At 46.6% G+C, this 72,089-nt stretch overlaps 1 long non-coding RNA gene across 1 annotated transcript; it reads right to left on the minus strand.

Moving 5' to 3' along the window:
* Positions 1-36,341: 36,341 nt before the first annotated feature.
* Positions 36,342-49,184, minus strand: LOC143437672 (uncharacterized). Its single transcript, XR_013107022.1, has 6 exons — positions 47,892-49,184; positions 47,392-47,454; positions 46,318-46,570; positions 41,642-41,837; positions 41,219-41,295; positions 36,342-37,761 (listed from the first exon to the last, which is right to left on the minus strand). It is a non-coding gene; the product is annotated as an uncharacterized LOC143437672 (long non-coding RNA).
* Between the last annotated feature and the right edge of the window lie 22,905 nt (positions 49,185-72,089).

The following is a 72,089-nucleotide window of genomic DNA, read 5'->3' on the forward strand; positions in this document are numbered from 1 at the left end:
CACGGGGTTCAAACATAGGAGTAGGAGATCAGTATGGCTGTTTTACCCCTGACCCATAGCTGCCCATTGGCCTACCGTTTCAGGATGACTTGTGTCTACCATGAAATATCTCAAGGGGTGAGGTTGTCAAAAGTGAATCTAGCCAGATCTGAGATTATAACATCTGAACTAAGGATCAGGTTCTCATGTTCCCTGGGACTTTGAGATCTTCTTTATTCTTGACCCTCACTTTCCCCATCTCAGCTGATCATCCAAACTGTCACCCACAAGACCAGGCAAGATGCTCTGATCAGTGTGTCAAGATCAGTGTGTCCTAGAGAGCACATGAAAGATTCCAGGGCCAGCAAGATGGCTCTGCCGGTAAAGGTGATTGCCACCTGAAGGACTGAAGACCTGAGTTCGATCCCTAGGAGGAGGGAAAGAACCAACTCCTGCAAGCTGTCCTCTTTCACATGCACACTGATTGTGTGACGCATAGACAGATGGATGGATGGATGAACAGACAGACGGACAGGCAGGTGTAAGAAGATATTTTAAGTGATTTTTTTTTTTAATTCCAAGGAATTGCATGGAAAACTGTTGGATCTTTAGCTGTAGGGACCAGAAGCTGCTACTCAACATCAGTTTCCCCAGGCTACCCTCTAGGCATCTATTCTGTAATAGCACCAATGACAAAGACACTCCACAGCCAACCCACTAAGAAGCTGGGAACTCTTATGATCTCGGTGTCAAGGCATAACAGCTGTTTGCTTGGAAAACAGCCAAATAACAGACTCCATCCAGTGGCTTCCTATTGTCTGGAAACTTTCCGAATAGCATCAACCTATTGAAAGTTTCTTTTTGCACAAAGCTTCCTTTCTTTTTCCAACAGGATGGATCCCTTTTACATTCATCACTTTTCCAGGAAGCCAGATAGAAAGATGTCTTTAGCAAGGATCTCCAAGAGAGGTGACAGAGAACTGTCACTCAGAGGAGACAAGCGAGCATAGAGTCTCCAAACCTACCAGAGCTTGGAATGGTCTTACCCAACTGCCTGAATGGAAAGACATTCCCTATGTGCGTCTGTGCACCTGTGCAGGAGTTTGTGCATCTGTATTCATATGCATGAGCATTCATGGGTGCTTAGGTATGACACAGTATGATTAGCTTTGTCAGCTTGACCCAACCTAGAATCCTGTGAGAAGAGTCTCAGTGAGGGATTGTCTGCATTGGGTTGCCTTGTGTGTGTAAGGAAGATCCTGCCCACTGTGGGCAGCACCATTCCCTAATCAGGAGGCTTAGAACCACCTAAGAGCAGAAAACCCAAACTGAATACAAACAAGCAAGTGAACGAACATGCCTGAGTCTGGTCCTCTCTGCTCTTGACTGTGAATGTATGGTGGGACCAGCTGTTCTAAGTTTCTGCTACCTTGAGTTCCCTGGAATTGCAAGCTAAAATAACAATCTTGCTTCTCTAAGTTGCCTTTTGTCAGGATTTTGTCTAGCACCAGGAATGAAACTAGGTCAGATGTGTAGGTTGTGTGCAACGTACATTTCCTTATTTTTCCCTCATCACATCAACCTCTTTCTAGTGGAAGAAGACACAGGCTGCTGCAACCACCACCCCCCAGATGCATCCACCGCTGTGTGTAGGAAGCTCCTTTCTTATCAGGATGGTCCTTTCAGTCAACTGCTAACATCTCAGAGCCTCAGCCCACCCCAACTCAATCCCCATAAAACTCATCTGTTTCCTGGTGGTGCTGCACAGACAACAGCTCCAAGAGTAAAGAATCTGAACATCACAGCTCAACAGATGGGAGTTCAGATGCTGGCTGACCTCGGATGGCCCTCAGTGAACTTCTTCCTCTTAGCTCTAATTTCTTCAACTGTAAAATAGAAGCAGGGCATCAGAGGAGACAGGCTTATGGTTTAAGCATTTTGTGGTGGAGCTGCGTCATGTGCCACTCCCTCCCGGCCCCTGCCTTAGACAGAACCTCCTGAGGAACCACAAGCACAGGTCTGTTAGAAACCTGTTGCTCTGGCTTAAGGAAAACCAGCAGGTTCTTCCTGATGCTCCGTGGAGCGGAGATACAGACAGAGCACCTTTACTGTGCTTCTTGGTTCTCCTTCACCCAAACAGCAACTCCACACAACACTCCCCCCTTCATTCACACAGAAACACATCCCCATACACACTGTTCTCACCCCTACCTTGGCCCTCATTCACCCACACACACCTACACCATGCCCCCAACGTTCATCCACACAGAAACACACACACATACACACGCACACAAATACACACACAGACACACAGAAACACAGATGCACACATATGCACACATATGCACACATACATACACATGCACACACACACACACATACATACACATGCACACACACACACACATACATACACATGCACACACACACATACACGGAGACACAGAAATACACAAACACACATACACACAAATACACACAGAGACACACACATGCACACACATTTACACATATGTACACACATACACACGGTCCCATATGTGTACACACGTACACACATACAACATGTACACACATACAAACATGTACACACATGCACACACATGCACACACATGCACACACATGCACACACATGCATACACATACACACAGACACACACATATACACATATACAATACATATACACATACACACACATACATACACACACACTGCACACACACACTCACACACTCACTGCACACACACCTTATAATAAGATCATCTTAGAATCAGTGTCTCCTAAATCCAAAGACAAAAGAAGCAGAAGCTTGCTTGTACATGGCCGAATCCATGTGCAGACGGAGGTGGGCATGGAGAGAGGTAGCCAACAGCCAAGGAGCACCTGATCCCATCAGAAACTGGAAGGACAGGAAGGATGCTTTCCTGAGGCCTCCAGAGGATCCGGTGCCGGGGACCCAGAACACTCTGAGCTCCTGCCTGGCCTGTTTCTCCATCACTTCCTGAGAGACCAGCAGAGAAAGAAAGGATGTGTTTCCCCACTTGGGGAACCAAGCTGCAACTTTTGATTGCTATTTGAGGAGGAGGAGGAAGAGGGAGAGGAGGAGGAGGAGGAAAAAGGACAGCCTCATGAATAAACCATAGATTGCAAATTTTTTTAAAGCTATAATTCCAGGGTGAATCAATGGCTGGAACTTCCAGGCTTAATATCTTAATGTGAGCCAGACGCTCCTCTCTCTCTCTCTCTCTCTCTCTCTCTCTCTGCCGTGGACCAAAAGCAGTCTGCTAAACTTCTAGAGCAAGCACCCTGTGCCTTTTTGACCCTTCAACTTGTCTTGAACTCCAGGAAGAAAAAAAAATGGAGAAATGGTACCAAGAGAACTATATATAAGTCCTGGGTGTGTAGGGCCAAGGAGGGGCGGGGCTGTTGGGGGAGAGGGCTTGCCATGAACTTGGGGCCTCAAATATTCACTTGGGAAGGAAACAAGAAAAAAGGGAAAAGAAAAAAAAAAAAACCTTCTTTTAATGGAATTAGTAAATATTTGTTGCTCTGTTCCAGGCCTTGCCCCCAGGGAGATATCTGGAGGAAGGGGGTGGGGGAGGAGGGCAAATAAAAGAAAAGAAAAGCTACTTTTCTGCTCCTTTCCTTTCTGCAGAGACACTAAGCAGACAAATCAGAGGATTAGAATGAGGCCTTGTGTAGCTGCAGAAGCAGGAAGTTGGAGGGGGGTTTTGCGGCCTGGAGGGGGCTGCAGAAGGGAAGCTGATGGGGTGGGCTGCGTGGTGGGAACTTCATGCCTGCTTACAGAAATGATTGCTGGCCTCACTCCTGAGTTGTCGGTCTATGAATTCCCTGGATGGCTTTCTGGAGCTCAGAGACCCTGGGCTGGGGCTGTGCAATTGAGAATTCGGGGAGGGCGGAGGATAAGAAAGTCATAGAGAAGGGGGTTGGATGGAGACAGGAGGCAGAGAGACATAGGGCTGGGGGTGGGGTGAGGACAGCAGTCAGCACAGGGATGAAGAGACAGTGACAGAAAGAGTGGTGGATGAGGGGCTGGAGACAGAAAGAGAACGCTCGGAGACAGACAGGAAGAGGCAAGATAAAGGGGCCCTGTCAAGTTTAAGAAGATAGATAAGAAGCTTAGGTGGAGACAGAGGGGCAGAGCTGGATGGGACTAGGCTGGGCCCCAAGAGATGGTTGAACTAGAAGAGAGAAGGAAGGGTGGGGGTGGGTAGAGAAAAAAGGCAGGGAGAAAGGACAAGCCAGGGGACAGCAGAAGCATGGAGCCACAGAGAGATGGAGAGATGCTAAAATCCCTACTGTGTGGAAAGAGTGACCAGGCAGTTGGGGAGAGAGACCTGAGACAGAGTCAGAGACACCAGCCAAAGGAAATCAAGAATCTGAACAGAGAGAATGGGGCCCAAAGAGCCAGGTGGGACCTCGTTGCACATGTGGAGAATTGTAATGAGTCTTTTCAGACTCCATTAGCCAAACCTGGAGTAAAGTCCCAACAGTTGCTGATTTAGTTATAAACGAAACACCAGCAGTGGGATGTACCTGTCATCCCTGCATTTGAGTGGTCTGGTCGAGGCAGGAAGATCAAGAGTTCAAGGCTAACCTAGACACAAGACAGTAAGCAAGCAAATAAGTAAGACCATAGTCAGTGATAACTAAGTAAAGACAGGCAAGGGGAACGAGAGGTGGGTGCCCTTGCAGGAAGCTGCGTGTCCAGCCTCTTGCTGGCTTGATTGCAAGCCAAAGTTAAGGCTAGCCTGGGCTACAGAGCAAGTTCAAGACTATTCCAGGCAATTTATCAAGGCTCTGTCTCAAAACAAAACAAAAATAATAATAATAAAATAAGAAGCAGGTGGGGGCTGTAGCTCATTGGTAGACTTCATGCTAGCACACAGGAGACCCTGGTTCAATCCCCAGAAAAGGATCTTCCCAAAAGAGGGATGGGTTGAGGTCAAGTGTTCTAAGGAGAGGAAGCTAAATGAGTTATGTGGAGTTTAGAACTCATAGTAACATATTAAGAATTAAATGTCTGTGCTTAGAGCATACGAGAGGCCTCTAGTGTGTAAACAATGAGATGGGAACAGATGGGGAAATGGGGGAAAGATGTTCGCCAAACTGATGGGAAAATAACATCCTGCAAACCGATACTACAGAGGCTGGGAGGAGGAGAGAGGGGCGAGCCGCTATAGGAATAGGGAAACCTGAAAACAAGAGAAGGAATTATGGGTATGGATTCAAAATCACTTGGCCAATTTCCAGGAGAATCAGCTAGTGTCTTGGAAGACAGAGATTAAACTAAATGTATTCTCTCTTGAGACCCAAGAGTTGTTCTAGCTGGTATTTAGTGGTAGGGGTTGAGAAGTTCTGTCCGTACAAACACTGGCACATGGATGTTCATGGAGCTTACTCATGATAGCAAAGGTTCGAAGTAACCATGTCCTGGGACAGGGGAGGTCCTAAGGCCTGACACTATTTCCGAGGCTACGGAGTGCTCAAAAAGGGACCTATCATGACTGCCCTCCAAAACACCCAACAAGCAGCTGAAAGAGTCAGATGCAGATATTTGCACCCAACCAATGTACAGAAGATGCTGACCCTGTGGTTGAATTGGGGAAAAGCCTTAAAAAGCCGAGGAGGAGGGTGACCCTGTGGGAAGAGCAACAGTCTCACTTAACCTGGACTCCCGAGATCTCTCAGACACTGGGCCACCAACCAAACAGCATACACCAGTTGATATGAGGCCCCCAACACATATACAGCAGAGGACTATCAGGTCTGGATTCAGTCAGAGAAGATGCACCTAACCCTCAAGAGACTGGAGGCCCCAGGAAGTTTAGAGGTCTGGTTGGGTGAGGGGTCGAGGGTGGAGATATCCTAGTGGAGACAGGGGGCTGGGGAGGAGGTATGGGATGTGGAACAGAGGGTGGATGGGGGGGGGGGTTGGAATAAAACCTGGAGTGTAATAAATAAATAAGAAAGAAGAAAACATGTTTCCCCATGGGTGACGACATACATTAACTGGGGTATGTCCAGGACATGGAATATTATTCTTCCCCAAACAATCAAACAAAAACAAACTAGCCCACAATGAAAACAGTGGGTAAAAAACATTAAGTGCAAGCTAGGCACTGAAAGAGATCAACCTGAAAGACAGCACATTGCAAAACTAACAGTAGAACATACTGGAAAGGGCAAGATTATGGAAAGATCAGTGTTCACTTGAAGCTAGAAGAAAAAAGAAGGGATGAGGAGACCTCTGATGATGCCAGTGAAAATATTGGGCACCGCTGTTTGGTGTGTGTGCCTGCGCGTGTCCTTATGCACAGATCACAAAGTGATCCTTCAGTGCAGCTGCGGATTTGGGGAGTTAATATGCTGTGTCCGAGTGACGTTACCACTTGCAGCAAAGGCGTCACTCTGCGGGAGCTGTGGACAGTCCCACACTGAGCATGCTGGGAGACACTGAGCATGCTGGGAGACACTGAGCATGCTGGGAGAGAAAGTGGTTGGGAAATCTCTGTTCGCCCCTCCCCCATGAGATTTCTCTGGGAACTGGAAAAAAAGTCTCTAAAAATACGTCTTCAAAAATTAAACAGAAGGAGCACTGAGCAGATCCCTGGTGGCAGCTCTGCCCCCAATCTCACAGAACCCAGAGGAAGCGGGCCTCCCAGAGCTCTAACCCTGGCAGTGTCTTAGGTAAGGAGACAGCAACACCCACCACAAACAGGGAGTAACTGGGACCCACTAGGACCCAGGAAGTCACTCCTGGCCTGGAGCACTGGTTCCTTTCTTTCTGCACCTGAGCACTGAGCAGATCTTGGGCCCTAGCTCTAACCCCAGTAGTAACACCCACCCCACACAGTTCTGATACAACCAAGATAATAGAAAAGACAGGCTCCAGTCAGAGACAGGGCAGGTAGCACTAAGGAGATCCAGATGGTGAAAGGCAAGCACAAGAACATAAGCATCAGCAAACCAGGGTACTTGGCATCATTAGAACCTAGTTCTCCCACACAAGAAAGTCCTGAATTCCCCATATCACTAGGAAAGCAAGATTCAGATGTAAAATCACTTCTAATGATGATGATAGAGGACTTTAAGAAGGACATAAATAACACTCTCAGAGAATTTGAGGAAAACACAGGTAAACAGGTAGAAGACCTTAAAGAGGAAACACAAAAAAAATCCCTTAAAGAATTACAAGAGAAGACAACCAAACAGGTAAAGGAATTGAACAAAACCATCCAGGACATAAAAATGGAAGTTGAAACAATAAAGAAATCACAAAGGGAGACTACCCTAGAGATAGAAAACCTAGGAAAGAAATCAGGAGTCATAGACACAACCATCACCAACAGAATACAAGAGCTAGAAGAGAGAATCTCAGGTGCAGAAGATACCATAGAAAATATTGACCCAACTGTCAAAGAAAATGCAAAAAGTTCTTAACACAAAACATCCAGGAAATCCAGGACACAATGAGAAGACCAAACCTAAGGATAATAGGTATAGATGAGAGTAAAGATTCCCAACTTAAAGGGCCAATAGATATCTTCCCTAATCTAAAGAACGAAATGCCCATAAACATACAAGAAGCCTATAGAACGCCAAATAGACTAGACCAGAAAAAAATACCTCCCATCACATAATAATCAAAACACAAAGTGCACAAAACAAAGACAGAATATTAAATGCAGGAGGGGAAAAAGGCCAAGTAACATATAAAGGCAGATCTATCAGAATTACACCAGACTTCTCACCAGATACTATAAAAGCTAGAAGATGCTGGACAGATGTCATACAGACCCTAAGAGAACACAAATGCCAGCCCAGGCTACTATACCCAGCAAAACTCTCAATTACCATAGATGGAGAAACCAAGATACTCCACAACAAAACCAAATTTATACAATATCTTTCCACAAACCCAGCACTACAAAAGATAATAGAGGGAAAGCTCCAATACAAGGAGGGAAATTATACCCCAGAAAGAGCAAGAAAGTAATACTCTTCCAATAAATTCAAAAGAAGATAATCACACAAAGATAATTTCACCTCTAATAACAAAAATAACAGGAAGCAACAATCACTGTTCCTTAATATCTCTTAACATCAATGGACTCAATTCCTCAATTAAAAGACATAGGCTAACAGACTGGATACATAAACAGGACTCAGCATTTTGCCACATACAGGAAATCCACCTCAGTGACAAAGACAGACTATACCTTAGAGTAAAAGGCTGGAAAACAATTCTTCAAGCAAATGGTCCTAAGAAACAAGCTGGAGTAGCCATTCTAAAATCTCCAGCCCGAGAACACAAAGGGAGGGACTCATGGCTCCACCTGTATAGGTAGTCGAGGGTGGCCTTTCCAGGCATCAGTAGAGGTGGACAGCCTTGGTGCCTGAAAGTTTGGATTCCCTAGTATTGGGGAATTTCGAGAGCAGGGAGGATGGTGGGAGCACACCCTCATAGAAACTCTGAGAATTATATGGATTAGACATGACAGGGACAGGCCGCCAGAAGACTAGCTAGATTCTAGAATTCAAACACAAAATTATCTTGATACTAAAATTTGTTTTGAGAATTGTATATTGAAGAATACACAGCCTTGGTGTATCTACTCATCAAGCAAGCTGAGCAGACCTGCTCGAACTTCTGATGTCCTGGACTTCCAGCTGGATGCAGTGAAGACACAGTGTCAGAGGCTTATCAATTTACTCTTCCCCCCCCCCCGCCCCTCTTCTAATATCTCAACACTCATAATCAGCTTGAAGAAGTTAATGAAAAGTCGGTGCACCTATTCCCTGGGCTTGGGGACTGAGGTGGTTAATATTGGGCTGTCTTTCTAGGGAAAAGTAGTGGTTTTGTTGGAACAGGGAGGATTAGCTAGGATTTATTGCATAGCTATAACCTATTAGTAAAAATATGTATAATTGTTATTAAGATGAAGTTATAATTTCTTAAATGGCACAAAATTTACTTTGATTTCAAATTTAAGGTTTTCATTGGTACAAGCTTCTTATTGATATAAAAGTGAGATTAATGTTGCTACTCTCATAAGGATTGTGCCTATATAACACATTTAGGAATACAAGGCTTAGACCCAGTTCTTCAACTTTTCTAACTGATTTGAGATGGTTAGCCTGTGAGTTAAGGGCCTATAGCAAATTCATGGCTCTGAATTTATTGTTAAGGTGTTTTCTATATTTTATTTAGAAATAGCTGAGAGGAGTTAACAGACTCCAGATTGCCTTACATGGATAGTTGGTTTTCAAAACGTCAGAAATGTCAGAAGTCCACAGAATTGACGTTACAAACATTTCTGTAGTAATGTTCATTTTGATTAGAGACCTGTCTGCTCCTGACAGCTTTCTATCTTGGATTCTAAGAAGAAATTGGGCATCTTTGGAGTTACTCCTGTTGTGGTGAGACAGCCACTAGGCAAGAATTGCCTCTTTTCATCTACAGACAAATTACTGTCTAGAAAAGGACACACTTGCGGAATAGTCGACTGATTATATCTGCCAAGACAGAGTAATCAGCCCTTAATAATTTTGCATCACTAGATCTGTAGGATGATCCTGGGACAGAAGGCTGAAGATGAGGTGCTCCAACGTTTAGTAGTATAGGGACTGTCCAGGTGTTCAGAGGTCTCTATAAATTGGCTAAGTTTTTGAAGCTATGCTTTATGCTTCCCATAATTTCAGTTAACTCAGTCACTCTGGATTTCTGACGGGGTTGAAGATTTAGAGTCTCATAGTCAATCCCGGCAATTTACTTTGAGAGAAAAGATTTGAGAGGATGGTTTTCAGCTGACATTCATTCTAAAGCCAAGAAAAAAGCCAGGTTCAGAACTAAGTTTTTCGTTAGGAGAGATGACAGAGGTTCTGCTTAGTCAACAAAATGATGGACTGGGTATTAGTACCTTATACACAAATTGGTATAGTTATGCTCTAATTGTATTTTGATAGAAAAGTTTTATTTTAACAGGAAGGGTGATATGCAGGAGGAGCTAGGGTGGGAAGAGTAAGGGGAAGAAGAGGAGGAGTAAGGAGAAGAGGCAGAGAAGGAGAGGAGGAGTTAGATAAGAGAGAGAGAGAGAGAGAGAGAGAGAGAGGAACATGGAGGAAGATGTTCGAGTATCTCTGTCAAAGATAGTTGATGTATCTAGGTTGGGTATTGGGTTACACTTCTGATTGTATGGGCATCTTGTTATTGAGGATTACCAAACTTATAAAGCCTTTGACTAACATTTAAAAATATATATAAAAGCAAAAAGGAGGAGGGGGGATGGGATAGGGGTTTTGTAGGGAGGGGAAATGGGGAAAGGGGATGGCATCTGAAATGTAAATAAAATATCCAATAAAAAATAAATTTAAAAAATTACACAGAAATCTGATCCAGAAGATAGACACAAATCCAGACAAATCTGCAGGCACGTTTTCCAGAACGAGGGTAAAACATCCAGTTCAAAGATGGGAGACCTTGGCCATGGATTCTTCTCATTATAAATAAATAATTAAATAAATATAAATAAATAAATAAATAAATAGACTGGACGCAGAGGCAGGAGAATGACTGCCAGTTTGAAGCTACCTTGGTTTACAGAGCAAGTTTCAAGGGAACCAGAGCTACATAGCAAGCAAGACCTTGTCTGCAAAGGAGCAACAGGGAGGGGACGATGACTCAGTTGGCAAAGTGCTGGCTGCACATTGTGACAACCTGAGTGCAGTCCTCTATAATACACATTTTAAAGAGAAAAAGAAACCAAAACCAGACAAACAACAAAAACAGCAGGCAAGGGGGAACATGGGAAGCCTGAGACAGAGGATTCCCTGGTTCTCTAGGCTTGTTTTCCAGCCAGCCTACCTACTTTAGCAAGCTCCAGGTTCAATGGGAGATTCTGACGAGAGAGAGAGACAGAGAGAGAGAGAGAGAGAGAGAGAGAGAGAGAGAGAGAGAGAGAGAAAGAGAGAGAGAGAGAGAGAGAGAGAGACAGAGAGAGACAGAGAGAGACAGAGAGAGACAGAGAGAGACAGAGAGAGACAGAGAGAGACAGAGAGAGAGACAACAAAAAAAAACTCCAAAAATGAAGATGGACGGTAATTGAGAAATACATACATACGTAATACTTATACACATACACACCACACACACACACACACACACACACACACACATACACACACACACACACGTACATCAAACAACAAAAATCTAACATGTGATTTTGTGATTATTCTGGATATAAAATTAACACTCAAGACAAATATTAAAGATTTTTTTGGCTGGCATGGCGTCGCACACCTTTAATTTCAGCACTCAGGAGGCAGAAGTGGGAGGATCTCTGTGAGTTTGGGGCTAGCCTGGTCTACAGAGTGAGTTCCAGGATAAACAGAACTATGTAGACAGACTCAGTGTCAAAACAAAACAACCTCCCCCCCCCCCAATTTTAAAAATATATTCTAAACAAACTCTAATCAAAAAGAAGCTGTTTGGGGGCCATGTAGGACAAACTAGAGCCTGTGGTCACCCAGATCACCCTGATCCCACAGGTGGGCTTTAACTCCCTGTGGATCTGTGGTCATCGGGCAGACCCTCAAGGTTGTTACAGAGCAGGACGTGGACTCAAACACCTCACCCAGTGTATCACTCACTCTCACCTACTGTCCTTTGGGCCCCATTGCTATGGCTTGTATCTTGAATGTCCTCCAAAGTAGCCATGTGTTAAAGGCTGGGTCCTCAGGTGACACTGCAGAATGGTGAGGGACGTGTGTTAAAAGCTGAGGCCTTTAGATCACTGGGGCTGGGTCCTCACAGGAAACAGCAGGACCTAGCCCTCCTCCTCCTTCCTGCTTGTGATTTCCACCATGAGCTTGGCAGGTTCACCTGCCACTGGCTCCTCACCAGGGGACCCTCACTGACTGGAACCCCAACTTGGGCTGTCCTCCATGGCTACCCTTCTCTACCCCCAATCTCTTGCTTCACTGTGCTGTGGAATCCCTCCTCTTACTCAGCTCCCACTCCACCCACCAACTTGGGGGCTTTACTTAAGGACACAAAACCTAAACTGTCACCCTGGCTAAAGAGTGGCTGCTGGCCAGGTCAGTGGCACTCAAGCCTGAAATCTACCCCCCTGCCTCAGTCTTGGGCTCTCCTTCAAAATGGAAAGACCTAACTCTACCAAAGTAGTTCCCAACCCAAGCAGCACCAGACAGGCGTTTAAAAAAATGCATAGGTATTTATTTTTAGGGGCATTAAAAAACGAAAAGAATAAACCTACAACAAGCACTTTAAATTCTCAGGAAGATGAGAGAGATGGCACAGGACTTAAGTGGGCTTGTTGCTCTTCCAGAGGACTGGAGTTCAGCCACATCAGGCAGCTCACAGCTGCTTGGAACGAAAGACCTAAAGATATGGCATCCTCCTCATGCTTCGACAGGCACTGAACACAGCACACACATGCATGTATGCACACACTAACACATACACAGACATATGTACATGCACACACAAGCACACACACATGCACATACATGGATATACACACAAACATGCACACATACACGCATATGAGTACATACATGCACATTCACATCCACACACACATGCACCATCATATGTACACACACGCACACACATGCACATACATGGATATACACACATGTACATTTACACACATACACACACATGCACACACATGTACATACATGGGTATACACACACAAACATGAACACACATGGGTATACACACACAAACATGAACACACATACACATGAGTACACACATGCACATGAGTTCACACATGCACACACTTGAACGCACACACACATGCACATACACATGTGCACGTACCCACACATGTACACACACATATACACACTATGCACACATTCATACACACATGTGAATATACACACACAAACATGCACATGCACACACACAGGAAAAAGTAGATTTTAAAATCAGGTTATCAGTGTTTATAGCTGAACATGAAGCTTGCTTAAGCTACAATGTGTGCTGTTTGCAGAGCAGGATTCTAGCAGAGTGAGGACTTGGATGAAATGACACACGGGAGTGCCAGGAACTCTGCTCTTATTTAATAGATGGGGAAATTGGAGTCTAAGGGAAGGGGTCATGACCCAAGGTCATCGGGCCAGTCTGAGACATGGCTGAGACCAGCAGCCGGGGCTTGGACAATCTGTCTGTCTGAGCCCTGACTTCCATGTGACAAGTAGAGCCAACTGTGAGACCAGGTGTCTGGGGACATTGAGTAGCCGTGGATGGGCCTGGGATATAGGAGCCTCTGTCTGGTACACTGGCCCTTAGATCAGTGTCATCTGCCATCCATTGACTACTCTTCTCAGAGAAGTGTCATGTTAACCTCACGTCTTCTGGGCTCTCTAATCTATGCCAGAAAAGTCAAAACAGAAAAGAGCTGGATCCTGGGGAGATGGATCAAGCAGGCCAGCAGGGTTCTGCCGGAGATGGACCAGTCAATAAAGTGCTTGCTTTACAAGCGCGAGAGCATGAATTTAACCTTCTCATTTAAAAGGGACAATCTGGGTGTGGTGGCACAGGCTTTTAATCCCAGCACTGGGGATGTGGGAACAGATAGATCCCTGGGACGTTAGAGTCATATAGTCACAGTCCTGGGGTCACCACCATGTCCCACCACTTCATCAGCTGTATAATGCGAACAAATCACCACGCTCACTGTGAGCCTCCATGGTGTTCATCTGTGAAATGGACACGAATGCCTACTTGACTGACATTTCAGTGGGATAAGATAGTTTAAAAGCCTTAACAGATGGCTCACCACAGTTCTGATGTTCAATGGATGTAGGCTGTTGTGGACAGATAGACGTCTGGGGTTTTTGCCTCTCCTGGAGAATAATTTCTCAGCTAACATTTGCTGTGTAACAAATCAACCTGAAATTTCAAAGCCTGAAACGAGGCAGGGCATGGCTGGATGTTTCTGCTCTGCGTCACTGGAATCCACTGTTCAGTGTGTGTTCAGGGCAGGTTGGGAGGCTGGGGCCTCACCTTCACATCCCTGCCCCCTTGTCTCTTTCCCACGTGGATCCTCCTTCTGCAAAGACACTTGCTGTTCATTCAGTAGGGACGCACAGCCTAACCATGGCTTCTAGAGCAAAGATGGAAGAGCAAGCTAAGGATTAAGACGAGGAGAAGCTTCATCGCTGGCTAGAGTCCTTCCTTCATCCACAGTAGGATCCCGAGTGGCCCTGGTTATCCCACCTGTCTAAGCTACCCTGCTCACCCACTCTGTCCTCAAGCTCTGTGAATAAGCTGTTCTCTCCCTCTTCCTGCCCCCATCATCTTGGCCTGATTAATTTGTCCTCATCAGCTTAGGTCCCAATTCAGCCATCCCTGCCTGCAGGAAGCCTTCCACCATCTCCTACAAGGTGAGTCTAATGGGTGTGGCTCACAAGCTGCTGCCTCTGCTAGCCACGGATGCAGCTGCACACCAAAGAGTAAACTTACTTAAAATTTGAGAGATTTCTGTGCAACTGTGTGTGTGGTTTGTGTGTTCTGTGGCAGAGAGGTGTACTTTTGCACCTCTGTATAAAGACAAGAGGTGGTTGATGTTTGGTGTTTGTCTCTCTCTGTAGCTGTCTGTGTCTGTGTATCTCTGTCTCTCTGTCTGTCTGTCTCTCTCCTCTGTGTGTGTTTTTCTGTGTCTCTGTCTGTCTGTCTCTGTCTCTGTTTCCCTCTCTCTCTCTGTCTCTTTTTCTGTCTTTCTGTGTCTCTGTCTCTCTGTCTCTCTCTGTATCTCTGTCTATCTCTCTTTTTCTCTTTATGTTTTTCTGTCTCTTTCTTTCTGTTTTCTGTCTTTGTCTCTCTATTTTTCTGTCTCTGTCTTTCTTCTCTCTGTCTCTGTCTATTTCTCTGTCACCCCCTATTTTTGTCTCTTTATCTCTTTCTCTGTCTCTCTGTGTCTCTTTGTCTCTGTTTCTATCTCTGTTTTTCTATCTCTGTTTTTCTGTCTCTGTCTCTCCTCTCTGTCTCTGTCTCTGTTTCTATCTCTGTTTTTTGGCTCTGTCTCTCTGTCTCTCCTCTCTGTCTCTGTCTCTCTGTCTTTATGTCTCTGTCTGTCTTTGTGTCTCCCCCAAACCCCCGGAATGAACTCATCCTCACTCTCTCCCTAGAGCTACGATTACAGATGCCACACCTGGCTTTTTGGTGGGTGTTAGGGATCAAACTCAGGGTGTCTTGCTTGCACAGTCAGCTCTTGACTCACCGAGCCAGTGTGTTTGTTTTCCTAGCTGTTCTCAAACAGGAATTTTGCAGATGATGACATCAGGCCATGATGTCAGCAGGTTGCTCCCCCACCGTGACAATGCTGGGAAGGCATTGAGTGGCTTTTCCAGTATCCTGTCTTTTCTTCTTGAACCCCATCACCCTTGCATACAGTCCTGCATTCAGCTTCTGTTCTTTTCCACTCAGTGACAGGCTCCCACTTCCCCCGCAGGCTCCTGGTTTGAAAAGGGAATAGGTACCTCATCACTACTCAGAATTTCAGGACTCTCTTTGGTTCCTGTATTTAATTACTGTTCTGTTGCTGTGATAAAAACACCATGAGCAACTAAGGGGAGAACGACGTTCTTTTGCCTTATGGTTCCAGAGAGACGAGTTTATCAAGGAGGCAAGGCACGGTGGCAGGAGCAGGGACCGAGACGTCACATCTTCCACCACAGACATGAAGGAGAAAGAGCAAGCAGGAAGTGAGATGAAGCTGTAAACAACCAAAGCCCACCTTTAGTGACATACTTCCTCCAGCAAGGCCACATGAAGTTCCATGAGCACCCCCAACAGCACCAGCAACTAGGGATCGAGTGCTTGGGTCTTTGAGCCTGTGGGGGACAATCTCATTTGAACCATCACAATTGCTCTCCTCGACTATTGCCAGGACACAGCACGGGCACGTTCCCTGGGAAGCAGATGCTGTGATGACATCACTGGACAGAGCTGGGGCAGATAGGAAGGAAGAGAATGAGGGTCAGGCAGAAGGAAAAACTGAGAGAATCTTCATAAAGGGCTCAGCCATTCCAGTGGGTCTCTGAATATGGGACAGTGTTTGTTTCCGCTCTGCCTGGGAGTTGTCTCTTTTATTTCTCTGTCTCATTGATCCCTGTATGCAGGCTGATGTCTCAGCTGAAGTCAGTACCAGGAGCAGGCTGGGAACTGATACCATTTGGCTCCCGAGGGGAAGTCCATCTTGACTGGGACCCTGTAGGGTATCTTGCAATCATACTGCTGGCCTTACCCTCCCTCTGCCTCCTTTTGTAGGTGCTGGGGATGTAGTTTGGGTGGCAGAGTGTTTGTGTGGCATGCACATGCACAGAGCTCTGGGTTCCATCTTCGGCACTGCAGAAGCTGGTCATGGGGGTGCACACCTGTCACCCCAACACCTGAGAGGTGGACACTAAAAGATCAGAATTTCAAGTCCATCCTTGATTATATGCCACATTTGAAGTCAACCTAGGCTACATGTGACCTTGGCTCAAAATGTGGGGTCCAACCAGGAACTTATCTAAAAGGGTTAAAAGATGAAAGGGGCAAATGGAAGGGCCATGCATTCTGTAAATGTTGTGAGTTAGAAAGATCGAAACCTGCTTTGAAGTCTGTCTATCATGAAAGAAACTGTGCTCAAACACACTCATGGGCCAGTGTAGAAAAGTCTTGTTCTCTTGTCCTCAGGCAACATCCCCAGATGCCAGCTCCAATACACACCTTTAGAAGATTTCTGCACGTCTTTGGCCAATCCTGACCTCCAGAGGCCTCAGAGGCAGTGTCCTGACTTCCAGGGATTTCCTAAGAAGAAATTCTAACACATCAATATTTACACAGACAGGTGCTGTCTGGGCTGGAAGCAGGAGCTATTGCCTGGTGTAGAAACAGCAGAGGTTGGTAATGGGGGGAGGTGGTCAGGTTATAAAAAGGCTGATGTTAGTGGGAAGGGCTCAGTGTGGTCTCAGAACTTACACACACACACACACACACACACACAGACACATGAAAAAAACACACTGGAAGAGTCAGAGCTGGCTTTACACCAGCAAGCTCTCCTGAATACTTCTGTATACAAGAGGGTGGTGTAATGTGCGTGCACTGCTGGGCATGTGTACAGCAGTGACATTGGTCCCCAGCATAAGCAAGGTGCAAGTGGCTGTGGGCTCCATGCAAGAGCCATCTCGTGGCTTTTATACCCTGGTAGCAGAGAGGATGAATGGTTTAGACGACAGGAGGAAGCCTGGGATAGTGGTAGGAGGAGCAGTGGAGGAAGAGCCATAGATGATTTAGAAAGAAACCCTCATCCAAGATCCAGACTCACACTGGTTCACTTGTCTCTGTCACTGACTATACTCTACGCAGTGGATAAAGCACTTCAAATATCTCACTTCATTGGACCAAGAGGACCTTGTTACCAGTGTGTGAGCATGAGTATGTCTCTGTCTCCCTGGTGCTGGGATGACAGGTGTATGTGCCGCCACATCTGGCTTTTTACAATGGGTGTTGGGGCTCCAACTCAGATCCTCAGGTTCTTGCTGCCAGTACGTCACAGAACGAGCCACCTCTCCCCAGCTTCTTGCTCCTATTTTGAGGATGAGAGAGACCTAAGGTTCAGTGACTTCCCCAGTAACAGAACAGGACGACTTGTCTTAAAGGTGCAGGCTCTTATTCGATAGATAGAGCAAGTAGTCGGCCCACCAGGACAAATGGACTGAGAAATAATGGGAACTTAGCCTGCTCTCAGGCTTCACTGAAGAGGTGACTAAGATACCCATGAGGGCTCTAGCAAGTAAGGGCTCCTTGACTTTGGATCTGAATCGGGTCCGTGGAAACACCTCTGACCAAAGAGGAGCTCAAAAATAGGCATCGCCCACATAAAGCCATGAGGAAGGGAAGGGCTTGCAAGCTGGGTTTTTGTGTGATGGAGATGTTGCGGTTCTAGAATGTCAGGGCTGCAGAGGAATCCTTCCGGCCTTGGGTGTTCTGTTTATATGGCCAGATTTAACCACAAATCATGGTGGGTATTTAAGAAGGGATGGTATGTCCGTGTCTATGCCCTTGGAGGTTCAAGGCAGATCTGTTCGAGCCGGATAGAGGGGGTCACGGAAAGTGAGGCTGACTCAAGCCAGTGGTTGCCCAGGTTGTCCCGGCTGAGTTAGGAAGGGTATTCTAGTCCTCTACCTCACCCCCTGGGATTTCTGATGCCTCTGACAAGCTTGAAGGGGGGGTTGCTTCACCCCCATGTTAACACCTGCCTCTATGACATAAAGAGGTCACAGCTGAGAACGGTCACAGAACAGCTTTACAGGTGACTTGGACATCAGACGGCTACTTCAAAGGTCCTTTCGTCATCCCTGGGTTGACTTCTTCACATCTTATCTCTTTATCTGTTCTTCCTATGTGTTCAGCAGGCTTAGTGTCGACAGGGGGATCTGTCCCTTCATCCCTCTCCCTGGATAATCCCAAGGCTGCTCTGTCTCCAAGGTCCTGGAAAGGAGAGCGAGGAGGGTCTGGCAAAGATGTTTTTTTTCTCTCCCTGACTGAAATAAAAGACAATCTGCCCAATGCTTTCCGCTCTGTGCACGCCAGCCACCCTCTGCAGCTAAGTCCCGGTTTCCATTAATACTATTACTAGGGATGACATTTCCTCTGACTGTCGTCTCTTGTTTTTCCTCCTCCTTAATTCCCTAATTTGTCCTAATATGCCCATTCCCTGTGCATCAATTCATCCGTGAAGCCGTCCCATTTCCAGGTCCCTCTGTCCTCATCAACCAAGTCTCCGTCTCCCACAGAAATTACTGGGAGGTGGCTGCTAGCCCGCAGGGGAGGAAATAGAATTAGGGGTCGTATTAATTGGGACATCAAGTCGGATTTTGTTCCAGGCACTTCCTTCCGCTAACCACTTTGAAGCTTCCCCTCCGTGGCTCTGTTTCTCATTAGACGGAACTCTTAATGGTGAGTGGTGTTTACACACGGTGCAAATATGTCATGCCCCGGCTGTTGGCCAGGCAGGACGGCTGATGGGTGAGGCCAAGAAGGGGAGTGGTGCCGAGGTACAAGAGGGTTTAGGGTGGCAGAGCTTGGAGATGGCAACCAAGGAAGGGCACGGGGAGGCATAAGCTAAATGTGTCACGGGTTGTGGTAGGACCCCACCCATGTACGTTGCTTGAAAGCTCCCCCTCTTACAGAGTTACAGTTGCCATAATCTGCAACTGTCTTCACAATCTGCACAGACAAAACTTACTTTCTTGGCTTTTTCAAACCTCTGTGTGGCATGCATGTACACACTTTTCCAAAACAGCCATGGACTTGGTGGCCAGAAACAGATATCCCAGTCAGTAGCTTGCTAACTAGTTGAAGCCAGTGTCCCACCTGACACAGAAGGAAAGAATAAGCCCCATCCCCTACCTGTCTCCATTTAGGGCCTCCCACTGCCACTATAGCATGTAACTGACTCGGCCGATCCATCCACCCCCACTTCTCCAAGGACCTCTCTCTCCAAAAGCCCCACCAGCTTGTGCCTCTGTGGAATACCCACTCAAGGGTGACTTTGCCAGCTCCAAGTCAAGGCAAAGAGAACTGGTTTGTGGAAGGCAATTTGTCCAGAGAAGCTGCCAAAACCACCAGCCACCCTTGCTACAGAGAAGAAAGAGGGAGAAGGAACCATCTAATGGTCTCTTGGGACTCTGGGGAGCCTGTCCGCAGAACAAACCCCAGAGATTCTAATCCGGACTTCTGAGGTTCACAGTGGGTGGGCTACTTTCTAACCCACTGGACAGGGAACTCCCAGGAAGGAAGCTCTTGGGTCTTAGCAGGAGGAGGTCAGGTCCTGAGACTGCCCAGCCAACGCAAATACCACAGCCAGCCCTGGGTAAGCCTTGAGTCTCCAGAAGCAACCAGAGCTCAGACAGCCAAGCCAAGAAACCCATCTGAGAGAACTGAATGGCTACTAAACCTCAGAGATGCTTCCTATACAGTAGAGAGGAGCCTGGGAGTGTTTTCCTTTTATCTCCACCTTTCCTCAATCATCATCATCATCATCATCATCATCATCATCATCATCATCCCTAGAGATAAAGGAAAAGGACGTGGAGGCGTGAACAGAATGCTGAGAGTCTCGGTTTGTCTCATTTGGGCTGAGGCAGGGGACTTGAAGTTCTACTGCGGGCCCATGTGTTAGGATGGTGTCTTAATTTTATTTTTGTGGCTGTGATTAAAATCGACAAACAAGAGCAGCTTAAGGGGGGGAAAGGGTTTATTTGCTCTTAGTTTCAAGCCAAGGCGGCGGAGTCTGCAGTAGGTGGTCACACCGCACCTACAGTCAGGAGCTCATTCAGAGCTAGGGAGAGCGTTCGTTGAAGCACGCACGCACGCATGCGCTCATGCGTGTACGCATGCACTGAGGTGCGCATGCACGGCAATACTCGGCTCTCTCTTTCATTCAATCTCTTGTCTTTTTCTCCCCCTTAACTCCTTAATTTGCCCATTCCCTGGGCTTCAGCTCTACCCTGAAGCTGCCCATGTCCATCACCCATCTGAATCCCAAGTCTCCCACAGAAATTAGTAGGAGGCAGCTGCTAATCCATGCTTAGGCTGACTCTTCCCACCTCAATTAACAAAAGTAAGCTAAACCCTCCAGATGTCCTACAGACCAATCCTGGTCTAGTCATTCTCGCCTTGGTACTCTTCCCAAGTGATTCTAGATCGCCTTGAGTCGACTGTTAAAATCAATTATTACAAATGTTTTGGAAAGTAACAGTATAAACCAATCCATCCCTCCTCTTCCCCTTCCTCCTCCTCTTCTTCCCCCTTCTCCACTTTCCCCCTCCTCCTCATCTTCCCCCTCCTCCTCCTCCTTCACCTTCTCTTCCACTTTTTCCTCCTCTTCTTCCCTCTCCTCCTCTTCCTCCTCCTCCTCGTCTCCCTTCTCCTCCCCCTCCTCCTTCTGTCACCCTCCCATCTCCCTCCTTTTCATCCTCTTTCCTCCTCTGCCTCTTCTCTTCTCCCCCCCGACCCCCCCACACACACCAGAACATCTTTTTCTTCTTCCTTTCTCATCTCCTTGCCGAGGGGAAGACGTATCTATAGTAACAACAGGAGATATTGCCATCCACACACCGCGGAATCTGCCTCACCTTCTATGCCTCCATCAAGAACCTAGGTTTGATTTGACTGAGGATGGTCTGGGGGCCATTCCTGGTCAGACAGCTAAGTGTAGTGCATTCTGTCAGACAAGGTAGGTGCAGAGAGACCACTTCTGTGGATTATACGGAGACAATGAGAAGTAACTGGGACACACCTGCAGATCCCAACGACTTTCTGGTCTGTTACTCCATCATGAAAAATCCATTCATTCATTCATCCATCCATCCATCCATCCATTCATGTTATTCATGTCACTGTGGAGTGTTTTTCATTATTTTCTCTTTCACTTATTTTTTCCATTTATTTAATTATTTATTCAACAAATAGAATGATGTCGCATGCAGAAATACAAGACAAGCTACAAAGTGGTCGTTTATACATTCCTTCTAGAAAAGCATAAAAAGAAAATGGGAGAGCTGGAAAGACAGCCCCATGGTGAAGGCTGCTATTGTAGAGGACCTGGGGTCAGTTCCCAGAACCCACATCAGATGGCTTATGGCTGCTTATAACTCCAGCCCAGGGGAGCTGGCGCCCTCTTCTGGTCTCTGTGGGCACTGCACTCATGTGTGCATGCAGCCACACACAGACACACAGAGACACACAATTTCCCCTACACCTTGGGATCTATCCCCAAACTATTAAAGCAAACTTTCCTATCCTCAATCTCAAATGACTTGGTCAAAACAAGAGCAAGTGTCACAGCTGTTGACTGAGTCTCCTCAGAAAAGTCAATGGAGAGGATTCTGGGCTGTCAAATAACAGAGTTCACTGGCAGCTGGAAGAGTCTCTTCTTTCTCTGCAGGTGGGTTGGGTCAGCCATGTCTATCAGAGAAACAACATGACCCTTAGCCAGGGAAAAGAGAAGCATTCATGACTGGCTCACATGTGTGCAACCACTCTGCACATGACCCCAATGGAAATGTGTTAGGGGTCAAATCAGAATTGCTTCAGTGGCCTCTTCTGGGCTTAACCTCCCTGTGTCTTAAATGCCCCAAGGATCCATATTAGAAGAAGACAAGAATGATATGTTCCCTTCAGTGGCTGTTCCTCAGAGACAAATCATAGACGAATCCTGATATTCTATGCCAACAGATCCAATGCCATGGAAAAGCAGGCAGATGCATTCTTCCAGAAGCAGGTGATGGAATACGTCTTCCAGAACATCTGATCAGTCCACTGCCTCCAGGCAGTCCACAAGTCTGGCCAAGGGTCTCCATATAAATCCCATGATTGCCACAGCACATGTCACCGGAGGGACAACAGAAACAGGACTCCACCACTTGGTTTTTGGGTCTATAAACACGCTTTCTGTGAGCAGAGGGCAGTTTCAGAGGATGATGTGTCCAGAAACTGCATATTAACAGGGGAAAGTTCCAGGGGATGATGGAGTTGCCAGCTGTGCTGCTGGAGAGAAATAGGAGGGGGGAAAGGTGGAGGGCAGGGAGGGGGAGGGGGAGGGGGAGGGGGAGGGGGAGGGGGAGGGGAAGGAGGAGGTGGATGGGGAGGGGGATGGTGGGGGAGGAAGAGGGAGAGGGGGAGGGAGATGGTAGGGAGAGGGAGAGGGGGAGGGGAATGATAGGGGAGGGGGAAGGGGATGGTAGGGGAGGGGGATGGTGGGGGAGAGGGAGGGGGAGGGGGATAATAGGGGAGGGGAAGGAAGATGGTAGGGGAGGGAGAGGGAGAGGGGAGGGGGATGGTAGGGGAGGGGGAGGAGGATGATGGGGAGGGGGAGGGGCATGGTAGGGGAGGCAGAGGAAGAGGAGAAGGGGAGGGAGAGGGAGAGGGAGAGGAAGGAGGGAGAGGGAGAGGGAGAGGGAGAGGGAGAGGGAGAGGGAGAGGGAGAGGGAGAGGGAGAGGGAGAGGGAGAGGGAGAGGGAGAGGGAGAGGGAGGGAGAGATCCTCTCCACTCCTCCACAGGTCAGACTTCCCCCTCATAAACCTAAAGTCATGGCAAACATACAGAAAAGGTCAGTCAACAGAGAGGAAGGCTTGTGTAGCTACTGTGTTGGTCTCTCTCTCTCTCTCTCTCTCTCTCTCATTTGTATGTGTATATGCATGCATGTTCATGTGTGGATATGTACATATGGAAGCCATCTGTCACATTCATCCACAGGTACCACCCACCTTAATTTTGTTCACTTGTTTGAGACCATCCCCTGAGGCTGGGCTGGAACTTATAAACTGAGCTAGACTGGCCAGCCAGAGAGCCTCAGAGATCCATCTGCCTCTACCTCCTTGGCACTAAGAGTACAAGCAAGAGCGGCCACTCTCTGCTTTCTACTGGGTGCTGGGTTCAGACTCTGGTCCTCATCCCTGCAAGGCCATCTCCTAGCCCCTCCATTGACATTTCTATCCCTTTGGCAAATGTCACCAAATGTCACTCTCCTCTTCAAGGATGCCTATACGCAAAGGAAAATCTCTCAGACTCCGAACTCTAGAGACCCCAATAGAGGCGACCCTCTTCCCACCGGCAGTACGGAGACAGGGGAAGTACAGGGTCAGTAGCCACAGTTGAGTGTGTTTATTGGAAACCCTAGCTGCGGTTGCAATTTCTTGCTTAAAAATCCAACCTCACTCAGCATGAGGGCCAAGTGGGCAGGCAAACATTTGCCTCATTCACTGAAGCACTTCCAGAACTCTCCGCTCCCTCCGTGGCTGGCACGTGTGGATGTTCTGTAATTATTTGTTGAACGGATGGGCCTGCATTCGTTTGCTGTACTGAATCCTCCCAGTGAGATCTAGTGTTATCGACCCCGTTTTCCTAGTTACAGAGCCACTCAGCCTCTCTCATCTGGTAGTCATTAGTAGTTTCGTTTATAGGTCAGGAGAGTGAGACTCTGGAGCAAAACGCGCTGTTGAGGAGACAGATAGCCAAGAAGTGAAGCATCATCATTTGTAACAAGCACACTTCATGCGCAGTCCCTAGGACTGTGCCTGCCTCGGAGGAGGGACTCGCCAAATAATCTTGAGTAAACATAAGGACAGAGCTGGCAAGCTTCATGGCGTATTCTGCTACACCACCCTGGTGCTCCCCAAGAGCCTTTCTTCTGGCAGTGCCCCATCGTATTGGATCACTAGAGAGAGTTGCTTGAACATCGGGGTCTCTGTGTCTACCATACGTAGGTGAAGCAGCCAAGAGCTCATCTTTGGGATTGGATAGATATAGATTCAGGGCCAAGTTCTACCGTCAGCTGACCTCCATCCCTCTGACTTAATGCTGGAACTTCAGTCTGTGATACTTCCACAACGGGTCTCACTGGGAAGTGAAGTTGCTTTTGGGCTCTCTCTGGGGACTTACCATGTCTGGAAGAGAGAGGAAGTTGTTGCATTAGACTGACAGCTCCCATGTTCAGTTCCCCAGACCAGTGCCTCCTCTCTGTACCATAACGCTCCAAATTCAGTTTCTTTTTTTTTTTTTTTTAAATAAGTATTTAGTTTAGTTATGTGTATATGTGTGTTGCGTGTTCGGGGGTGGGGGATATATACGCATGACTTATGGTACCTGTGGTTGCCTGAAGAAGGTTCCAGATCTTCTGGAGCTGGGGTGACAAGAGGCTGTTGTGAGCCACTGGATAGGGGTACTGGGAACTGAACTCAGGTCCTTTGGAAGAACAGCAAGCTCTCTTAACCACTGATCCATCACTCCAGCCCCTCTCCCCAACTCACCTCTTGAAGCATTAATAAATGTGTTTTTTCTTTTTTTTTTTTTCTTTTCTTTGTTTTTTTGTCCTGATGTTTTAGAGGGTCAGGAATTTGTGAGCAGCTCAGATGGCTTATTCTGATTTAGACTTTCACGAAATGGATTTTGATGCAGGCAAGAGCTGAGGGATAAGAAAGACCACAGCTTGCCTTGAGACTGGAGGTGTGCACCCTCATACTGGCTGTTGGTGAGAGAGGCTTCAGATTCTCCCTTTGGGGCCCTTTCACATACTGTTTGGGTGTCTTTGTGACATGCATGACCTTTCTCATCCCAAGTAAGTCAAGGCATCCAAGAATTGGCATGGAGGCTTTTGGGATCTAACTCTGAAGCCATGGCTGCTTCCTCTGTGCCATGCAATGGTCACACAGACCAGCTCTGGGCTGATGTGGGAGGGACTTACATAGGAGAGTGAACATGGGGAGGTGGAAACTATGAACTCTTGAACATCCTGGAGAAGTATGCATGTCACCACCTTAACATGCATCTTAACAGCTAACTGTAGTGGGTTGCCCTGATGCTACTATGGATTATAACTCTAACTCCTAGCTCCCAAGATCTGTTTGCCTCTGATGAGCAGATCCTCACATACATCAGGTGATACTATGTAAACCTGCTAAATTGTTCTCCAATTTACCTGGTCAATAAAAGGCTAGAGCATCTGATTGGGCAGTGGAGGGAGAAAGGTGGGACTTGATGATTGAGTGACGGGGTTGTGGGTGGGGGGAGGAGAGAGAGAAGGAGGAGGAGGAAGGAGGAGGAGAGGAGAGGAAGAGGAGGGAAGAGGAGAAAGGAAGGAAGGAAGGAAGGAGGGAGGGAGGGAGGGAGGGAGGGAGGGAGGGAAGGAAGGAAGGGAAGAAGGAAGGAAAGAAGGAAGGAAAGGAGGAGACAGAGATGGAAGAGGTCACTATGAGAGGAGATGGACCATGAACAGATAGCCAGGAGAAACAGCAAGTAACAAGGAACTTTCTAACTGGGAAATGAGTTAGAACAGCTCCAAACCTGCCCGATCTAGGCTTACAGCTTGTAAATAAAACACTTGGATTGTGTGTCTCTTATACAGGCTAGCAAGAATTTAGAATTCCCGTTACAGCTAACCTCCCAGTCGGTGCACATGCACCCATGCACGAGGAAATTCTGAGTATCCATCCTTTGAGCTAAAAGTCAGAATCCACATCATGAGATCTCAGTCCAGCCAAATGGACACATTCTCTCAAGGTTGTTTGTCCTTCCCTCTCAAACTTGCAAATGGTGTTGGTAAATGTCACAGCTGGACATACCAGTGCACACTTTCATCCCAGTGGTCAGGAGGAAAAGAATCAGTGGTTGTAAGTTCAAGGCCAGCCTGAATTCCATAGCTTCCCATAGCAGAGCAGCCCTAGTCTGAAATTGCCCTCTTGCTCTCCCACATCCTAGAGAGCATCCATGATTCACTTCCTCCTTCTACACCTGGTTTGCAAACCTTCCTGACAATTTGGGGCTATCCAGGCAATGCATTGAATAAATTAAATTTTGCCTAAGCCAATCAGAATTGGCTTGTGTTTCTTTACAGACACATTCCCTGGCAGAGACTCTGGCCGTTTCCCACATTTTCTGAAATAAATGTATGTTTCTCTTAGGCTTGGGCGGGAGGATAGGGTAGAGAGAAAAGCTCTTTTGAAAACACTCCAGGGCTCCGGCCAAACTAAAGCTCTTCTTGAGGGCCGCCTTTCTTCTTGCTGGAATGACAGAGTTCTCACCTCATTCGGGTGCAGACATACACAAATCCAGCAAGTTAAAAGGGAGAGGAAGACGTGAGACCTGTGGGGATTTGGCTGTGAATCAAGTCACCAGTTCAGTCTATTGACACATGATACTATGCTTTTAACACTGGCAAAACCCCTGCTCTCACCAATGGGTATAGATAGAATGCAAGATGCTAAGATCTGAAGACCATCTCTCCCCAGCGTCTCCCTCATCCTTACACCCCACAATGCTTTGGGGACCAAAGCCAGAAGGTCCACTAACAGAAGATTAAAAAGACCACTGCTTGCAGACAAAGAGTTATACAGGGCAGCCTCATCCACAGTTATTATAAGAAAATCTAATTATATGCTCTAGAATGAAGAGGTGGCAGATAGAAAGATCTGGAACAAGGCTGGGGGGGGGGGGACTGGCTGGGTGGGTGAGTGCTCGTTGTGCAAATATGGGGCCTTAATTTGAATTCCCGACTCCAGTGGAAAAAACCAAGTGTCCTAGTGCATGAACACACACACACACACACACACACACACACACACACACACACACGCACACAAACTCATTGCCTTCCATCACATGCATGTTCAACACAGCTAGCCACTTTGTATCCTCTCTCAAACACAGAAAGGGTTCTTCCAGGGTGGAAAGGACAGCATCCTGTGGGCTTGCAGAGAGATGACATATGGGACTTTAGTAAATAGCCACCCTTACGGAGACTCCGTGTGCTCTGCCTCTCCACAGGCTCTGGTCACCCCTGCTCTCCCTGTGGGGACTCCTAGTCAGGAGAAGTCTCTCTGCATGGACTTCTTTTTCTGGATCATTGGAGCCAGAATGATCAGTGAGGACTACCCACTGCCGGTTAATTCAGTTTGAACTTTCTTTCGTGTGTGTGTGTGTGTGTGTGTGTGTGTGTGTGTGTGTTCATGTATGTGCTGGTTCGCACATGGGGACAGCCTTGGCTATGGTCCTTCAGGTACTGTCCATCTTGTTTATATGAGACAGGGTCTCTGGATGACCTGGAACTTACTGGCCTAGCTAACTGGCAAGTCCCAGGGATCCTTCAGTCTCTGCATTCCAATATGGGGGTTGTAAGCACACACTCCCATGCCTTAGTCATCGTGCATGGGTTCTGGAGATCAAATTCAGGTCCTTGTGCATACGGACAAAGCAAACATTATATTGATGAGCTCTCATCTCCTCAACCCCACTCCCTTTCATGTCTTTGGTGAGCTTACAAGAGCCAAAAGCAGCAGTTGATTTTGAACTTGACAAAGACAGACATTTCTGCTGGCAGGGCTGACAGGCTGCAAAATTTTAGCTTGGATTGAAGTTTATAAAAAAAAAAAAAAAAAAAAGATAAAGTCAGGGAGGGGGGGCACAAAAATAACCCAGAGCCACCAAAGCCCATCAGAATGTTCCAGATAATTTCATGATAAGCTGGAAATTGCTGAAAACACCAGCAGTCAGGAAGACGCAAGCTCCAGCTGGAAGGTAAGACTGAAGTGAGCTAAGAGTCTGTGTCACAAAGTTTATTATTTTATTAGTTTTAATCGCTGGGCAGATAAGCTAATAGCAATAGGATTTACTTTAAAGATCAACACCGTCGGCTCTGCTGTTTATTATTGGACAGTCATGTGTCTCCTGCAAAGGGAATATTAAATCTCACGGAATGCTATGCCCACAAGCCGAGCAGGCCCTTTCTGTCTCACACAGTGGATTTTCCGTGTTGGTTCACATCTCTGGTGTGTGTTTTGTCTGGAGCCAGAGGGATCTTGTGAGTCTTCAAGATGCCTCAGTCCCAGTTTGGGTTCTATGGACAGAGGATAGCGCTGGGGGGGTTACTTTTCTCAGAATCCCATTAACCAGAAGCAGGGAACTCATCCTCAGAGAGCCGGCTATATCGGCGTAATATGGACAGAGGCTGGATAGGAAAAATGAGACAGTCGAGCCTTGGGAGATTAGTAAAAGTAAAAGAGCAAACGCACGAAGGTTCTCAGCACAAGGTCTGACAAGTCCTGAATGAATGCCAGGGATCCACAGAAACCCTCCGGAGCAGCAGATGGCTATAGACCCTGTAGTCACAATGTCTGGGTCAAAAGTCTTATTCTGAAGTTCTCATAGTTTCAAATGTCTCCGGGACAAGATACTTAATTACACGGTTTGTGGGCGGGAGAGGCTTCACTTGCAACAATGTAACAGGCAGACACCACCTGATCGGGGCCGTCTCACTCCTCTCAGGTCACAGTGCCGGCCAGTGCCTCCTGATACCACAGGCCAGGGCCTCACCTGTGCAGCTCCCATCACCATGACATGTGTCCTACATGACAAATCTAACTTGATGAACATCCTACAAAGCAACTGGCCCAAACACTTCCCGGTAGTCATTATTGCAACAAATAAGCATCCAGGACCCTCCCGGAAGGACAGAGGTCTCAGAGGGTGACCAGTGACACCAACTGCACCATTTTATTTTGTTCTTCAAAAAAAAATTGTGGCTTTACTTCATATGCATGTGTGCACATGGATGTTGAGTCATGGCCTGAGTTTGATCCCAGGGAACTGTATAGTGGAAGAGAGCTAGTTATCACAATTTGTCCACTGAACTTCACATCCATGCTGTGATGAAAGCATACATGCATGCATGCTGCATGTGTCCACAGACACACAGAGTTAATTTTTTAAAGAAAAAAAATTTAAAATAATTCCGTGCTCGGTCGCTCCAGAATTCTGAATGACTTGTGCCATCTCAGAATCTCATCTGGCACAGCCCCAGCTGGGGGTCTTCTGTGACAGTGTACAGGACATTTTCTTGCAAAGGACAGATTGTCAGAAAGGTACATTGGTAAGTATTGGGCCCTCTCTCGTGTGAGGTAAAGGGATGCAGAATCCATAGCTACGGCCACCATGGTTCCAAGTCATAAAATCACCATTTTGCATTTGGCCCTGGACATTCCTTCCAACAAGCTGTGTCAAATTGGAGAGATCAGACGTGAGAATCCTTTTAGACATGATTTTCCCTTTCGAGGCTGTTGTGGGAATTGAGTGAGATCATCTCTCTTAGTGCTGGCCTGGCACACAGTAGGGGCTTAAGTCACAGTGGTCTGCTGTGACACTTATCAGTTGCTCACAAGCATCATGCCTGCTCTTCACCTCTGCTTTCTACAAGGCAAGTGATATTGGATTTTTTTTTTTTTTTTTTTTTTTTGCCAGTTGGTAAAGTCCAGTTCTTTCTACAAGGCCAGGTTGGCTCAGGGAGTGATGCTCTAACTAAACTTCCGGTAGCCCCCACTAGCTGCATCAGTTGCCTGGGTGGCTGCTACATTCAGAGCCTTAGCTCAAAGCGGGGGTTCTTAGATTCCTGCACCTGGCAGATGGCCCGTGGTGGTGAACAGGAGTGAGCCCTTGTCATTGGGGAAGGGAAATTGGTGTGAAATTAACAAGGTCATGATTCAGCTCTTTGGAACCTGGGCTCCCAATTTTCTGCCTTAATGAGAATTCCCTGGGGATTTTTTTTCCCCCATCCTTTCCCTGTCCCACATCCTGTCTTTCAAAAACTGAAAAAACAAGCACTTGTCCACATCATCCAACCACTGATTTCCTTAGTCCCTGTTTCAAAAAGAAAAAAGAAAAGAAACAGATTGAAAGAAAGAAAAAGGATTGCTAAATTTCCCTCCTGCTGTCCCACAGGTGGCAGCCACTCCTAGGCCACCCAGAGAGAAGCATCCCAAGGTCTTAAGGAATTGGTCTTGGGCCATTAGGGGTTACCATCCAAGGGGGCAAGGCTGAAGCTGGGCCCCCTTCTTGGGAGCTGAGGCTTCTGTAAGAGCTAAGAGGCTGTATCAGAAGGCATCAGAGAAAAAGCACCAAAGTAGGAACACCAAGGGCCTCACAGTCCCACCTAGGGCCCCCACAAGTGTCCACTCAAATGCACTGCAATTGTGCACACCCCACCGGTATGTTGTGTTCCTTCCTCACCTGACTGACTGCCCTCCCTCAGACTCTCTGACTTCACAGAGAACTTCTCTCATACAGCCCTGTATCGATCTTCTCCTCATTCTAGATACCCATTGCCCTTTGTGGCAAAACCCGGAGCTTTGCTGGATGTGTGCTGTGGGCCACATTTTTTCTCTAATAGGAACAGAACAGACATCATCACAGAGACAACCATCGAGGACCAAGGGCCAAGGACAGAGGCAGGCTTCCACATGAGGTGTCACCTTGCCGTTGTGTGTGGACATTGCTTCACTCTCCAGACACATTCCTAGGGATGGTGTCTACCTTCAGAAGCTGGGAAGAGACCGTGAAGGAGGTCCCTTGCTAGACAACACAAGGGGGACCACTGCATCCCATCCTCCCAGTCAAGTGAGAGGCACCTCCTTCCTGGGCCCTTATGATTGAGTGGGGTCATGTGACTAGTCTTGCCCAATAGGCTGCAAGCTGAAGTTCCATGGTCATGGCCAACCCAGATTACCAATGAATGTGAAATCTCTTGGGATTCTTTTAGTTCTGTTGTGAATACGGACAACGTATGAGGTGTCAGCCTATTCTAGCCCAAGTCTCCAAGAAACAGAAACCCCCCAAGACTGTGGTAAGGCAGCATTTACACTAATTGATTGACACCACAGGGACATATTTTTAGACTAACATACGTTAGCACATGTCCTATCTGGTATATAATGAAGGCCGAACAACAATTAACTAGTAACAAGATGTTTTCAATTACATTAAGGTTATCTTGAGTATACCAATATTAATCACAAGCCCTTACTCCCGAAGTCAGCTATGGCATTGTCAAAAGGACAAGAGGAGTTATCGAGAGGAGTTAGGAGCTAGCACCGAATCCCTTCTCCCTGTTGCAGTGACTGAGAGATGAAAGATTGTCTTTCTGCCTTTATTTGATGGCAGTATAGTCTAAGTTAGTGGTTCTCAACCTTCCAACACTGCAACCCTTTAATACAGTTCCTCACGTTATAATGAGCCCCAACCATAAAGTTATTTGTATTGCTACTTCATAACTGTAATCTTGCTACTGTCATGAATCCTAGTGCAAATATCTGTGTTTTCTGATGGTCAATCTTGACAGTCAATTTAATTGGCTTGATAGACACCTAAGAGAGCAGCAAGGTATGCCTCTGGGGGGGTCCGTGATGGGTTTCCAAGGAGAATTAACTAATGAAAGGAGAACGGGGTAGAAAAGACAATTTGACTAAAATGTGTGGCATCACAGTGCTGTAAGCAGGATGGAGGAGAGAGCCCTGGCTTTCATGATGGGCACTACTCTCTGTTCTGCATTTCCCTCCTGCCCAAGATGGAGCAAAACCCCTGAAATCATGCCCCAACTCTACAATTCTTCTTCATAGATTGCTAGCTTTTTTTTTTTTTTTTAACTTCCTGGCCAAGTCCAGAAACCTGGCACCATTCCAGATCCTGACCCGGAAGGAGAGGAAGATACATCTCAGAACTAGTTCTAGGACCCAGCTCTGCCACCCAGTCACCATGAGGTACCCAGTGAGACCCAGGTCCCTCTGTCACACCTTCTAAGAAGAGAGAATGGAATCCCCATGCCTTGTCTCTATTCTAAGGGATCTTAAATGGGAGATGTAACAAAGTATCCTGGACCACCCACTGTGGCCATCTAAATGAGAGGGAGCAGAAAGCGCCCAGACTTTTTTGTATTCATTGGTCATTTTTCCAAAGGTAAATTGCTTGTGGAGTGCAAGGTTTTGGGTTTCTTTTGACACATCCAAATATCTGTCGACACCAGTCCCACATTTACACGTGGTGACAACTGGTAGGGGTTAGCTACAGCTCTCTCTAATTGCTCTGGTTCCCCTAAACGCCATAAGTCCCCATGGCCCCACACTGAGACGGAGTGTGAGCTGCCTTTTATCATCGTGCACAACACTCTCAGCCACCTTACACATTCAGAGGGACTGGATGGACTTGGGCATTACTACCCTGAGGTAGGAAAGCCTTCAAAGGCTTTAGGGGTCCCACTTCTCGGGGGCCCTTTAAAGAAAACACCTTTATATCCCATCTTCATCGAGAACCTAGGAACAAAAGCCCTTCAAAAACCACCCAGGATACCCAACTTATGCCCAGTGTCCAAAGTGCTTCCTGGGGTCTGGCTCTCCCTTGATTGAATCTCTGGATTCCTTCCTCCTGCTTGGATTTCTGTGTTCCAGCTCATGGGTGGTCAGCTCATCTGACTTCGTGAGGTGGGACTTGCCAGTATCACCACCTCCTTTGGGTCGGTTCAGGGATTTAGATTTACATCTGAGTCCTCAAGTTATTTGCTACCAGGGAGTCGGGACTTCGCATAAGCTTTACCCTATCCAATGCAAGTGCCTCCACCTCTCAAACAAGACTCTGTCTTAAAATATTGACCAAATACCCAGTGCCTTATGAAGGGGCAGGGAAAGCTGTCTGATTTATGTGTGTCTCAGAACATGACTAGGGAGGGCGTGGGGATGTGGTGTTATATGGAGGGGGTGAAGAAGGAAAGAAAGGATGAGAGAGAAAAGGAAAGAAACAAACAAAGAAGGAAGGATGGGAAGGGAGGCAGGATGAAAGAGAGGGATGGGAAACAAAGAAAGGGGAGGGGGAAGAAAAGGAAGAAGGGAGGAGGGAGGGAGGGTGAAGGGAAGGAGGGTTTAACGCCACACAGTTTTTCTTATCATCTATGTGGCTTGGGGTAATCTCCCCAGGATCCCATTTGTCTTCCCAGAAAAGCAGAATAGTTACAGCAGCAGCTGCTAGTGATGAGAACACAGACCAGCCAACAGAAGAAACTCCGAGCAGCTCCTGGCAGGTCCGGTGATATCAAGGATCAATACATATGAAGCCTCCACAAACAACAAATTGTGAGAAATAGCCCATGATCTACAAATGACTGAGTGGAGCCCAGAGGGATGAGGAAGGGAAGGACAGCCAGCTCTGCTTCCAGTGACAGCTGCAGACACGCCACAGCAAGCCAGGATCCGTGATGAATGTTCTCTCTGCATCTCTACAATGATCCTCTGAAACTCACATTCCAAGGCCATTTCCTTTGGTTGACAACTGACAGCAGACACTGTGAGGTTTGTCTGAGTTTCTTCTGTCAGTAAATAGAAGAGCTGGCTTCAAATCTAGGCCTGGCTGGGGCTTGGTCCTATGCTGCTCAGGAAACTGTGGCATAGATATTTTGTTGTCTGTAAGAGAGGCTCTGCATTGCTCTAAGAATCCCCCTGGTTCTTAGGAAGGCACATAGAGACTGATAGCAGAGAGTCTGCTACCCAGACTCCTTTGCAGCTAGAGTGTCACACGACAGCAATCTGACCAATGGTTATAACCCATCCATGAAAGACTCAAACTGCCTTCTCTTCATCATCCATCTAGAATACAGGAGAAGTTATACGTCCTGTTAGATTATATGGATAAAAGAATGTGGTAGAATGTTCTAGAACAGTCTGAGAGAAACAAGAAAAAAGAAGTGTGTGCCCTATAGTATTTGTCTGGGGGGGGGGTGAAAACTGCCCATGTGCTACAAAAATAAATGTCTATTTTAGTTATGCTTAATAAAACAAAGTGGATTTGGTGTTGTGATTATACACACACACACACACACACACACACACACACACGTCACCTCCCTTTAGGTAGGCTGTAGCTTAGTAGAATGAAGGCTTTAAATATATTTGGAGCAAGAAAGCTGTGAACTTGAGAAGTTCAACCATTTAGCTGATTGGGTTGGCAAGAGACACAAAGTTACACTGTGAGGGTAAGTTTGTTCAAGGTATAAAAACCTGTGGGAAGCTCTGCAGGGCTTGTGTAACGCTCAGGGAACAACTATAGACAGATGAGAGATTCCCTGATCCATCAGCCAAAGACAGCCTGTCCCATGCGTTTGCCATTCCATCTCTGCTCTCATCCATTTCTCTCATTAAAGTATCGTTAATAAAACACTTCACCTAGCAAGCACCAATTTTTCATGCCCTGTTTTAGGACTAGTGAAATGGAGAGAGATTTAACTAACTGTAGGTCCCAGACTTAGGAGCAAAGCCAGAAATCCTGTTTCTATTTGTTGTTGGTCTGTTTGTTTTCTGTTATGTTTTCCAATCATAGATCCATGTCTCCATATAGAAACACAGCCAGAAAAAGTCCCACTGCCCCCAGCTCACTCTCAGGAAAGACGTGACTAGCCCAGCCTGACTGTTCTCGGATCTCCCCCTCAAATCTGCAATTTATCCCCGGCTCCTGGCCCCTAACTTCATCCAGAAAGTCAGCATCTTTCTCACCTTTGAGATCACTGGGTGTGCTCAGAACGGCCCATATTCTCTCGCACATTTTTAAGCCAAGAAAACCAAGTCCAAATTCCTTATCTTCCTGGTCTCCAGGCTTTAGTGGACTGAGCCCAGCTTCCTGGGCTGCTTCCCAACTTCTGCTCATTTACTTCTCAAACCTGACCCTCTCCCTCAAAGCTCAAGCCCGGGGTGCCTCACTGGAGATGAGCCTGGCATGGAGTTCAAGCACACATGCTCTTCCCAATCCTTAGTCCCAGGATGGATCCCACCTTGGCATCCCACAGGAAGCCTGAGCTCCCAACAAGGGCATCACAACTCTCTCCCCCACCCCCAGCTGCTCATCTCACATCCTGGCCAGTTCCCAGCCTATAATTCTTTCCAAACTCGCCTGTATAAAATAATCATGTACATGAAGTAAAACAGGGGTCTCATATACACACTTAATAACTCTTGCGTACTGTACAAGAGGGAATTCCACTTTATGACCCCCAGAGCGTTCAAATGGTTCTCATTTAGCTCTCTGCATTCCTGGTGCGAGATCTGAAGCGTCTCTCTTTTGGCTCCAGCCTGTTGCTGCCTTTTGAAACTGCTGTTGTCTCCAGACTTCTAGTAACCATTCATCTCTACCTCTGCTTCTAATTGGGGGATCTGAGTATCGCTGCTGTGCCCTAAAGCTAAATATCAGAGATTTGGTCCAAATTCCATATTTCAGGCACGGAGTACATTGTACTATGTAATCCTCCTCTTTGGGCAATGGGAGCAAACAGAATGAGATGTATCAGCCAATCCTTCCAGACACAAGTTCAGCCATGGGGTGAGAAGGCTCCTGCCTGGCATAACATCATTTCCTCTGTGTAATGTTGTCTGAATCTTTGGCCCTCTATGGCTCACTTTTCAAAAAAAAAGTGGGGGGAGGGCTTCTGTAGGGTACGGATGGCACCCCACTGCACCCTCAGCTAGGGTAATACTTATCTTCTAAATATTAGAATTCAGAGAGCATAGTAGATGTCAAATCAACTTTCACTGCCTGAATATAGTTACACGTAATCAATATGGAAAGAATGTTGCTATAGTTTGGTTACAGCTCAGTTGTGTCTCTCAGAGGTATGGATGTTGCAAGCTTGGTCCTCGGTGTTAAGAGGTAGTGTGAAATTTAAGAAGCCAGGCAAGTGGAAGGTCATTATATGGAGGGGATGTTCTTAGAAGAGATCAGTGTAGTTCCTGTGGGAGAGCCATCTTGCTGCAGCTTTCTCTTTCACTGTGTGTCCCTCCTGTACACATCACAGTCATGATGAAACACCTCCAAGGAATCCCTCACTAGACCAACACAACTTCCTGCTTCTGAGAAAGTGCATTAAACAAACCTCTCTTCTTTATAAAGTACCCTGCCTAGGGTGTTTTGTAACAGTAACAGAAAACTGTCTGATACAAACAACATCAAGAATGTTAAAGGCTACCTTTATTTTATAAAACACACAGTAACGGCGCTAATGCTGTTCAAAAAGAACAACAAGAAGAGCTGATGAGATCAACAGTGTATTAATTTAGACCTTCAGCAAACACTCATAACGGCTAACTGTCACCAAACACGGTGGTACTTGGTGATGAGAAGATAGACGAGCCTGGTGCAGCTTTCTGCTAACATCCTGCTTCATTTCACTTTCTGTCTTCCCACACTCTTCAGTGGCACTGGCTTCATGTTCTTGGAACACTGGTTTTTGTCCATGCCTCAACGCAACTACTTCCCACTCCCTTGAATTTCCTCTGGAACTCAGCTCAATAGGCTTCTGCTAGTAGACGTCTCTCTTCACCATTGTCCCCCTTAGAAATAACTGTCAACTTGGCACAGTCTAGGATGTAGGAGAGGAGAGCCTCAAGTGAGGAACTGCCTAGATCTAGTCGGTCTGTGGCAAGTCTCATGATTGTTACTGAGTAAAATTCAGCCCACAGTGGGAGGCGCCATTCCCCAGGCAGGTGGCCCTGGGCTGTTTAAGAAAGCTGGCTGAGCATGAGTCTGAAGGAGCCATGATCCAGCATCTTCCATGGCTCCTCCTGCACTTATTGGCTGTGAGTGAGTTCCCCATGTGGAGATGATGCTGAGTGGAATAGTGGGCAGGCCTGCCTTCTAGATCATTCAGTGATGAACCGCAACTTGCAAGTGTAAGCCAAATAGCTTCCCTCACCTGACACCATTGCCAAGATGTTTTTATCATAGCCATCAAAAGGAAACTAGGAATGACCTTACCTCTACCTCCATCTTCCTATCACGGCATTTCCACAGTATGTGTCCCTGTCTGATGTCATGCATGGTATAAGACCATTCACTAGTGCATGAACAGTGTTCCCCACTGCGGCAAGAGACCTTGTGCATCATACTTATTTGCTACCTTGAAGATCTAGAATGATCATGGCAGAAGATCTGGAAACCTTCTGAACAGTTGTGTGCATAGGTTTCCTGGGGAATTGTGAACAAGTCTGTTCATCCAAGATGTGATCCCAATGACTGATCAAAGTAATGATTCCACCTAGGTCTTGATTAGTAAGTCTGTCGGTTTACCGGGATGACTTACAGGAATATGTATGGAGGATTACTTAGAAGAACATGGGTCACCCAAAGGCAGCTGTGTTGCTGAAAAGCCCACTTCCGCATGGGTGACCATCCTGAGTGCCAGATCCCTGAATCTTCCTACACAACTTGTAGGCAGCTCCCTGGAAAAGCCTCTTTTTTCCCCAGCAAGTTCTTGTTTATCTTGTAACTTTCAGGAATTTGTTGGGCCTTGTGTGTTTCCTTTATGTCCCCAGTTTCAGGAGCCTCTGCCTTTCTCCAGGAGGGACTGTCTGAATTCTGTTCAAACAGCTGCAGGGCAAATAGAGACAAAGGAATGGCTCCCAGAGCAAATGAGATTAAGAGTCACATTTCCCCCCATGAAATGCATATGGCTAAATCTTTGATCGAGCTTTCAATTCTATCAACACCTCTGGATTAAACCTACTCCGAGTGTCTCTCAAACACACTGCAAACACATCCTCCGACATTCAGAGAAAGCATAGTATATAAAACGGGGGCTCTGGAGGCAAGAGTGCTGCTGCTGAGGTAGGGCTGTAATGCTGTAACCCTCTCTACTCCCCCTCCCCAGCCCCAATTCTGCCTCATTTTTGCTGCCCCTAGCATATCTCTCTCTCTCTCTCTCTCTCTCTCTCTCTCTCTCTCTCTCTCTCTCTCTCTCTCCCCCCCCCCCCCCCCCGAGCACATTTGGATGTTTTGGCTTGAGAGGCAGATGCTTTTAGTCCTGACAGATACATATAAAAGCCTGGTGAAAGGAGAACTTCGGGGTAAGCGTCTGATTAAAATGACGTATTTATGCTTCAGCTTAAGAAAAGTAGGTTTAAGACCTTTAACGCTGTGTGTGGGTGCTCTAGGTTAGCATACAGTACTGCAGATCCCTAGGGTTACTCCATGGAGAGAAGGATAGGCATAGTTCCTGCCCTCAAGTATTCTATCCAATAGGGATAAAGACAGAAATGGGACTCTGTCCTCATATGTGAGCAGATATGCACTGGAATGTCCCCCAAGGTAATGAGTGTGTCAGAAGTCTAGCATTCTGAAAAGAAGGATTTGGACAACTCCAATGGTTGGGAAATTTGAAGGGTCTCTGAAGAGTGCCTGTGTCTTGGGTTGCCCTGTATGTTTGGGTCATCCTTGATAGAGCATGGGGTCATATCCAGCAAGAGCCCTCAGCATCTGACTGGGCAGCTCCAGCAGAGGCTAATAATGCATGTTTGCATCCGTGTGTGGCTTTGTTACTGTCATAGGATAAGGAACCCATCAGAGTGGAAATGCCATCAAAAATACCAAACAGAAAAGCGCGATCAATGAGGAGGTCTTTTCTTGCCTTGCCCTTCCTGGGGACAAAATTAGCTGTCCCTTCCTGTTTGTTTTGAGAATATAAATATCTACACCATTTACCATTTTGACTATCGCTCCTGACAGCCATTCAGCATTTCCTGATCTACGCTGGGCACTTTGCAAAGTATTTACCATGTATCAGTGCATCTTTCTTCCCACCACTGTTGGACTGTGGGGACCCTGTCCCCACTGAAATGTCAGAGCATGGAGACTCAGAAAGCTGAAGACCTTGCCCAAGGCGCTGCGATCAGTAATTGGTATATGAGGATTTGAACACACGATTCTCATTGTTCCCGGGTCTGCAGTGTCACCTCCACACGTCCCTGTCCATAGAGTAAGGGTCTGCCACCCCAGCTCTTGAGTGACATCCCTGAATGTCGTGATCCTGACAAGATGTATGGTACCTATGAACGCTCACCCAAACCTGTGACGGCTCATGGGTTAAGCTCTCAGAGGCTGTGTTCAAAGGAAAGAGACTTGAATAGGGCAACACTAGACCTAGCCTCTATATCTGTCTCCCACAATCCAAAGCTCAGGAACCTCACAGAAGAGGGAGTGGAAGGAAAGAGAGAATCAGCATAGGAGGAGATCTGTGAAATGCTGGCTTTCAGAGATGGCACAGCTGTTTCAGGCATCAGCTGGCAACAGCTGGGGTCACCTGCACAAGGTCAAGCCACTCAAAATTCCAGCATGGATTGAGAAGAGTTCCCTGAGACACCACAGCTATTGGCAGTTATGAATGCTGACAGAATGAGGGTCACTCTCTTCAAGGAATACTGGTATGTTACTCATGGCCCAGAAGGCGGCCACATGCCCATGTACATATGGGTATCACTAACTGGACTCTGAGTTATTAAGAATAGTAAAAAAAAAAGATGACATGAAGCTGAAAGATGGAGGTGGAGGCAATGGGGGGATTTGGAGGTAAGGAATCATGGGCAGATGTGATCAATATATATTATATAAATGTATAAAACTTTCAAACATTAAAAACATTATTTAAAAGGAAAAGACCCTGAACCTTTATCTAGGATATGTATTGAACCTACCAGGTGGCTTTGATAGAACACCTTTTTCTCCTCACTGGATCTTGGCTATTCCCTCCATAAAATGGGACACTAGAGGAGACAGCTTAAAGCAATCGCTCCTCTGAGTCCAGTGATTGATGTGGAAACTGATACTTTATGTCTCAAAAAAGAAACCAAAACAAAACAAAACAAATAAAACACAGCAGTGTTCCCAAGGGGATAGAGGACAGGACAGGCATGGAGACTCCAATTTAAGTTGTTAGCACTATAGAAGTTGATCAGGAGGGTCAGGAGATCAAGGCCAGCCTGAGCAATAACAGTTAGCTTCTGTAGCCAGTTTGGCACATCTGGGGAGAGGGAACCTCTATTGAGGAGTTGCCTCCATCAGATTGGCCTGTGGGCCAGTCTGTGGGGCATTTTCTTGATTAGAAAAATAGGTGTGAGAGGTCTCTACTCATTGTGGGTGGTGCCATCCCTGGGCTGGCGGTCCTGGGTGTTATAAAGGAGGCTGGGCAAGCCATGGAAAGAAAGCCAGTGAGTTGTGCTCCTCCATAGCCTCTGCTGTAGTTTCTTCCTCCGGGTTCTTTCCTTAGGTTCCTATCTTGACTTCCCAGAGTGATGGACTACAATGTGTAAACTGACATCAACCCTCACCCATCCCCCATCCCTTAATTTCTTTTGGCCAGGGCTTTATCTCGGCCACAGAAAACAAACTAGAATACTGGTTATGTGATAGTTTGAGACCAGCAGCCTGGATTGCATAGTGAGACCCTGGCTGAAGGAGGAGGAGGAAGAAGAGGAGGAGGAGGAAGAGGAGGAGATAGAAGAAAAGGAGGAATGGGTGTGGGATGGGGGAACATGGAAAAGCAAAGGATGGATGAAGGCAGAAGAAGAGGAAGAGGAAAAGAGGAAGAAAGGAGTGGAGTCTGGGGACAGGGGGGAGGAAAAAGATAAAGCAGGGGTTGTATTTATGTGTTCCCGCTGTCCTGGGGACTTACACAGATACACAGTTGTGTTCAGTTAGAACCTACAGAATGGCCCAGTGGATACTAAGTAACAACCCTTGAAGCTGTTCTGAGAAGGAGCCATGACACCCTTACTGACCCAGAAGAGGCAGGAGACACTTGCTTGTGTGAGAAGATGGATGCACCAAGGAGCTCCCAGTTAGCATTTTAGCAAATGCTAAAACAAACAAACTAGAAGGCCAGACACAGGACAAATGGGCACTGCTGTTGGGAGTCCTTCCTGTGTATCTCACCACCCGACCATGAGGAAGGGAGGGGTGCTTGTCACGTTCCAGAGCCAACTCTCTCTTTGCCTGCAGAAAATAGACATCAGAAGCACTCAGATCCAGCTCTCAAGTCTTGCCAGAGACTCACCTGCTAAACGCAAAGAAAGAAGATGTTCAGGGAGCCAAGAGGCAGGATGTTCTGATAGCCGCTCATGGGAAAGACACCTGCAAGAATGCCCCTCGGTAAAATGATTTGTTTAGTTAGAAAAAAATTATCACATTTTCTTTGCCGCCGACCCACTAGGATTCTGGAGTTTGGAGAGCTGATTGGATGTCAAGTGTCTTGTGAGCTCTGTGAGTCCGAGTTCATGCATTAGCCTTTTTGGCTCTAAAGTCTTTAACACTGATGGTTAAAAAAATACACAGGAGATGTATGCCTGTACAACTTTTTCTCCCAGTCAACCCAGTCTCCCACTGGCTTCTTACCCCAGGACCATGAACACGATTTTGTAAGATTCCCCCCAGCAAGAAGCTAGAGGACCCCCTTTCCCACAGATGTTGTGAAATTCACCTGAAGGCTTGTTGACTGTATATGTCCTGGCACACTTTGAGCAAAGCCTCCCAGGGCCATCTCTCCACAGGACAACTGACAGCTCCAGTCATCTCCCAGGTCCGGCCCTGTAACATCTGATTCATTCAGATGCCATCAGCTCAAGATTTTTTCTTCTTCTTCTTTTTATAATTCAGACAGTCTGGATGGATGTTTCCTGACCCACGAGAGAGAGAGAGAGAGAGAGAGAGAGAGAGAGAGAGAGAGAGAGAGAGAGAGAGAGAGAGTGAGTTTCCTACAAAAAAAGAGTGTTTCTGACAAAGATAATGCAAAGCAGACGTCTGGGGCTGAGGACAAATTGTCTTCAAGCTCCTCACTGACAGTCAATGGAGGGTTAATTGCGAATTATTTTTGTCAGGTAATTGAAGGGAACCCCAGTAATTCATCCTACCTTGGAGATCAAATATGGGGCAAATAATTTTACATATATATATATATATATATATATATATATATATGCTTTCAATTCATCCAGGCATGGGCTCAAATTCCAGCTATGCAACTCTGGAGTTTAGGTTACCACATAGAGGCTACTTCACGTCTCTGAAACCTAAATCTGACATATGGAAAAGTTTGCAGGGCTGACAAAGCCCTGGAACTCATACAGGTAAAAGGATAGTTTACAAGCCCAAGCTGGGAAGGATGTTTCAATCCACAAGATGTTAACACTTACAGCATGAAAAAGACAGGGCATGGGGGGGGGGGGATGCATGCTTGAATAGATTTTGGATAAATGAAGCTAGATGAAATTAAGCGTGTTTGCTCACACTTTTTATTTTTAAATTTTCAGACATACGTGGAGCCTTTAATCAGAGGCTTCATGTTGTGGATCTCCACCAATCGGGCGTGTTATACAGTTGCCCCATGCTTCCGTGATCAGCAATTTACCAACTTGGCCATCTCCCAGCTCTGAAGGAGTGAGTGTCTTAATGCATTAGAAAGAAACCATTCCCCCAAAGAAAGCAACTTCTAGCAATTTCTCAGAAGACCTTACATTAGGCCCTGTCCATTTCCAAAAGTTCAAGGAGTAGACTGCAGAGAGAAATATGATAGACCCAGAGAGGAAGAACTATCAAGACTAGACGTTAGAACCCCCTGTGTGGTGAGGAAGTCAAGAGTGGAGGACGCCCCTCACCTACCAAGCACTGAGATTATATGGTCTTTAAGAACCACAGTTGTCAGCTGGGTGGTGGTGGCGCACGCCTTTAATCCCAGCACTTGGGAGGCAGAGGCAGGCAGCTTTCTGAGTTCAAGGCCAGCTTGGTCTACAGAGTGAGTGCCTGGATAGCCAGGGCTACACAGAGAAACCCTGTCTCGAAAAACAGAAAACAAAAAACAGAAAACAAACAAACAAAAAAAAAACCAAAAAACAAAAAAACAAAAAAAAACCCAAAAATCAAAACATCTGCAGTTGTCCCTAATGACAAGCCTTATTGTCAAAGCCTAAAGACAGAGAAGCAATTGAGGAATGCCTGACTCTGGGGTTTGTCTTGGGGCTTCCTTGCTTGGGTCCCTTAGGAAGGGACCTGTGACAACAAAGAGAACACCACAGTCGCATAACTGGATCACCACAGTCGCATAACTGGATTTTCAAAACCTTACCTGGCAGAAAAGGGAGGACAGCAAAAGGTAAGATCAGACCATAAGAATAATTCATGAAAGACCGGGGTGGCTTTAGGTGGGTGTGTTTGTGTGTGTGTGTGTGTGTGTGTGTGTGTGTGTGTGTGTATCTATGTGTCTCTGTGTATGTCTGTGTGTATGTCTGTATGTGTCTGTGTCTGTGTGTATATATGTGTGTCTGTGTATCTGTGCCCTTTTCTACAATACTTTTCTGTTTATTCTTGAGGAAATGACTTGTTTCCGAGGCTCTGTTTCCTCCTATTTAAAATGAGAATATTAATTTAAAGAATGGATAGGTTGGTTGGTCAGTTGGTTGGTTTGTTCATTTTGTTTTGTTTTATTATTTGATTTTTTTGAGAATCTCGATATGTAACCCGGGTTGGTTGTACATTTGAAGTCCTTTCGCTTTGACCTCCTCAGTGCTTGGATTACAGGTATGCACTACCACACCTGGGCAAAGAATTATTTTGAGGACCACGAAATAATAAAAACAATGTTCACCATGCTTCCCAGTGCAGAGTCAGGCTCAATAACATTCACTATTGCCTGTTTGTGGGTCCCATACGATGTAAGAACTGGATCATGGTAGGACTTCAGAATGCTAGATGCCCTCCCCAATATTTCTCCCTAGAGTCTCAACTCAAAAGTTAGTAATGTCTTCCAGGCTAAAAACCTAGCTCCTTCGGTCTTGTCAGAGCTAAGAGAAAGCTAAAAGTGAATGGTGGTTTACTGGGTGGAAGGGCTTGACATGCAAACCTGAGCACCCGAGTCCAGTGCAACCACATAAAAACCGGACATGACTCAGCAGCAGAGACAACCAACATGACCCAGTGTCAACAAGGCAGAAGGCAGGAACTCACCCTCAAAAGTTGTCCTTCCGATCTCCAAGTGTGCACTGTAGCACGTGCACGGTGTGTGACTGAGCTCACATACACACACAAATCAAATACATTAACAAATGTTTTAAAAAGACTGCACTTCCATTAATAAAATTTCTGTGGAAAGCTTGAATGCTCTTCTTAGGTATTTCCTTGGAAAGATGGGATCTCCCATTCTAATCTTCTATTTTCTGCTTCTGCAAATCTCAGATTCTGTCAAGACCATACAGCAGGGAGCTGGGAAGGGCCTCAGTGCCTCACCAGTGGGTGAAAGGCTCCATGTGAAAGTGGTGGGCAGTTGAAATGAAATTTTCTGGTTTCTTTGGAGACTCAATTGAGTCATGTGATGTTTTTCTGGAGAGTGTCTTATGAGAGGATGTTTTTGCGGAAGCAGACATGTGGGAGGATATTTTGCTGAAAACAGACAAGTGGTGTTTTTCTGGAAGCAGCCTGGAAAAAGAGCATGTGATGTTTTGCTAGAGCGGAGGCTTAAGAGAACACGTGGTGTTTGAAAGGGGTATAAATATAGCCCAAGGGCCAGCCAACAGAGCTGTATGGTATTGGTTTGCCTTGCCATTCTTTGCTGGTCATCGTTTGTCATGACTTCATAGATCATAGACAGAAATGCACCAAAGAACTACTGGTAATGTTCCGGCAGCTTTATGCTGCTTCTGCAGACTCAAACCACTTGACAGAGTCTCTCAGTTTCTTCTGGATCTGTAAGCAGCTGACCTGACAGACCTGACGGCTGGGAGGCACCGCAGGTCTGTCAGCTTGAAAAGCGGTGGCACCGCCACCACTTCAAAGCAGCTGCCCGTTTTTTCTCACAGCGCTGCTGCCGACTTAAAGCGGCTGCCCGTTTCTGCTCTCGGCGCCACGGACTAAAAGTGGCTGCGGCTGCCAGCCGAGAGAAGCAGCACCCCAGCCTCAAAAGCGGCTGACAGGCTGACATTCGCCCGTCAGCCGCTGAGGCAACGATCCAAGATGGCGGCTACTCAAGGCTTTCAGGTAGAACTATCAGTGCACTGCGCATGTGCAGTGCACTTAGGAATTTGACTCCAGCCCCTCCCAAACGGGGCATGCAAATGAGGTACAACTAGGGTACCACGAACCTGGCCAATCACCCCTCCCGGGTGGGGTATGCTAATGAGTATGCTAATGAGTCATTGCAAATTGACCAATCGGACACCTCCATGTGCTTTGCCACACCCAGGGCTGGGGGTATATAAGCAGCCCGTTCTGGGCATTCGAGGCAGTCTCTCCCAGAAAGCTAAAAGAGCGTTTCCAATAAAGGTTGTTGAGAAGGATCCGGTTTGTCGCGTCTTCCTTGCTGGACAAGCGGGGCGCAACATGGATCAAACTGCCCTTGCTGGTTCATGGATGGTGCTTGCTAGTGGATGGAGCTACCTCTGCTGAGTCGTGGGAACTGAACTGCTGATATCCTGACAATGCAGATCGGATTTACCCCAAAGAACTATTTCTAAACAGGTCCACATCCTCTTTTGCCCTGTTAACCTTTCCTTTCCACTAAGACTGGTGGGTGGTGGGCTAAAATGAAAGTTAAAGCATTTAAATAAACTTATTAAAGTAGTTTTTTAAAAATATAAGCCGGGTTAGGGATTTAGCTCAGTGGTAGAGTGCTTGACTAGCAAGCACAAGGCCCTGGGTTCAGTCCTCAGCTCTGGAAAAAAATATATAGAAGCCTACAGTAGGTTGCCACCTGTCACTTCTGTGATAGTCACATCATTTGCACAGTTCAGAGCAGAGAGACATGAATGCTTACACACTCACTTGCTTCCATTTTCTTATGCTCAGCAGTTCAGGACCTCATGCCTAGGGAATGGTGCCACCCACAGTGGGCTGGCCTCTCCCATATCAGTTAATTAAATCATGACAACTCCCTCAAAGATAGTCAGTAGACAACTGAGATTGTATTCCCAGGTGATTTTGAAATGTGTCAAGTTTCCAGTTCAAGCTGAACATCCCCGACTTCCAGTCCTCTCTACATGTACAGAGCAAAGTCACCATGCCTATGTCTTGAATCTAGCTTATGGTGGAATTTGGTTTGATATAATACTTTAGGTGGCCTGGAGGAACAATGATGTGGTTTGTGATTAAATGCAGCAAAGGCCTTCTCACCTGGGTGGGTGCTTGCTCCATGCTTGCCGACCTCAGCCATCTCTGTGACGTCAAGGGGACGGTGGTGGTCTGCTGACCAGTTGACACGGACTGCTCTCCATGTGGTGTGGGTTTGGTTGCGCTCTGCCCTGCCTGCGGCTGCTGCTGTTTATTGTGGTCCCCCTGCTGATTGTCAACCGACCTTAGACATTCAAGAATGTGGCCATGTCGCTTGGATCTGCTGTGGCCTCTTATAAACTGCTGTTTGTTGTGGCTGAAACACAGAATGGTTCATTTTTTTTTTCCATCCTGTGTTTTTCGGAGCAGCTGTTTGATGTCTGCAGGAGTGTGTTTCCTGGTGTGTGTGGAAACCATCATGGAAGAGTACGTCATTAAATGACTCCTCGCTGACTTCCTGAGACACTGGGCTCAGGCTTTGGACAACCCTGTTTGAAACTCTCTACCATAGCCACGTACATCAGGCCAATTAAATTAGAACTATTTAATCACAAGAAGGCCTAATTTTTTTTAGCCCTCCACTTGGCTGTATTATTCTTTATAAAACCAAGTGGGCAGTGTTCCAAAATCTTACACCAAGTCTCATTAATAGCATGTTGCAGAAGCTGAAGGTTTTCTGTGTATAAGAGTTTGTGGTTTTGTTTGTTTGTTTGTGCTTTGGTTCTTTTGTTGTTATTGTTTGTTTGTTTGTTTGTTTTTAAATCCATGAACTGAGAATTGGCTTCCTTAGGATGGGAATGGAGCTCACTGGTAGAGGAATTCACTAGCAGGTGTGAGACCCTGGGTTCTGGGCATAGGTCCTCAGACAAGCAAGCAAACAGACACCACTGGACTTGGAGTGTAGCTCAGTGGTTAGAGTGCTTGCCCTTAATGCACAAAGCCCTGGATTCCATCCTCACCACTGCATAGACCAGGTGTGTTAGTGAATGTCTGAAATAGTCTAGTGCTCCAAGAGGTGTAGATGTAAGAATCAGAAGTTCAAGGTCATCCTCAGATATAGGCTGAGTTTAAAGCCATTGTGGTCCATGTCAGGAAAGAAAAACCCATAGAAAACCCAAAGCCAATCAAAAAACCCACCAAGAATCAGATCCATTCACCAGGGACGGCTTACTGGTGAGATGAAGTAGGTCCCCCAAGCACCTGTGATCAACCGGACAAAGGAAGCAAAGGTGATTGACGTACAAACATGAAGGCATTGATATCCGGGGACCATAGTTACAGCGACGATTTCCTAGTAACCCTGGCAACCACTTAGCCCGGAGAACGGAGATCCCACTGTGAGCATCCCATGTTGATGCTTTAGGATCTGCAACTGATGGATGGCGTTTCACAGAAGAAGGGTCAGAGAAAGTAATTAATCAAAAGGCTGACCAGATGGTTTAGCAGGTAAAAGTAACTGTCACCAAAGCTAAGGACCTGGAACACACCGTGCAGAGACTTGATTCCTGTAGGCGGTCTTCTGACCTCTACATATACTTGAGGACACACGAGTACATGCACACATAACATGTGCACTAATAATAGTGAACAATTGTGCGATAGTAAAGTGACTGTTCAGGGACAGGAAGCTGCCCTACCGTCAGCTCTATTCGGACTTGGCACATGACGTGGAGATTATTGCAATGCAACCACAGCCTGAGTAGAATACTCCATCCACAGAAAGGCCAATGATGAGGACTCTGTAGGCGGGCATTCTGTGTTGTTTTGCAAAGACTTAAAGAAAACACGTCCTTGAACTAGGCTTTTTCATCCTTAAACAGAGCGGTGATTTCAACCCTGTTTTGTGGAGAGCGACAAGGTGGTGAACAAGAAGAATTCAGAGGCAGAGATAGAACCGTAAGTCCCACATGAGACTGAAATCGTGGGTTATTCCCACCCACCCCCCATGTGATTCAGTGCCTTCGATGTACATCTGGCTTGAATTCATTTTCAAAATGGCACCCAGGGTTGCTCAAGTCAGCACTTCCCATGTCAGGCCTCCGTGAATGAAGCTGGTGGTCCACGGTTATCTGCAATTAATCCTGTTAATCACGTATACCTTTCAAATTAAAACCTGCTGCTGCCAAGCGCTGGGAGCAGCGATGCCCCACCCACAGGCGCATGCGTGTTGACAGTCCCGAGAGAGTCTCCAAGCCAACGCTGTGGCAGGAGCTGCGCTTCTGGACGAGAATGATAGGGCAGATCCATCCAGAGTCTTCAGCAACATGGCTGCCTTCCAAGTCCTAGGAAATCCTGGCAAAGAGTTGTTATCTGTTTGGGTTCTGATGCTTCTTGCAAGTGCAGGACATCTGTGAAGCCTTTTTTGATTATGAATGCAGAGCCTCTTCAGTCTACGTGTGTGTGTGTGTGTGTGTGTGTGTGTGTGTGTGTGCTGTTGCATTCAGCAAAATCACCACAGTGCAAAGGTCTTCTGGGAGGACATGAAGGCCCAGGGCAGGAACGGAAATGAGGATAGAAGAGGAGGAGAGGGGAGCACGGAGGAGAAGAAGAGCAGGAAAGGGGAGGAAGAGAAGAAAGGTCGAAGAGAAAGAGGAAGGGAGAAGAGAAAGGAGGAGAAAAGGGAGGACGGAGGAGGGAGAAGGAAGGAGGGAATGAGCAAAGGGGAAGAGAGGAGGAAGAGGGAAGGGAGGAGGGAAGACGGAATGGGCGGAGGGAAGGAGAGGATGGAGGAGGAAAGGGGAGAAGAAAGAGGAGGGAGGAGGTGAGGGGAAGAGGGTTAGAGAGGAGAAAGGAGGGAGGAGGGAACGGGAGAGGGAGAAGACAGGGAAGGCAAGGAGGACCACATTCCACGGTGCTAGTGCAGAAGCGGGGTACAACGGAACAGTCTAGAGTCTAGATCCAGCTGTTTAACAGAAGTCAGGATGTGGAAAACTTACCCTCACACCTGTCCACTCCAGCAGTCCTCCCAATAGCCAGAGCAACATGGAAGCAATCTGCATTTACATTGACAGGTGAATAGATAAAGAGCATCTGGAATATATATATATATATATATATATATATATATATATATATATATATATATATATGTGTGTGTGTGTGTGTGTGTGTGTGTGTGTATACACATATATATATGTATGTATATAAATATTTATATATGTATATATATATATATATATATATATATATATATATATGGAAATAATGCTTAGCCGTGTGTAGATCTTCCACCTAGACAACATGGTCAGACTTGAAAGATGTGATGTTAAGTGTAAAAAGGAGAAATCTAAACTCATCAGAAAGCACAAGGTAGAGACAGTGCAGAGGGGAGACAGCAGGAGGGTGTCATGGGATGGGAAGTGTCTGTTACACAAGGTCTACAGCACAGTGCCACACCTCTGGCCGGCAACAGTATTCCATACTTAAATTTTGATAGAAATAAGCACTGTATTAAACACTCCTTATTTTTGTATATGTGTATACAGACAGGCACATGGGTACGGGCACTCATAGAAGCCAGAAGATGTTGGATCCCTTAAAGCTGGAGCTATGGGTGACTGTGAGCCACCCACAGGATACCAGGAGCTTAGCATGCATTATCTGGAGAGCCTCATGCACTCCTAACCTCTGAGCCATCTCTTTAGCCTCTCTGTGAAGTATTCTTTACACTGAAGTGATTGAATAAAGCAAAGAGGTAAAGTAACTGTTAGATGTAGCAGGTGATTGTCAGTGGACACTCTTGCAGATGCATGAACTTTAGGCATTAACTACATGCACACATGAGAGAGAGAGAGAGAGAGGCTCCTTCCCCTCTCTCAGAGGGGAAGGGATAAAAGGTAGGTGAGCAGAGAGCAGCAATTAGAAAAGTCAGGCGTTAACAATGAAACCATTGATGACCAAGGTCCCGGCATCCACAGAGGGAGAGACTTGATGGAACGTGATAGGTGTGAGAAAAAGGCATTGGGCCTTCCATTCTTCCCACAGCCACTGGACCATCAGGATGTGACATGGGAATGTCAGCTCCCAGCAGGCCAGCAGGTCAGGACCAAAAATACCTGTGGGTCAGAGGAACAGGGAAAACCTTCTGTAGCAGAGGTTGTGACACAGAGAGCTACAAAGTGCAGGGTCAGACTCCTTAATCCAGATTCCTAAAAGAACTTTTAACTGTCAGGCATGGAGAGGCAGTATGGTGTATTGAATCAATGTAATGACAGAATCCCCGGAGGAGGAGCCAAGCGGGAGCCTGGCAGCTACCCCTGAGGAACGCAGAACACATTTGACACAACTCCAGTAAGAATAAAATGGAGAGAAGTTGTAAAGTGTATGAGGGACCAAACACCGCTATGCATAAACGTTAGGCCGTGGGGAGGTGCTTAGTCTAACTCCCGAGTATCTGGAAACTTCCATTTGCTGGGATTTCACCCTCCTATCTCTTTCAGAAAGAAGGAATGGGTGTGAAAAATAAACATGTAAATACAAGAAGTTCAGGTGAAAGGATAACTGTGACACATCGTCAACTTCATCTCCAGGCCTGAAGGGCATAGCTTGCTGACCTTGACCAACTGGACCTGACCTCTGTAAACCTTCCTTCCTTCCATAGAGCAGAAGAATTACCAAGCCCTGTCCAAATTCCTAACCTGCAACCTCATGGCTTAGCATAAAATAGTTTGTGAAGTCATAAAATTGTAGACAGTTTTGAATACAGTAATAGATAAGTGAAATAAAAAAAAAAAGTTGGTATCTCTCCTCCCACCCCTTCGGCTTCCCAAAATAAAGGGAAGAGAACAAGGACATAACTCTCAGTCCATTCTGTGTACCTTTATGACGGCTGCATGACAGAAATCATGGCTTTGTAACCAGCAATGACACAGAGAGGTTGTGCAGAAGTTTGGAGATGAGAGCTCAGGAATGAAGTCCTGAGAAGGGCGAGGCTTGCAGGAAGGCGGGGATTACAGACAGTGGGCTTGCAGGAGGGCTGGGCTTTATGGGATGGGGCTTGCAGGGCGTGGCTTGAAGGAGGGCGGGGCTTGCAGAACAAGGCAATGTGGAGCTCCCTGCAGCACCATTCCTGGACCCTATTCACAGTCTAGTCTGTGCTCATGGTGCCCCAGAGGCAGGCATCGTTGGCAGCATTAAAGAAAGAACAAGACTGCGAAGATGTCTCCATCACTATAATGCTTGCCACATAATCATGACGACCTGGGTTCATTCCCCATTACTCATATAAAAAGCTGAGAGTGCTACTACAGGCCTGAAATCCCAGCTCTGGGGAGGCAGAGACAGGAGGATCTCTGGAGCTCACTGGCCAGCCATCCTAGTTTACTTAGAGAAGCCCAGGTCCCAGAGAAACCCTGTCTGAAAACAACACAAAACAAAAATAGAAACAGAAAGAAACAACAACCAGCAAACCAACAAAGCCAACATCAGGAGCTGACATCCATATCTATAGATATGATACATATATACATATATATGTGTGTATATATATATAGTGGATACATATATACATATATATGTATATATATACACACACATATATATATTTGTACACACACATATATATATATATATGTGTGTAGATATATATACATATATATTTATATATGTATATATGTATATTTATATGTATATATATATATATATATAGAGAGAGAGAGAGAGAGAGGGAGGGAGGGGGGGTGAGTTTGCGTATTGCCGTAGCCAACGTTCTGTTGCTATGAGAAGCACCATGAAGAAAGGTTTCATTATATCTTACAGGTTACAGTTCGTGATCAGGGTTAACCAAGGCAGAAAGTTCGGGGCAGGAGCTGATGCAGAGGTCATGGAGGGTGCTGCTTACTGGCTTGCTCCTCATGGCTTGCTCAGCCCGATTTCTTATAGAACCCGGGACCACCAGCCCAGGGATGGTGACACCCATATAAGTCACTAAATGAGAAACTGCACCACAAGCCAGTCTAATGGAGGCAGTTTCTCAAGTGAGGTTCCCTCCTCCGAGGTGACTCCAGTTTGTGTCAAATTGACATAAGCCAACCAGTGCAAACAGGAAACGCCCCAACAGGCACATGAGTTAGAACCTCCAGTCCACGGCGGGAGATGTTGTCTGAGGAACTTTTAGGCGGTGGGGTCTAGCTGGAGGGGGTAGGTTGTTAGAAGTGTGCCTTTGAGTGGTAGGACCTCACTTCCTGCCTGAGCTCAGCTTCCTGACCCATGCAGGGTTGTATTCAGTCTCCTCATGATCCTTCCATCATGGCTTCTCCACCATGATGAACAGGCTCCTGTACACTGAGGGCTGGAATAAGCCCCTCCCCCTCCTCAAGTCATTTATTCCATCACATCGATGAAAGAATGTAACATACATAAGGTGTGACGGGAATTCCTGACCTTTCTGTCTCCCAGATTCTCCAACAAAAAAGCCTGGCCCCAAAAAGCTGCCCTGAGAGGCTGGACAGGAGAGAGTCAAAGAGCTGAAAATGAGTTTGGGATGACAACGCTTCCCACCAACCCATCACACAGATGGGCAAACTGAGACCCTAGGTGATAAAAGGTGGCAGTCCTCGACGGCCCAGAGAGCAAGAGTCCTGCTCATTGGGCAGCCTCACTTTTCCATCTTTGCACTCCACTGAGCTGCTAAGCACGTGCAGTACGCCTTGTGGGGAACGGTCTATAGAAGCCAAGAAGCCTGAGATTCCACACGGTTCCCACGGCTCCATAAATCTCCGTGCCATGTTAAATGGCGGGGAAGAAGCAGAATCACCAAAGTCCTCGTGAAATCGGGCCTTTCTGGGTCTGGCAGAATTGCCCTCAGTCTGTCACCATGATTCCATGTTATGGCTGGGTCTCGTCTAAACAATCCGTTTCTATACTTATGTAGATTTAAAAAAAAAAAAAAATCCCACTGCTAATGTGCTCGGATCCCTTTAGTGCTGCGAGCAGCTGCCAGGTGGGACACCACAGACCGGACGTGTGAGATGGCTGGGCCAGCCCCAGCGTCAGCCATTCCGAGTTCTGTTTATTTTGTCTGGTGACACTTCTTAGGCGAGGGGAGTTAAAGGCTGCAGCCTGCACCTGCTAGATGTCTCTCTAGACAATGCACGGCCCATCCCGTTTTACAGAAAAAAAGCTGCTTTGTAATCTGGGCTTGGCCATCCCAGCTGGTTGACTAGCAAACCACTCTGAGCAAATGACCATGTCCATGTGCCCGAGTAAAATGGGATCAGCTCTGAGACCAAGGTCTGACTGTGCAGACTAGGCTGGGCTTGAACCTTCTGTCCTCCTGCCTCAGCTTCCTGAGTGCTGAGGTGACCAGTGTGTACCACAGTGCCTGGTGACAGTGGTAACCTGGAATGAGGAGGCTGAAAAAAAAATATTCTATGCTAAGCAGTATGTGCTACCAGCTTGGAAGTGGGAGAGCCCTTTCATTGACTTTCTTTCTGGGCTCAAAGACCTGAGGTCTGGAAATTCCCCCCCCCTCCCCAGCACAAACTTTACAGTTAAGAGAAAAACTTAAGAGCTGAAAATAAGTCTGGGAATCTGCCACTTCAGCCAACCCATTGCATGGATGGGAAAACTGAGCCCCCGGAGGCTGCTCTGCTCAGGGTCATAAACGGCCAAGGCTCTCTGCTTCCCTTTCGGATGTTCACTGTGTTCCGTGTAAAGCCAGGGAAGCTAGGAGAAATTATGAGGAAACCGGGCATAAAAGAAGGTGCAGAAAACAAAGACCCCAGCAAGGGGAGTGAGTCTTCCAACAGAGAATAGAGGACCTAAATATCTGTCCCTGAATCACTCAGAGAGTGCCAAGGTGGGAAGGGACCCTGGGCTGACCTAGTTTCGAGGCTCTCAAGGCTGGCTTTGCATACAGGCTTCTGAGGAGGCCACACATGTAGCAAGGTCCTGGGTTCAACCCCCAGGAATGTTAAGAGATGACAGGTCCTGTCAACATTTCATTATGAGTAGGGGGCGTGGCATGTTGCCACACCTCCTTTGGCCACACCTCCTCTGACCACACCTCCTCCCTGAGGGACTATCCACAGTTAAGGCTGTTGAGGACAGAGGGATCATTTTCCTTTAGTGCTGTAGCCTCTGATAAGTCACCCGTGCTCCAGGAAATAACCTCATGCTCACACACGCATTCAGGCAGGAACTAAGTGGGACACATACACACACACACACTCACTCACATACATACACACACATACACACATACACACACGAACACAAACACTCACACAAACATACACACACTCACGCACATATATACTCACACACACACACATACACACACACACTCACACATAGACACACAGTCACACACACACTCATGTACATACAAACACATACACACACACATATACACACTCTCACACACATACACTTAACATACTCACAATACACCCATACACACAATACACACTTAACACACACATACACATTAACACAAACATACATACACAAACTTAACACTCACACAAAACACACATACACACTCACACAATACACATAGTCATATACACATACATACACAGAAACACACACATACACACACTGACACACATGCACACACTCACAGACATGCATACACACACATATACATACACATTCACATACATACACACACTCACACAAACACATATACACTCATGCACATATACTCACACACACTACACTCACACATAGACACACAATCATATATACACACACTCAAGTACATACAAACACACACACACAAACACATACACACACATACACTCACACATATACACACACACTCTCACACACACACTCACACACATACACACTCATACACATACACGCTCACACACAAACACACACATATACACACATACACACACTCACAAACACGCATACACACACACTCATAATACATACTCACACAAACACACACATACACACACATACACACACACACACACACAAGAAGATGTGAGAGTAGAAGGGGAGGCTTATTGAGAAAAAAATAAAGGGTTCCATCAGGAGAAACTGAGGCTCAGGGAAGGGCAGGCTTAGTCCCTAGCTTCTGACCGCTCTCTAGATCTCTATGTCCTCTAGTATAGAGGAAGCAACTGTTTCTCCTCCTGTTGGCTCCATCTTATCGCAAACATAATAGCATCCTGGTGTTTTTTTGCCCAGAGAGCCATGGGATAGCCCATGACAGACCACTTGTGTTCCAGTCTGTCACGCAACTTTCCTGTTTTTTTTTTTTCCAGGATTATGCCTCAGGCGCTATCCTTCTGGGCTACACAGAGGCCAGAAAACAGCTCAAACCGAAGAGAGATTGAAGAACTCTAAGTTTTCACAGATGCAGTTATTAAAACGTATGTCAGACCATGAACAGTTAGTTATCGGACCGAGAATCCTCTCCTTTCGGAAGGCTGGGATGGTTTCAATGCCTCTGATTGCAACTACCGACTATTACACACCCTTGGCATGGAACTTCATGTCTACTGATGCAACCAGCCAACCACCGTTTGATGCTTACTGGCTGGTCATCCCTCTATCTTCAACATTGCTTGTGTCCAGATGCTACAAGGCAGGGCTCTGCCTGCCCCATCTTCCTCACATGGTTGTTCAGTACTTAGTGGAGTTCATATTCTAAAGCTGTTGGCAATATTTAGGTTAAAAACATCCAATGATCTGAACTCTGGGAGTTCAGGAGACAGAGTTCGTGTACACACACTTCCTGGGGCAGAGTTGTTACAGCCTTGAAGAGACGGTATTCCAACTATGACAAGAAATAACCCCGTACATAGAAATCCTGAGGGCTGGTGAGATGGCTTACCAGTCAAGTGTGTGCTCTGTAGGAATGATGACCTTAGTTCAATATCCAGAGCTGTGTGAAGGGCTGGATATGGCTGGACATAGCTGGATGTGACTAGACATGGCTGGACATGGCTGGACATAGATGGACATGGATGAACATGGCTGGACATGGCTAGACATGGCTGGACGTGCACGTACTCGTAAGCCTAGCACAGAAAAGATGGGGAAAAGCAGATCCACAGAAGCTAACCAGCCAATCTAATGAAACTAGTGAGGTCCAGATTCTGTGGGAGACCCTGCCATGGACATAAAAACTAAGGTAGAAGACCTTTTTAATGAAAAAAAAGTGTCTGCTGTAAATCTTTGTCCTTCACACCCACATGGACACACATGCATCTGTGGCTGCACACACACACACACACACCAATATACACTGGCACACGTGTGTGTACACACACACACACAGCAAACAGCAATAAAACAGAAATCTTTTCAAGAAGAAGAAAATATCTGAAGATATCTCCTAAAAAATGAAGAAAGGGAGGGAGAGACGGGGGGGCAAGGGAGGGATAGGAGGAGAAGATGAGGAAGGAGGAGGGAGAAGAAAAGGAGGAGGGTTGGGGAGGAGGAAGCATCACCAGGCTTAATGGAAGAGGGAAGCTTCTTCATGAATTGCCAAAGGACCTAAATAAAGCCCAGAAGATAAAAGTCAGAGCTGAGCAGGTAAAGAATAGCAATCGGAACGAGACCATGATCCTCCAGGGACACTTCGGCAAAGTTGTGACACCACAAAGTGCCAACAGGTCATTAGGGAAGTTCACTCTTATCCCTCATCAAGGAAAATGTTTCTAATGCTCGAGGCGAGACTTACGGAAGCCAAGGGTGCCCATGCAGGGGAAGATGCCCCACCTAAGTGAGGTCATTCCGTCCCTTGCCAGCTGTGTGGCCTCAGGCAAGCTGTTTAACCTCGCTGGGCCTTGATTTCCAGACTTAGGAAGGGATAGTAACAAAGTAACTTGACATGCAAAGATGTTAACCCCTCCTCCCGAAGTCCTAGTCAAGACTAGGGCTGGAACAGTAATTAGTACCGTGAGGCTTTCGGTCCTAGCCTTCTCTCCCAGCCTTGTGACAGCTGGTCAGCTCCCAACTCTTAACTCTCCTAAAAGCTTTAGCTCAAAGAGTGAGGTAGAGACTGGATGCCCTGTGTGTGCTCACAGCCTGAACACGCCGTGTGTACACACTGTAATGACAGAATTGGATGTATTCTGCGTATGACGTATCTCCGATGGCTTTGCTAGGATATGTTGTGCATCAGTTTAAATATACATACGTATTTAGAATCAAAATACCACCAGCGTCAGGTCTTGGGGAATTTTCCTTCCCTTCCTTCCTTTGAGAGATGTTTACAGACTTCTGGTTTGTACTATACCCCGCCTTCCTTCCCTGGTCCCTGTTTAATTGTTTAAATGTCCTAAGGAGTCCACAATTATACTTATTTTTACCTTGATAAACAATCATTTGAAAACAAAATGGCCTTCCATCAATATTACCCAGTACCACAGATGAGGATGCTAACACTGCTAACAGACAGGATGGAGGAAAGAAAATACCAGCCAAACAGGCTCTCTCCCTGTCTCCTCAGCCCAATCCCACGTCCAATTTTTATCTTCCTTTTCAGTTGAGAGTAACCATCTGTAGATTTGTTCTGCACAGATAGGGCCGGCCATCTCCCTTACCTCGGTGTCACGCAAGCTCAGGAAACCCGCAGCTCCAGGGGGCCCTGGGTGGGAAAAAAACACTTATCTGCCTCAGCTGAGTTCAGAGCTCCCCCGAAGGCATCCTTCCTACACTCAGGGGGTGGGTTTTGTTTATCCCCCTGGCACACAATGAAATGTTGAGAACACATGCTCAGAGTGAGGTGGGGCCTGGCTAGGTTAAAAATGGAACAGCGGCTTTGATCCCCAGCCAACGTCAATGACGCTAGGGGCTGGGGCCAGGGTGAGTGGTCATGTTCCCTTGTTCTGTCTCCTCAGAAGGTGCAGACAGCCACCCGCCCCCTGCACTCCAAATGCAGACAGGGCCTCAAATTGGAACATGGATCTGTGACCCCAGACTGGGGTGTTGGGAATGCTTCGTCTGTATCAGGCAGGGCCTCATCTCCACTCCCAGATCTTTATCCAATGGCTTCAAGGTTTTAGAAGTACCACCACAGAGGGGACAGATGCCCAAAACACATCAATATCGCATCTCCCGATCAGTCCTCAGTGCCCACAATCTTGGAATTGCCCCTTTAGATCCTCTGAGGACTTCCGTCCCTCTCCACCTCTGGTACTTAGTCCACAGATGTGCGTGGACTCTTAAGTCCCATGCTCAGCCGAGCATGGGAATCTAATAGCAAAAGACATCCAAGCTCCATGTTCTAGATAAGGAGGTTTGCTGAGAAAGGCATGGGGAGCCAGGCAGTGAGGGGTGCACACTTTTAATCCCAGCACTGGGAAGGCAGAGGCAGATAGATCTTTGTGAGTTTGAGGCCTGTCTGGTCTACAGAGCTAGTTCCAGGACAGCTGGGGCTACACAACAGGAGGAGGAAGAGGAGGAAGAAAAGGAGGAGGAGGAAAAGGAAAAGAAGGAGGAGGAAGAAGAGGAAGAGGGAGAGAGGAGGAGGAAGGAGAAGGAGGAGGAAGAAGAGGAGGAGGGAGAGAGGAGGAGGAGGGAGAGAGGAGAAGGGGGAGAAGGAAGAGGAGGAAGAGGAGGGGAAGAGGGGGATGAAAGGAAGAAGGGGTGAAGAGGGGAGGAGGAAGAAAAGGAGGAGGAGGGAGAGAGGAGGAGGAGGAAGAGGAGGGGAAGAGGGGGATGAAAGGAAGAAGGGGTGAAGAGGGGAGGAGGAAGAAAAGGAGGAGGAGGGAGAGAGGAGGAGGAGGAAGAGGAGGAGGAAGAAGAGGAAGAGGGAGAGAGGAGGAGGAAGAGGAGGAGGAGAGAGGAGGAGGAGGGAGAGAGGAGGAGGAGGAAGAGGAGGGGAAGAGGGAGAGAGGAGGAGGAGGGTGGAGAGAAGAGGATGAGAAATAAAGAGGAGGAGTGTGGGGGAGGCGAGAGAAATCACCAGACTCTGGAAGACAGAAGGGACTTAAGAAAGGAGGAGAATGTAAATGAAAACCTGAAAGATAAAGATAAGAACCAGAGCCCGCCAGGTAGAGATGGATGAAGGCTGCCTGCATTTAGGAAGAACATCCACAGAACAAACATCGTGGGTTAGAAAACCCGATGCCTGTGAGAAACAGGGATAAAGTAGAGTGTGCGCTGCCTGTTCTGAACAAAACTGGACTATCCACCTTCGTTCATAGTTAATGGTTCGAGCTAACCAACCAGTAGTCAGACCATGGGTGAAGAGCTGTTTCAGTCAGGCTCAGACTACGAGAACAGCAGCCATAACTGGTGATTTATACATCTCGGGAAAGGTATCCCTGTGCTTCTGTGAGCAAAGGAGGCCAGAATCAAGATGGCAGAGTCCAGGTCTAGATGCTGTCTCCTTTGCTTCATTGATGCCACCTTCTGTGGAAAGGACAAATGACCCTGTGGGTTTCCTCATGACTTTATCATAAGTCAAAGGCTCCATCTCTCCCAACACCATTCCCCAGGAACTGGGATCTCACCACAAGAGTTTTCTCTACAGCATCAGCTGTAGCCATATTGTTCTTTCTTTAAGGACAATATTTCTCCCAGAGTGCACAGCAAGTCAGTGTCCCTCACCCACATTGCCCCACGGCATTATCACAGAAAGGGACACCAGTCAGAGAATCTAGAAGTTCATGGTTCCTTGAAACCAATCAGGTCCAAAGGCCCTGCAGGCAGGTATGTCAGGAGGACGCAGAGTTTGAGCCCAGACCACCTACATCTTAGCAGAATGCCATATCTTTATTGAGATCCATCCGTGTAGTAAGAATTTTGGTTTCTTTAGAAACACAGAAGTATTATAAGAATCTGTTTTTGCTTTAACCCCAGGTGTGGGCTATGGGGCTGCTTCAGACTGTCCACAGCAGCTGACTGTGATTTGCCTCATGCTCTAGCAGGGGTGTGATCTGGCCAGCTGCAGATCGTTTCTGTCAGTGTGTGACTTTGGAATTCTGGGGATTCTTCAGAGGGTAGAGGAAGGCTAGGGTCCCGAGAGTGGAGGTTGTTGATTGTTGACTGGAGGCTGTTTGTGGTTTGTTAGGTAGTTGTGTGCAAAGAAGTTAGATATCCTAATGGCTGACATCAAACCTGCTCCAAGGAACTTGATGCTTCTCATCAGCAGAGACTAGTCTAACAATAACGTGGCCCCTTCCCCTCTACCTCTTTTTCTCTTCTATCTAGTGTTTCAAACCCTAGTGATAGGAGAAGGAGAGGGGTGGAAGACAAAAGAACCCACAAAGTAGTCAGAGTCTAGCTATTCACAGAGAGAAATGGAAGCATCTCCCAGGCAGAGGTGACTGCCTCCAACCATCCAGCCAAGCACCTGCTCACTCAATGCACACACACACATTCAAATGTGCCTATTGGGATCTTTCTCTCTCCCTCTTCTGCTGCTCTTCTCCCTCTTCCCCTCCACCTCTCCCTCCACCCCTCCACCTCTTCCTCCACCCCTCCACCTCTCCCTCCACTCCTCCACCTCTCCTTCCACCCCTCAACCCCTTCCTTCACCCCTCCACCTCTTCCTCCACCCTTCCACCCCTCCACTCTTCCACCCCTCCACTCCTCCACTCCTCGACCCCTCCACTCCTCTCTCCACCCCTCCCTCCACCCCTCACCTCTCCCCCCACCCCCCACCTCTCCCTCCATCCCTCCACTTCTCCTTTCACCCTCTACCTCTTCCTTCACCTCTCTCTCCACCCCTCTACCACTCCCTCCATCCCTCCACCTCTCCTTCTACCTCTCCCTCTGCCCTTCACCTCTCCCTCCACCCTCTACCTCTTCCTCTTTTTCTTTCTCTTTTCATTCCTTCTTCTTCTCTCTCTCCATCTCTCTTCTAGTGTCTGAGATAGCTTCACACACCAGAAGGAACCTTTTGAAACTCTCCTGCCTTGCTCCTTGAGGTTATTCTATATGGAAGTTCATCTGATCGCTGTCCTGACACATCAGAGTCGTTTGGAAGTTTCCTTTGTGTGAAGGGATGTTTCACGATACAGGGCACAGACTTGACCTTTTGGGCGTCGAAATAAACTTGGAGAATGTATAGTTCATCTCTGTGGGCTTCATGCTTACAAACCCAAGCCCTAAAATAAAGAGGCAGGTGTCCTGAATGCATGTGGTGGTTTGAGACAAAATAGACTTGTCTCTCATCAACTAGGTTTTGTTAGTCTGGTTTGCCTTTTTTTCTTTCATAAAATTATTATAAATGTATTTATGAACAAGGAACTAAGGTAAATCTTTCTTCTCATTTTCCTTTTGGGTAGCATTGATTACGAAAGCCTCCAGCTTTTCTCCTCAGAGATCTCCGGAAGGATGGAGGGGCTGCCTAACGTCACACAGATCTTAAACTGCAATGAGGTCAGTTAACAGGCTGTTCTACACATGTTTTATAACCAAGATCCGAGCTCTAGAAGAATTAAAGGGAGCTGGAGAGATGGGTTAGGGGTTAATAGTATGTACTGCTTTTGTAGAGGACTTGGGGACAGTTCCCAATAAGACAGTTCACAGCTGCCTATGACAGCAGCTCTATAGGGATACAATGTCCTACACTGTCCCTCTCATGGTCTACAAGAGAACCCCCCCACACACACACACATGTTCATACGCATGGAGAGATAAAAATAAATAAAAATATTTAAGAAAAGAGAAAAGTATTTTTAAAAACACTTCAAGCCAGGCACACACCTTTAATCCCAGCATTTGAGAGGCAGAGGAAGGTGGATGAGTTCTGTGAGTTCTAAACCAGCCTGGTCTATATAGTGAATTTCAAGCCAGCCAGGTCCAGAGAGAGTGAGACCTGTCTCAACACAAAACAAAAGAGACACCCATATAAGGTTACATCTTTGACAGCTCTAGATCCAGCTATAACATCACAATGCTGAACAATGAGCTTCAAAAAAGACTTGCTATTAAAGACCAGATGTCACCTATGACTGTCATGATGGGATGCATGGCTGAAGGGTTGACCAGTTCTCTAAGTGATAGAATTTCCCAAACACGGAGTGAAGCTTTCAGGTGGTACTGGTTCAGCTTAGGGAGAAGGGGAAAGAGCACAAGGCACCACAGGCTGCCATAGTCCTCCATCCAGACCTAAAACGTTTTATCTGTTCTCTAGAATTAAGGCACTACCTTCTCTTTCACTGGACTCAAAATCTGCTCCGATAAACACACAAGTATATCCTTTGTTCTTCACACCCAAACAACACATTCACACAGACAACATGCATCCATGCACAATATAGACACATATACAACACACACTCACACACACACACTCAACACACACATATACAGTCACACACATACACAGAATCACTAACATACACACATATACACACACACTCAACACACACACAATCACTCACACACAGGTGGTCACATAGTCTAAAAAAAAATCCACACATACATGTCACACAGAAGCATACATGACAGTCATGCCACATATACATACCTACAAACACAGCCTACGGACATGCAATTTGCACATGTGCACATACCCACACAGAGAAGCACATATATACGTGAAATTTTTTTAAAAAAAGAAAAAATACTTCTTTATAACCTTCCTCGGTGTGATTCTTTTAAACCTATAGGTTCTGGCTGGGGCTCTAGCTCACTGGTGGAGGGCTTACTAATGTAAGACTTTGCCTTTGAAACCTACAACACTGCAGAAACAAAAATCCAGCATCTCTGTGCATCCTGCCTCTTGTTGTTTGGATTTTGCAATTGGTCCTCATTTTCATGATGACTTGTTTCACTCTGAAGCTGTAGACGTGTGCTTCGTCTACGAATCGGAACATCAGGGTCCCAGTGTAAGCTCTGAAAATACCAGAGAATCCTCACTTACCCTGGAATCAATTCTATATTCTGTGTGATGGGTGGAGCCTATGCTTCTATTAGCCTTCTTGTCCTTCCCAGATCTTCCCTGCAGAACCTGGAGCCTCATTGAAAAGATTTGAAAATCGTGAGCCTAATCCATGCTGCCAACCCCCCCCCCCAAAGTCTTGCAACTCTGCAGTGTGGGTGACATTCTAGAAAACCACTACTGATGAGACCATGATAGATAGTAGCCAAGCTGTAGCCATGTTGACTAACGACCATGATCAATAGTAGCCATGTTGACTGTGGAAAAATCTCACGGGGAAAAATCAGGCTAGGTGCACTGCCCCAGCCAGAGATAAAGAGCACCTGTGTGTTCATAGTCGCGGTATCTGCTCTAAGATGCTGCCCGGTGGTGCGGATAATTAGAAGTTTCATCTTGTGGTTTTTGGACAGCCTTCTCTAATTTGTACTTTTGTATCCACAAACTCAGGCATACAGATATTTCCAAATCCCAACCCTGTGAACCCACAGCTGTCTTAGACAAAAAAATTAATAACTGGGGCAGTGAACATCAATTATCATCTTGAATCATAATTCCTAAGTAAAGGATTGCTTCTTGGAATACAGTTGCTGGTGGGGACCTGTGGGCACAGGTTGTGACTTCATGCATTTGGGGAAACCACAGACTGAATGAGCCACTTCCTGGTGTCACTGTGCACTGGTTCATCTCATGAGCTCACTCCTTGCACTGGCATCTGGCCACCTGAAGAACATAAAACAGTACTGTAGGACCTTGAAGGCCAGTGGCATGGCTCCACAGGCAAAGGTGACTGCAACCAAGCCTGACAATCTGAGTTCAATTCCTGGGACCCACCTTGTGAAAGGACAGAACTGAATCCTTGCAAGCTCCATATGCATAAAACAAATTGGCAAACAGAGAATAATAGAATTTTGAATCCTTGCAAGCTATCCTCTGACCTCCATATGCATAAAATAAATTGGTAAACAGAGAGTAATAGAATGTTGCATAAGTAAATGGTTTGGCATTGAGCAAGTGTGTGCAAAGTCCATGATACAAGGTCGGGGAGCCTTGTATCCAGGACGTATCTCTGGTGATGCTTTGAGATGGAGCATGCTAGCTCCTTTTCCGATTTGACCATGTTATGCAAAGCAGGGCTGCCCACGAGTGTGATGACCATGAGAGATAGGCATAGAGAAGTCCAGTTCAAAATCAAAATGGCAGTACTGCCAGCAATCAATCAGAGGGCCAGGCAGGCCATATGCTGCAGATAGCACCTCGAAGTGACAACAGATGGACTAATGTGTATTGATTGCCCATAGCTGTTGGCGCCCTTCTAAAACATATGCAATAAAGGACACAGTGGGGCGGGGTGCAGAGTGTGTAGAGTGAAATCACTGGGGGATTAAGTGGCCTAGACTGAGGACCCTGATGAACTCTGGACCCTGCCTTGGATGTCACCCTGAATACTTTGGGCTATCACCCACAAAGTAGGAGACATGGGGGATTTAATCTCCATCACCATACCACTGTATTCTCTGCTCACCAAATGTTTGTCTGTATTATCTCAGTACCTTGGCTTCCCCAGCTCATCCCACTTCAGGATAGACCAGAGGCAACCAGGCCCAAGTTTTCTTAGGGCATCACTAATCTATCTCAACTGTGGCTACACTAATCACTTCTAGTGCTGTGCAGCCTTCCCATAAGCACCTACTGTGCCCGTCTATCATATCCAAGAGACATCGCCACTTCCCTCTTTTAATGTCATTAAGCCCTCAATGGACCAAAATTAACCAGAGGGTGAGATAGAAATGAGAAAATATGACTTAGTGGCTGTTCATGCATGAGCTAGCATTCAGTGAACGCTGTGTGGATGTAAGCTGAGTCTAACACTCAGGAGAGGGTGTGTGTTGGCCATCTAGCAGGACCTATCCACAGAAAAGGCATCTACTACATAAGAAGCCACCAGGTGTTGCTTGCCGGGGGGGGGGGGTTGTTAATGGAAGTATTGTTGGGATATTAATCTCAAGCTGTTGTTGCAAACCTCCGCCTGGAGAGACAGTCTGCTGTGCTTTGTGTCTCCGTAGCATTTTTCTGCTTCCCGCCTCCCGCCTTCGTGGTGGTGCAGCGGTGATCTGTTCAGTGTTTTCCCTGAGATGGATCTAGCAGTTTCTAACAGCACCACCAGATGCCATCGTGAGGGCAGAAGGTCTCAGATGTGTACTGAACCCACCTGAGGGTGAGATTTCTAACAAATACAGTCCATGCTACTTCTCAGCATTGAAAAGCCAAAGGAAAGGAAATCTTGGAACTTTCTAGAATGGTATTATTAAATGCAAAGAATCCAGTCACATCCCCCCCCCTCACACACACACCCCAGGCTCCTGGAGTTTGTTTTATCATTTTTTTTTAAAGCATGGGGAATAACCACGTAGTATCCGGGGACAAAGGTCTCTCTCAGGCTTCCGCCCTCCTCATCCCTCACTCAAGGAATTTCACAGATAAATCATGATGTTAATCCCCTAGCCCAAGAGTTATGGGCTGCAGGAGAGCAGAAGGAACCCAGGAGAGAAGGGGAGCTGGGGTCAAAAATGAAGCAGAACTTGCAAATAGGCAGCCCAAGGTATGGGTGGGTCTTCCAGCGAGAGGATATGGTCACATGATCAGAGAAAAGCCTGCCTAAAACATAACTACAAAGAGGTACACACACGCACATGCACACACACACACACACACACACACACACACACAGAGGCATACACACATAAACACACATGGACATATGCAGGCACACACAATCACACACACTCACTTATACACTCTCACACACATACAGACTCATACACATATGCACACATGCAGGCACACACAAACCCACTCACAAACACACACTCACTCACACACATACACACTCATACACACATGCACACATGCAGGCACACACAATCACACACACACAAACTCATTCACAAGCACACACACTCACATACACTCATACACACATGCATGCACACACAATTACACACACGCACACACACACACACACAAAACATTAGATAAGTGAGAGTGAGTTTAGGGAATGGAGAAAGGGCTCATTCTTTGGTTATGAGGCTAGCCTTTATAATGGCTGAGCCATCTCTGCAGCCTAAGCACCCCCCCCCCTTTTTTTTTTGGAAAGGAAAATATTGCCTCTGTTGTGCAAGTTAAAACAGCAAATTTGAGTCCTTCTGAGTGAAGACACCCACTAACAGCAGGACTCTCATTCCATACTCTTTGCCCATCAACAACAGAGTTTGGGGCCTTGGTAACCAACATGGGAATAAAGGGATTGCAGGCAACTCTCTGCAGCGCCCTCTGCTCTGTAGCTAGTCTTCTCCATTGAGGTAATGGCTTGGGACTAGGAGAAAGAAAGCGCCAAGGACAGTTAGGAAAGATGGCTCAGCCAGCCAACGGGCAGCTGAGCAAGCCTGGCAGCCTGAGCTTGATCCTGGGAGCCTGTGATAGAAGGAGAGTTAACTTGGGCAAGCTGTCCTCTAACCTCTATATACACCCTGCCAGGCACACGCGCGTGCCTACACACACACACACACACACACACACACACACACACACACCAGCCACAATGGGTTAAATTTTAAAGAAAAAGTCAAAGCAAGAAGAGGCAAAAGCTTTAGAGTTCCGCCTTTACTGAAATGCTTTCCCATTGTTTTATTTGCTGGCAGGGAAGGGGGGTGAGCTCCGGTAACAGGAGACACCAGAGAAGTATCATGTGGCCGTGTATCTGCCCCCAACTTAAATACTGAGACAGAAAGAGAGGGGAGAATGGTAAACCATAGGAGCCCCACCTTCCCTCCCTCCCCGCACTCTAATTCAATAAATGTCACCTGCCACAATGGGTAAACGATTTAAGACGTGCCTCTGTTCCCATAACCTGCCCAGTTCCCCATGTGGAAATTTAATAAAGTCTCAAAATGTATTCCATTTTTATCATATTTTCTCACTGACTTGAGACTTAACTCCAGTGTCTGTATGTTTGACTATGTGTGAGGACCTGCTGAATACAGATATTGTGCGTGCGTGTGTGTGTGTGTGTGTGTGTGTGTGTGTGTGTTGGGACACGTCTGTGGATGAGTTGTCCCCGTATGAAGGTGTGCAATAAATTGTGTGTTGTGAATCTATATGTTACTGTGGGTGGACGTAAGCATGTTGAGGACTCAGATAGAAACGTTAAACTGATGGTGTCTTAGTTAGGGTTTTACTGCTGTGAATAGACACCATGACCAAGGCAACACAAGAGATAACATTTCATTGGGGCTGGCTTACAGGTTCAGAGGTTCAGTCCATTATCATCAAGGCAGGAACATGGCAGCATCCAGGCAGGCATGGTACAGGAAGAACTGAGAGTTCTATTTCTTGATCTGAGGTAACCAGGAAGAGACTGGAATCCTCAGGCAGCTAGGAGGAAGCTCTCAAAGGCCACACCTACAGTGACACATTTCCTCCAATAAGGCCAGACCTACTCCAACAAGGCCACACCTCCTAATAGTGCCATCCCTGTTTTATGGTTCGGCCAAGTCATGGCAGTTCTCCTTTCTCCTCTCCTGCGTGTTCTCTTCTAGTCCACGGTGGCTCTTTCTCTTCCCTTAGTCACAGAAAACCTCTACCCCCACCTGGGGGCAAGGTCACCCTTCTCACCAGCTATTGGTTGTCAGTATCTTTATTCACCAATCAGAATTAACTGGGGGCAGAGTAACTCAATACCATAAAAAAAAAAAAAAATGTGGCCATGAGGGCTGACCAACTGGAGCTAAGAGCAGCCCAGACGAAACATAGTAATAACTTGGGTTATGGATAAGAGGTAGATTCTAACAGCATGGGGGGTAGGCAGCTACCCAGCAATTGTGCTGATTAAGGCATATTAAAAATATAAAGATTGTGTGTGTGTTTCATTCAGAAACATAAATGATCTAAGATGGGTAGAAACCCTGCATCAGGATTAAAAAAAATTTTTTTTAAACTACAATCTTGTTCATAGCAGGGATGTTCCAAAAGGAAAAAAAGAAGAGAAAAAAACTAAAGTTTCCTGGGGTGTTTATGTGTCAATCACAAAATAAGTGATATGTCCAATCTCTTCTTGGTATAGATTTGAAGTTCCCTTAAATGGGGGTGTGAATGGCAGATCCTGGAGCTTGAACAGAGGAGAGTGTCTCTGCTCACTCACACATGCTTTGCCTGCTACTTATCCAGCATGTGTGGTGAGAGTCTCTGATCAACGGAGCCTGTCCTTAATATCACAGAGGAAGAGAGACAGTGTTGAGCCTTTATATAGTACCAAGACACCTTGGAAGTGTTCAGAGAGAGAGACGGGGAGATTTATAAATCATCACCTGGGTGAGGAGGGTGGAAACAAGGCCAAGTCATTGCCATCAGACACTGAGATAGCCCCAAGCATCCAAGATAGTCTGGGAGTGCTCCTGTACACTGATATTCTCCTATGTTGAGTAGAGCTGATTTGCATAAGCAATCGGCTGCTGTGGGATGTGTTTCTAAAAGTATTTTATACTCCTTCTGGCTCTTCCTCTCAGTGGATCCCAACAGAAGCCAGCCTCCTTGTTATGGGGGCCCTAAAGCATCTTGGGAGGAAACCCATTGAGTGAGGGCCTTGGGACTCAGTCCAACAGCCACATTAGTGTGCCATCTTGAAATTGGATTCTCTCAACTCCCAGCTCAGCTGCTCTCAAGTTCCTGACTCTCAGAAACTAGGAGAGGATAAATAACTGCTGTGTTAAGCTCCAGGCTTGGGGCTAGTCCATTATAGACAGGAATGACAGATGGAGAATCCCTGATCCTGCTTGGGAGACAGTACAGTTTATCTAAATGCATTGATTGGCTTAAAACACGTGTAAGTGTCAATGATAGATTATTCTGGGGTGGGGGGTGGGCTGAGGGGTGGGAGCCGCAGATAAAAGTGGAGGGGGTGTGTGTGGACATGTGTGTGCACGTGGACATGTGTGTGCACGTGGAGGCCAGAGGACAACCTCAGGTGTCATCACCCCGGCACCATGCATGTTTTTGGAGGCAGGATCTCTCACTGGCCTACAACTCACCCTAGCCCTGCTTCCTAGCAACTGGGATTACGAGAGATGCCGCCACATCTGGCTTGTTATCCACACACACGTTCTAGTGATACAACCCAGGTCCACAAGGCAAGTACTTTATTGAGGGAGAGAATCTTCCCAGCTCCAACGTCTAGGGTTTTTTTTTTTTTTCCTTTTTTTTTTTTAATTAATTAAATTGTGTGTGTGTGTGTGTGTGTGTGTATACGCACTTGTGGGCATGTGTACATGAGAGTGGTGCTCATGGAAGCCAGAAACATCGGATCCTCTGAAGCTGGCCAGAGTTAGAGGCAATTGTGAGCCACTTGAATGTGGGGGCACCAGAAGAACAGCAGCAAGTGCTCTTAACCACTGAGCCATCTCCCTGGACTCTCCAAAATCTGCCTTGTTGTATTAACTTATCGGTGGGACCTCTTGGTTTCTCTTGTTACATCAAATATTTATTCTGTGTCCAACACAGGGGTGGCTGCTTCCTGGGACAAGGGAAAGCAACAAGACACACAAGGGGAGACAGCGTAATTTCTATGTTACTCTCCTCTTTCAAGACTTGGGCATTTAGAAAAAAATTTACACCTTTGCTGGAGAAGTTTGTTTATCTGTTGATTTCTTTTCAAGACTTGGGCATTTTTTAAAAAATTTTGACACCTTTGTTGGAGAAGTTTGTCTCTCCTTTATCAAAAAAAAAAAAAAAAGAAAGAAAGAAAGAAAGGAAGGAAGGAAGGAAGGAAGGAAGGAAGGGAACCAATTTCATGTTGAAACATGTCACATTACGGTGATGGAGGCCTATGATCATACGTCTTCATGTCTTTCTCTCCATCAGAGACCAGGTCAGACACTGCCAATCAGGCCTCCTCCTAATTACCACCAGGGCCTTAGACTATGTCTGAACAGCATTCCAAAGTCAAAAGTCCAGGGCTAGGAACTAAAAAGATAGTTCTGTCAGTAAAAGTACTTCCCACACAAACAGACCTGAGCTTTGTCTCCAGAAGTCACATGGAAAAGCTGGGCACGGTAGTGTTTGCCTGTGACCCCAGTGCTGAGGAGGCAGGGACAGGAGGATCTCTGGGGCACTCTGGCCTGCCAGCCCAGACAAATCAGGGATGTCCAGGTTCAGCGAGAGAGCGCATGTCAAAACAATGGATGGAGAGTGATTGAGGAAGCCACCCAATGTCCTGGAAGTGTTTGGCCTCCACACATACACACACACACACACACACACACACACACACACACACACACACACACACTTGAGTGTGGAGGTGGAAATATAACTCAGTGGTAGAATATTTGTCACATTTGTCCAGCATGCCCTGGGATCGCCCCAGCACCACTAATAATAATAATAATAATAATAATAATAATAATAATAATAATAATAATATAATAATAAAAACCCACCACCTCCTCATCCCAAGGGAATCAGGGCACAGTGACTGAATACAGAAAGACCAAGCTGAAGCCATTTACACCAGTGGACAAATCTCTTCCTTTAGACTCTCTGAGTCCAGCACCCCCAGTTTTGCGTGAGCTGAAAAGTTTGAGGGTGTGCACGGCCCACAGAACACACCTCCCCAGAACATACTTAGATGCAAAATAATTATCTGCCATTGATACATTGGTAATCACCACTATTCTCTGTCAATCATCTGAAATTAAAAGTGAACTAGGAGTCTTGTGGGCTTTTTTTCCCCCCTTATGGAATCACTGCTGGGCATTTGCTTCCTAAGCCTGAGAAGTGGGGATCTGAGTTATAGATCTGTAACACTAGAGCTTTGGGGATATGAGTTATAGATCTGTAATCTGGAGCTGTGGGGATCTCAATTATAGATCTCTAATTCTGGAGTTGTGGGGATCTCAGTTATAGATCTGTGATGCTGCAGTTTCAGCCAAGGCAACAAGGAGCTGAGACTTTTACTAGGAGATCCGTGAGGGAAGCAGCCCGGGGCCTGCTGGGACTGGAGAGGACAGGCTTTCTTTGTCCTCAAGTTACACCTCATCTTCCTACTTAGTCTGAGAAAAGTGGCAGGCCCCAAGACACCTCCGTGCTCAGTAACTTTGGGATAAATCACTCTTTGGGAGGGACAGCTGGCAGACACTCTGTCTCTAGCTGGCCAAGCCTCCCTGTCACCAGCTCTATCTCAGAGGACATGAAATTTCGATGTTGTGCTATGTTGTGTTTTTGTTTTTCCTTTATTGAAAGGGACAAAAGAGGAGAAAAGAGACGCAGCCCCTTTAAATGCCCAGAGACCTGAAAATCCTGGCATATGGAGAGAGCCACAGGAGAAAACCAAGGTCAAAGTGCTACATATCTGCCTTGCTGTGATGCCCCTAGCTCCCACCGTTTGCTTTCTCAGACACTGCTGGTCTCCTTTGGGCATGCACAAGTATGTCCTCCTGCTTGCCAGGCAGGGAGAGATTCGGCTAGGCTCAAGGGGAGGGTATTTGAAAGCATGGGAAGACAGACAGGTGTGACAAACCATTCTCAAGCACAGTCCTGTGCTGACGGTGACAAGTTCTGCTGCTCACTTCAGATGCTGGAGAAGCTTTGTGTAACCTGGCGCTTGCTCTGCCCACCAAGCCAAGCAATCAGATTGTCCAGGGGAGAGGGACGAGGAACGGCAGGCCTGGGTATATTTGGAAGCTATCTAGGTATCTCTGACATACAACCAAGTTCAGGAAGCCACTCGTCTATGTTTGACCTGTTTCCTGTGTTCTTAGGAAGACCTCCTCAGTTAGATGTCCGGGGATGTGAGTCAGAGGGCAGAAGTCCTTCTTCCTTACCCAGCCACAGAAGGGGGGGAAGCAGAGAGTGGGGGTCCCCTCAAGATAGAGTGGCATTGTTTTGTATCAGTTTCTGGCTTTCTAGCTTGGCCAGGCTGGTGGAACAAAGGAGGCTTCATGTGCAGACAAAAGCCCAGTGTTCTAAGTAATGAGGA

Source organism: Arvicanthis niloticus, chromosome 24 (assembly GCF_011762505.2).
Source record: "Arvicanthis niloticus isolate mArvNil1 chromosome 24, mArvNil1.pat.X, whole genome shotgun sequence".
Lineage (NCBI taxonomy): Eukaryota > Metazoa > Chordata > Mammalia > Rodentia > Muridae > Arvicanthis > Arvicanthis niloticus.